The sequence below is a fragment of the Rousettus aegyptiacus genome, unplaced genomic scaffold, assembly GCF_014176215.1.
Source record: "Rousettus aegyptiacus isolate mRouAeg1 unplaced genomic scaffold, mRouAeg1.p scaffold_m13_p_5, whole genome shotgun sequence".
Taxonomy (NCBI): domain Eukaryota; kingdom Metazoa; phylum Chordata; class Mammalia; order Chiroptera; family Pteropodidae; genus Rousettus; species Rousettus aegyptiacus.
In genome coordinates, this window is record NW_023416308.1 from 35,642,448 (window position 1) to 35,703,395 (window position 60,948).

General features: G+C 39.5%; 1 long non-coding RNA gene across 1 annotated transcript; it reads left to right on the top strand.

Moving 5' to 3' along the window:
- Positions 1-25,327: 25,327 nt before the first annotated feature.
- Positions 25,328-38,941, top strand: LOC107506194. The gene is made up of 3 exons (XR_001595840.2): positions 25,328-25,746; positions 38,213-38,290; positions 38,498-38,941. It is a non-coding gene; the product is annotated as an uncharacterized LOC107506194 (long non-coding RNA).
- The last annotated feature ends 22,007 nt before the right edge of the window (positions 38,942-60,948 follow it).

Here is a 60,948-nt window from a genome sequence, read left to right on the forward strand (position 1 = left end):
GCTCTGTGCCTCATTTTTAGTGGCAAGAGGTATGTGATGCAACAATTTGTCCTTTACCTTACAGGAGATGTCCTGGAATACTCCAGGCCATTGGACACTTAAAACATCATTAATGTGGCGGAGTTCAAGATTTTTGTGTGGTTATCTCCCATTTATTGTTCACAAGTGTCTTACTAGAGCATGCAGGATTTTCCATGTGCTCAGCAGGTACGATCTGCATGAAATCATCAATACAGTGAACCAGTGTGATGTTCTGCAGAATTCAAGATGATTGGGGTCCCTTTGGACTACACTGTAACAGAGAACAGGAGAATTAGCATAGCTCTGGGGAAAGAAAACGAATGTGTCCCCATCACATGAAAATGAACTGCTTTAGATCATCCTTGTGGAAGGGGAAGAAAAGGAATTTGTTTGATTAATAGTTTTGTGTGAATGCCAGGGGCTATTTGACCTGTTCTAGTAAAATTACCACATCTGGCATGGAAGCTGCAATAAAGATTGCCACCTGGTTAAGTTTATACTTATCCACTTCCCCATGATGAATTTGGTTTGGCAGGACCAGAATAGTGCTTGAATGGTGATATGATGGGGAACACCAAACCAACATCTTATAAGTTTTTAATGGTGGTACTAATCTCTGCAATTTCTCCAAGAATGAGGCAATAATTCTTCTGATTTACTATCTTGGCTGGAACTGAGCTGGAGGGTAGTTTTAAGGCCTCCCACTCGGCTCATCATTTACACTTGTGGAACCAAATGTGAGGCTTCTTCCAGCAACTTCATATATCTATTCCAATTATACACTCAGGGACTGGGGAAATTACCATGGAGTTGGTCCATGGATTCATTGTAAGACAGATTGGACCAAATTCCCTTTGCCACCTATGCTTCAGAGCCCTGTACTAACTGAAAGCCCATGGTTTCAGGCTAGGTTCCTTTTTGTTAGTGTAGGTCAGATCTTGTATCCAATGGTCCTTAAAGATGTGAGTATTGCCCTTCCTTCCATGCACAGTTACTCTAGAAAATGGCTAGAGGGCCATTGGGAAAGGATTGGTGGAATAGTAAATATTAATATAAACTTGTGGTGGCCTTCCATGATCCTTCCTTGAGAGGACCCTCTTCCCTTCTATCAATGGATGCTAGCTTTGTGAACTGACTTATCAGAAAACCAAGTGAGGGTCTGATATCCTTCTGCTCATCATTTCTTGATATTAAAAAAAAATTATACAAGTTAAGTAACACTCATGCTGGCTATCCTGCTTTCTCACACCATGGTTGATTAGCTATTGCCAATTACCCCTGAGGTGAATGCACCCTAATTGTTGAGTCAAAAATTGCTTCCCATTTTGCATCTGATGTTAAAGTGCATCTGCCCTTCCAGAATCTTTTGTGCCTATTTGGAACAGGGAGCCAAGTTCCACCACCAGCCCCAACTTGCTGAGGGTGTCCACAATGGAATTTCTCAATGTACTGTGCCCTGTAACCCTGCTCAACTAGGGCATCCTTTACTGCCTTGGTGATAGGGAGTTCCTCTGGGCACTTTTGGAGAAAATAGATGTATTAGTTTCCTAGGTCTTCCATAAAGTACCACAACTGGGTGGCTTGAAACAAGACTAATGCATTTTCTCACAGCTCTGGAGGCTCGAAGTCTGAAATCAGGTGTTGATATGGCCATGCTCCCTTTGAAGGCCCTAGGAGAGGATCTTTCCTTGCCTCTTCTGATTCTGGTAGCCTCATACATTGCTCAGCTGGTGGCCACTTAACTCCAGTCTCTGCCCCCATTTCTCTCTGTGTTCTATGCTCTTCATATACAAACACCAGTAATATTAGGGCTCACCCTAATAACCTCATTTTAACTTGATTGCATCTCCAAAGACCCTAATCCCACACAAGGTAACATTTGCAGGTACTGGGAGATAGAACTTCAACATATCTATCTGGAGGACATAAGTCAACTTATAACAATAGTCAACTGGTAAGTTCCTAGATCCTACATATAAAATTCATTCTATAATTCTCAGCTCCTACTTTTTGGTCAGGATGGCAGAGTAGGTAAATGCTGTTCTTGCCACCTCTAATGACCACATCAAAATTACAATTAAATTATAGAACAACCATCACTGAGAACCACTAAAGACTAGCTGAACAGAAATCCTATAACTAAGGATATAAAGAAGAAGTCACCCTAAAACTGGTAGGAGAGGAAGAGATGTGAAATGGCCAGGTTTCACACCACTATGTGGAGATTAAGAATGCAGAGGGATATCTCAGATACAGAGGTCCCTCCTGAAGAGTGAGGGGTCCCAGCGCTACTTAGGCTCCCTAGTCCAGGCCTCCAGTGCCAGGAAGAGGAGTTCCTATAACATCTGGCTGTGAAAAACAGTGGAGATTGTCTGAGTGGGATGGAGGGCTGCTGGAGATTGAGGCATTCACTTGAAAGGCTCACACATGAACTCACTTCTTCACAAAATTACTTTCTCTGGGCTCCAGCAATGGGCAATAGCTCAAAAAATATAAGGGAGACATAGGAAGAACTAAATTGACTAGCTTCAGAGCAATGACTGAAGTGGGGTCAAGGGGTGGGATAGTTCTCTCTGGGGATACAAGTGCTGGCAGGCACCATTGTTCTTTTGTTGAGTCCGCCCCATACCCAGCTGGCCTAGCAAGGTGGGCATCAAATACGAACCTTCCATTAACATGGCTAACACCTTTGCCCTGCCCTGGTGATTTGCTGAGACCCCATACCACCCAAATCAAGACTGAGCTGAACCTCTTCCAGTAGCTCCTCCACACAAGTATCTTCCTTAAGCTAATGCTGTAGAATTTACTAAAATCTCTCAAAGGTTCACAAATCCCAAACAAGCAGTAGCTGGCCTTGGTGGGTCCTGTACCTTTTGCTAAGCTATTTCAAGCCTGGCACAGAGGGTGACTGGTCTGAACTTGGATTGTAACTCCCACCAGGTGACCCTAAGCCTGGAATAGGAGCAGTCAGTCTTGGTTTGGAACATAACCTCAACTAAGCAGCCACAAACTTGACAAAGGTGGCATCTGGCCTGAGCACACATTGTGGTGTCTACCAAAGAGTCCCAAGTTTGACACTAGTGGCAGCCAGCCTGAGTTCACAAAATAGCTTACCCCAAGAGCCTCTAAGCCAAGTACAAGTGGAAACCAACCACAGATCACTTTATAGCTCCTACCAGACAGTGCTAAGTTGGGCACAAGTAGTGGCTGACCTTGACCTGCATCAGACACCTCCCAAGAGCCTCCAACACACCTGGCAGCTGGCTTCAGACCACACCAGAGCATAAATGGGTCCAAAACTGACACACCTGAAAGGTAGACTTGACTGGCACTAAAATGACTCTCGCTCCACAGAGTCAACTCACATACAAAAGCTTGTCCACTATACTCACAGCTAGCCATCAGAGCCAGTCAGCCTGAAGATCAGTCCCTCTCACTGATGTGCCAACAGCAATCAAGGCTCAACTACAACAAGAGAGCACACACAACTCACACAAGGGACACCTCTGGAGAATCCAGCTCAGGTGACCAAAGAGACTGCACAAATGGGCCCCAAGGACACCTATTATATAAGGCCACCCTGCCAAGACTGAGAGACATAGCACAACTACCTGTTACATAAAAACAAAAACAGGGAGGTTGCAAAATGAGGAAACAAAGAAACATGACCCAAATAAAGAAATGGACAAACACCTGAAAAAGAACTAAATGAAATGATGATAAGTAATATACCAGATATAGAGTTCAAAACACTGGTTATAAGACTGCTCAATAAACTTAAGGAAAGGATAGATGAATTCAGTGAGAACCTCAAAAACGAGAGCGAACATAAAAATGGAGATAGAAAACATAAAGGACCAGTGAGAATTGAAGACTACAATAAATGAGATGAAGAATCCATTGAGAGAATCAACAGAAGATTAGATAAAGCAGAGGATGAAATCAGTAGCCTGGAAGACAAGGTAGTAGAAAACACCCAATTGGAACACCAAGAATAAAAAAAGAATAAAAATAATAAGTGTAGATTAAGAGACCTCTGGGATAACCACTGGGATAATAGCAAAGGTAGCAACATTTGCATCATAGGAATACCAGAAGTAGAAGAGAGGGTGAGCAAGGGATTGAAAACATATTTGAAGAAATAATGACCCAAACGTCCCTAGCCTGGTGAGGAAAATAGACATACAAGACCAGGAAGTAGAGAGAGTCCCAAACAAGATGAATTCAAAGGGACCCACACCAAGACACGTCATAGTTATGTACAAGGAAGCCCCCATAAGACTGTCTCTTGATTTCTCAATAGAAACCTTGTAGGACAGAAGGAAATAGCACGAAATATTCCAAGTGATGAATACTTACAACCAAAATTTCTCTACTCAGCAAGACTATCTTTTAAAATTGAATGAGAGATAAAGAATTTCTCAGACAAGATAAAGCTAAAGGAGTTCATCACCACTAAACCAGTATTACAAGAAACATTAAAAGAACATCTTTAAGTAGAAAATGAAAGATCAAAAGTATGAATAAAAATATAGGAAATCAAAAATTATTATTGACAAAAATAAACACTTGGTAAAAGCAGTGGATCAGCCAACTATAAAGTGACCACATAGGTTAAAAGACAAAAGTAAGAAGATCATGTTTAATTACAACAATAAATTAAGAGATACACACAAATACACACAGAGAAACAAAGTAAGAAATAATGACAAGAGCATAAACATGAAGGGGGAGAGGAAAATTTGTAGTAATATAAAAATATGTTCAAACTTAAGCAAACATCAACTTAAAATATACAAAGATTTGTATATATGAAGGACATGGTAACCACAAACCTAAAATCTATAAGAAATATAAAAGAAATAAAGAGAAAGGAACACAAACATAATACTATAGAAAGTATCAATGCACAAGAGAAGAGTAAGAAAATGAGAAAGGAATAGAGAACTAATACAAAAACAGAAAAGAATTAATAAAATGGCAATAATTACAACCTCTTTATAATTACTCTAAATGTAAAAGAACTAAATGTGTCAATCAAAAGACATAGAATGGTTGAATGAATAAGAAAGCAAGACCTGTACAAGTGCTTCTTACAACAGACCCACTTTGTATCTAAAGACACACACAGACTGAAAGTAAAGTGATAAAAAAGATATTGCATGTGAAGAGAAATAAACAAACAAAAGCTGTGATAACAATAATTATATCTGATAAAAAAGACTTTATAACAAAGGCTGTAACAAGAGACAAAAAAGGACACTTCATAATGATAAAGGGATCGATCCAGCAGAGGATACAACCATTGCAAACATTTACATATCCAACTTAGGAGCACTTAATCATATAAAGCAAATATTGGCGAATATGAAGGGAGAGATTGACAGCAATACAGAAATAACAGGAGTCTTTAACACCCTATTGACATCTATGGATTGCTCATCCAGACAGATAATCAACAGGAAAATAGCAGCCTTAAATGACATATTAGACCAGATGAATTTAATTGATGTTTTTAGAACATTCTCTCCAAAGCAGCAGAGTATACATTCATTTCAAGCACACATGGAACATTTTCAGGATAGACCACATATTAGGCCACAAAACAAGTCTCAGTATATTTAATAAAATTGAAATCATATCAGGCATTTTCTTCAATCACAATGGTATGAAACTAGAAATCAATTATAAGAAGTAAATTGAAAAACACACAAACACGTGGAGGATAAGTAACATGCTACTAAACAAAGAAAGAAATCAAAAGTTACCTTTAGACAAATAATTATGAAAACACAATGACCCAAAATCTATGGTACATAGCCAAGCAGTTCTAAGAGAGAGATTCATAGCAATACAAGCCTACCTTAAGAAACAAGAAAAATCTTAAATAAACAATCTAATCTTAAACCTAAAAGAACTAGAAAAAGAACAAACAAAGCACAAAGTGAGTAGAAGGAAGGAAATAATAAAAATCAGATAAAAAATAAATGAAATAGAGTCTAAAAAAATTCAGAAGATCAATGAAACTAAGAGCTGGTTCTTTGAAAAGATAAACAAAATTGATAAAATTTTAACCAGACACATCAAGATAAAAATAGAGAGGACCCAAATAAATAAAACCAGAAGTGAAAGAGGAGAAGTGACAACCAATGCAACAGAAATATAAAAGATTAAAAGAAAATACTACAAATAATTAAATGCCAACAAATTGGACAATCTGGAAGAATGGATAAATTCCTAGAAATATACAATATTCCAAGATTGAAACAAGAAGGAACAGAAAACCTGAACAGACTGATAACTGCGAACAAAATTGAAACAGTAAACAAAAAGCTCCACAGTCCTGAACCAGATGGCTTCACAGGTGAATTTTACCAAATATTCAAAGAATTAACACTTATCCTTCTCAAACTATTTCAAAAATTCAAAAGGAGTGACTCCAAGCTCTTTTTACGAGGCCAGCATTATCTTGATTCTCAAAACAAAGACATTATGAAAAGAGAAAATTATAGGCTAATATCACTGATGAGCATAGATGCAAAAATCCTTAACAAACTATCAGCAAACTAAACTCAGCAATACAATACCCAGATCATACACAATGACCATTGAGATTTATTCCTGGGATTCAAGGTTGGGTTAATATTTGCAAATCCATTAACATGATATGCCACCTACACAAACAAAAAGGGGTAAAAATCAAATGAAAATATCAATAAATGCAGAAAAATTATTTGGAAAAATCCAACATCCATTCATGATAAAAACTCTCACCAAAGTGGGAATAGAAATAATATACCTAATGTAATAAAGTCCATATATAACAAACCCACAGCCAATATCATACTCAATGGTGAAAAGCTGAAAGCTTTTTCTTTAAGATCAAGAACAGGGGATTGTTATTCGACATAGAATTGGAAGTCCTAACCACAGTGATTAGACAAGAAAAAGAAATTACATAATAATACACAGAGAGAACCAAAACATTTCACCAAAAAGCTATTAGAACTAATAAATAGATTTAGCAAAGTAAATAATAAAAAATTAATATTCAGAAATCATTTGCATTTTGTACACTAAAAATGAATTATTAAAAAGAGGAATTAAGAAAACAATACCATTTGCAATTGCATCAAAAACAAACAAACAAACAAACAAACAAAACCCTAGGAATAAATTTAACCTAGGAAGTAAAAGATCTGTACTCAGAAAATCATAAGATTTTGAAGAAAGAAATTGAAGATACAAATGAATGGAAGCACATACTCTGCCCATGGATAGAAAAAATTAACATTGTTAAAGTGTTCATACTACCCAAAGCAATCTATAGATTCAATGCAATCCCTATCAAAATACCAATAGCATTTTTTTTCACAGAACTAGAACAAATAATTCTAAAATTTATATGGAACCACGGAAAAACCCAAATAGCCAAAGCAATTCTGAGAAAAAAGAACAAAGCTGGAAGTATCATGCTATCTAATATCAAACATACTACAAGGCTATGGTAATCAAAACACCATGGTATTGGCATGAAAACAGACACATAGGTGAATGGAACAGAATAGAGGGCCCAGAAATAAACTCATTCCTATATGGTCAATTAGTCTATGATAAATGAGGCAAGAATATACAATGGGGTAAAGACATTCTCTTCAATAAGTGGTATTGAGAAAACTAGACAGATATACGCAAAAAAAAAAAAAATGAAACTGGACTACTTTCTTTCACCATGTACAAGAATAAACTCAGAAAGAATTAAAGACTTAAATGTAAGACCTGAAACCATATAACTCCGGGAAGAAAACATAGGCAGTAAAGTTTGTGGCATTATTCTTTGCAATATTTCTTTTGGATGTGTTTCCCTGGACAAGTGAAACAAACAAACAAAAAAGTAAGCAAATAAGACTGTATCAAACTAAAAAGTTTCTACACAGTAAAGGAAACCATTCACAAAAGGAAAAGACAACCTACTGAATGGGAGAAGGACCCACCAATGATACAACTGATAAGGGTTAATAAGTAAAATATATAAGGTGTTTAAACAAATTAACATCAAATAAACTCTCCAATAATCCTACTAAAAAATAGGTAGTGGGGCATCATGGGGGATCAGCGGAAACATGGCGGAGTGAGGGGATCCTCACATCTCTCCCCTTGAAACAACAGTGAGCTGAATATCTAAAACTCAACAACAACAAAAAAAACACCCAAATTGCACACCAGCACATCTGAGCATGGGATACCACAGGTCGGAGTCCCAGGTGGACTGGGAGAAATAAAGCTGCCTCTCAAGCCACAGGAGCTCCCTGCAGGAGGATGGGGAGGTGAGAAGGTGTGGCAACTTCCCTGAACAACTCTGCTTGGAAGAGCTGTGAGTTCCATGGAGCAGTTGGCAGGGCCCAGCCATCAGGGCAGAAAGCAGAGAAGGGAGACTAGGCGGTAGAGAAACAACAGCTGATTTTTACTGGCCACAGTTGCAAAGCCGAGGCTGAGCGACAGCCCCCAACTACCAACCCAGAGGGCCCCTCGCCCTGTACCCTCTAACATCATTCACTGGGAAGCCCCAGGGGAATCTGAGCAAATGCTGCCAAAACTGAACCTGCTTCTTGCAGTATCTGGAGTTCCCTGCAGGAGGAAGGGGAGAGGTGAGGGTTCTGTGATTTCCTTGAACAGCCCTGCCTGGGAGAGTTGTGAGTTCCTTGCATCCTGCCACAGGGCCTAGTCACCAGAGAAGAAAGCAGAGAGGCAGAGCAGGGCCGCAGAAGAAAGGTAAATTTTAGAAGTCATTGCTGCAAGCTGAGGCTGAGGTGCAACCCCAACTCCCAACTCAGGGTTCTCCTTTCACAATAACCTCCGAAGCCATTCTCGTGGAGGCCCAGGGGAATCTGAGTAAATGCTACTGAAACTGCTGCTGACACGGATAGAAATTAAAACTGAGGATAGCAAGCATGATTAAATATCTACAAGAAAAAAAATGATTTATTAAGGCATCTTTTAAAGCAGAAATCAAGAGGGTTAGATAACACCTACTAGAGAAGATCAGTGCTATGAGCCACATTTCAACGGAAAACATGGCTGAGTGAGGGACAACTCAGATCTCTCCTTTTGAAACAACAATAAGCTGAACATCTAAAACTCAACAAAAACACCAAACTGCACACCAGCATGTCTGAGAGTGCGATCTGCACTTAAGAGCTACCACAGGTACTTTAAGGCATTATATAAAGCAGGGATCCTAGAGGCATAGACGCCACCTACTGGAAACCAACAGAAAAGCGCCTTCTTTGCAACAGGCTAAAGAGAGACCTTTATATAATAAACCTTTCTGGGAAAACAACAGAATACACTTCCATTAATGCCCAGGCAGAGAAATAGTCCATTAAACACCATAAATAAGCAAGGTGACAAGGCATCTCAGAAAGAAAGAGGAAAGTCTCCAGAAAATAAGCTTACGGACGTAGAAATATGCAACTTAAATGACAGAGAATTCAGGATGGTACTTCTGAAAAAACTCACTGAGTTCCGAAACAAATCACATCAACAATTTCAGAAATTAAAAAAAAAACAAATAGTTGAGCAGAGAAAAGAGATTGAAACCCTCAAAAAGAACAGAATAGATCTTCTGGAGATGAAGAACACACTGCAAGAGTTGAAAAATAAAATAGCAAGCTTGGGAAATAGAGTCGACCAAATGGAGGAAAGGATCAGTGATATCGAAGACAGAAATCTAGAAATAAATCTGAATAAAGAAGAGAGAACCGAAAGAATGAAAAATAATGAAAGAGAAATACAAGAACTAGCTGATACCATCATGAGAAGAAACATAAGAATAATGGATATTATTGAAGACGAGAAAAAGGAGCAGGGAGTAGAAAGCATGTTCAGACAAACGGTTGATGAGAATTTCCCAAATCTAAGGAATGAGCTGTAGCTTGGAATTCAAAAGTCAACACCCAATTATCTTAACCCAAAAAGACCTTCACCAAGACACAATGTATTAAAGTTATCAAAAATCTATGACAAAGATAGAAGTCTCAGGGCAGCCAGGAAAAGAAAAGGATAACATATAAAGGTAAACCCATTAGATTATCATCGAACTTCTCAGCACAAACTTTATAAGCTAGAAAGGAATGGAATCAAATATTTAAACTAGTACGTGTAAGGAACTATCAGCCTAGAATACTGTATCCAGCTAAGCTCTCCTTTAGATATAAAGGAGAAATTAAGACCTTTCCAGGCAAACAAAAATTGAGGGAATTCTCCACTATGAGGCCTGCACTAAAGGAAATACTGAAAAGGCTCAGCTCACCTAAAGCAAAATGACAAAAGAAAAAAACATAATTAGGAGTCAAGTGATGATCAGGCGAATAGAAGCAGAGGAGTGCAACCCTTACTAAGGGTATTATAGCTTAAATAATAAGAAATGAATTGCTATAGCAAGATAATAATGAACGTTCAGCATACATAGGGACAAATTGAGATAACAATGACTGAAAAGGGGAGGATTCAAAGATCCACATTTGCAAAGGGGATTGGAGATAAGGCACATGCAAAATAAAATGGACAACTGCAGATATATAACTGTCCTTTACATATTCGTAATGGTAACCACACGCCAAAGATTCAGAACTGAAGTATATAACATAAAACAAGAAGAAGCAGAGGCAAAACCCATAAAAGCCAACCAAAATAAAGAAAACAGAGACACAAGGACAAGGAAGCAATGGAAACATCGAGCTGCCAGAAAGCAAACGATAAAATGGCTATAAGAAGACCTCATATTTCAATAATCACCCTAAATGTAAATGGAATGAACTCACCAGTAAAAAGGCACAGAGTTGCAGATTGGATCTAAAAACAAAACTCAACTATGTGCTGCCTCCAGGAGACACATCTCAGATCCAAAGTCAAATATGACCTCAAAGTGCAAAGGTGGAAAATGATATTTTGAGCAAATGGCATTCAGAGAAAAGCAGAAGTAGCGGATGAACTAGACTTCAAAATAAAACCGTAAAGAAAGATAGCGAGGGACACTTCATAATGACAAAGGAAATCATGCACCAAGAAGATGTAACAATTATTAATATCTATGCTCCCAATCAGGGAGCCCCTAAATATGTAAAGCAATTACTAACAGAACTAAAGAGAGAAACAGACCAAAACACTATCATAGTAGGGGACCCAAGACCCCACTGTCCGATATGGAGAGATCACCCAAACAGAAAATCAATAAGGAAATAACATTAGACCAACTGAACATAATTGACATTTGCATAGCCTTCCATCCCAAAACAGCTGCTTATACATTCTTCTCTAGTGCACATGAATCGACCACATACTGGGACACAGAGATAGCCTCAACAAATATAAGACGGTTGAAATCTTACCAACCATATTCTCTGATCATAATGCGTTGAAACTAGAGATCAACTGCATAAAGAAAGCGGGAAGTACTACAAATACATGGAGATTAAACGACATGCTACTGAAGAATAACTGGGTCAAGGAAGAAATAAAAAGAGAGCTCAAGAGATATATAGAAATGAGTGATAACGATAGTACAACATATCAAAATTTGGGGGACACAGCAAAAGCGATCATAAGAGGAAAGTTCATATAATTACAGGCCTACCTCAAAAAACAAAACAAGCCCAAATAAACAATCTAACACTTCATCTTCAAAAACTAGAAGAGGAAGAACAAAGGAAGCCTAAAGTCAGCAGAAGGAGAGACATAATCAAAATTAGAGCATAAATAAATAAAATTGAAAACAAAAAACAATGGAAAAACTAAATGCAACAGAGAGCTGGTTCTTTGAGAAGTTTAATAAAATTGACAAACTCTTGGCTAGACTCACTAGAGAAAAAAGAGAAAGGACAGAAATAACCAAAATCAGGGACGAAAGAGGAGAAATTACAACTGATATTGCAGAAATACAAAGGATCATGCAAGAATACTATGAAAAAATATATAATACCAAATATAATAACCTAGAAGAAATGGACCTGTACTTGGACTGAATCAAGAAGAACTGAGAAATCTAAATAGACCAATCAGCAGTATGGAATTTGAAACGATCATCAAAAACCTACCAAAAAGTAAAAGTCCAGGACCAGATGGCTTCACCAGTGAATTCTACCAAACATTCAAAGAAGATTTAATAGCTATTCTCCTCAAACTCTTCCAAAAAATCAAAGAAGAGGCGACACGTCCCAACTCATATTATGAGGACAATATTACCCTGATACCGAAACCTGGAAAAGATAACACAAAAAAAGAAAACTACAGACCAATATCTCTCATGAACACAGATGCAAAAATCCTAAATAAGATACTAGCAGACCAAATACAGCAACATATTAAAAAGATTATACACCACAATCGAGTGGGCTTCAACCCAGGGGCACAGGGATGGTTCGACATACACAAATCGATTAATGTGATATATCACATAAACGAATTAAAAAATAAGAATCATATGATCATATCGATAGATGCAGAAAAAGCTTTCGACAAAATACAGCATTCATTTATGATCAAAACACTTCACAAAATCAGTATAGAAGGAAAACACCTTAGCATAATAAAGGCCATATAAGACAAACCCTCAGCCAACATGATACTTAATGGTGAAAAACTAAAAACCTTCCCTCTAAGATCAGGAACAAGGTAAAGGCTGTCCGCTATCACCACTGTTATTCAATATAATGTTGGAGGTCCTAGCGACTGCAATCAGACAAGAGAAAGATATAAAAGGCATCCGAATAGGAAACGAAGAAGTCAACCTGTCACTATTGGCAGATGACATGATTCTCTATATAGAAAACCCTAACGTCTCCACAAGAACACTACTAGAAACAATAAGCAAATACAGTAAAGTTTCTGGTTACAAAAATCAACATTTTAAAATCCATAGCGTTCCTATACTCTAACAACAAAGTGTCAGAAAAAGAAGCAGGAAAAATAATTCCTTTTGCAATTGCAACAAAAAGAATAAAATACCTAGGAATAAAGTTAACAAAACATGTGAAGGACCTATATAATGAAAACTATAAGACTCTATTAAAAGACATCGAAGCAGAGGCAAAGAAACGGAAAGATATTCCGTGTTCTTGGATTGGAAGAATCATCATAGTTAAAATGACCATATTACCTAAAGCATTATACAAATTTAATGCAATCCCCATCAAAATTCCATTGGGAGCTTTTAAATAAATAGAAACAAAAAAAATCATCAGATTCCTATGGAAGCACAAAAGACCCTGAATTGCCAAAACTATTCTGAGAAAAAAGAATGAGGCTGGAGGCATCACTCTGCCTGACTTCAAATTATATTACAAAGTGACAGTAATCAAAACGGCATGGTACTGGCAGCGAAACAGACACACACACACCAGTGGAACAGACTCGAGAGTCCAGAAGTAAACACGTATTTATATGGGCAAAGAATTTTCGGCAAAAATGCAAAAACCATACCGTGGAGAACGGAAAGTCTCTTCAATAAATGGTGCTGGGAAATCTGAAGGCCACCTGCAAAAAAATGAAATTAGACTGCTGTTATGTTGAATATAAGACCTGAAACAATAAAATGCATAGAAGAAAACATAGGAATGAAACTCAAGGACCTTGAACTTAATGATGATTTTTATGAATTTGACCTCAAAAGCAAGGGAAGTAAAAGCAAAAATAAATGCATGGGACTACATCGAACTAAAAAGCTTCTGCTCAGCAAAAGAAACCTTCAACAAGGGAAAGAGACAGCCATCAGAATGGGAAAATATATTTGCAAGCAACGCCTCTGATAAGGGCCTAATACCCAATATATACAAAGAACTCATATGACTCAATAACAATAAAAAAAATGATCTAATTAAAAAATGACCAGAGGACCTGAACAGACACTTCTCCCTAGAGGACATACAAATGGCCAAAAACTATATGAAAAGATGCTCAACATCACTAGCTATTACGGAAATGCAAATCAAAACCACAGTGAGACGCCTGTTAGAATGGCTATAATCTCACACCTGTTAGAATGGCTATAATCAACAGGACAAGTAACATCAAATGCTGGAGAGAATGCGGAGAAAAAGGAAGCCTCATACACTGCTGGTGGGACTGCAAATTGGAACAGCCACTATGGAAAACAGTGTGGAGGTTCCTCATTTGTTCATTCCACAAGGGCTCTTTTGTGGCATTCTGTACTCATCACTGGGGAAGGAGCAGTGAACAGGATGCAGTCTTTCATCTAATGAACATGTAGTCTCGGGGGGGAAATAAATGTTAAGCAGATTGTTTTAGGTGCACTGACTAAAGGGAAGGTCAAGGTGCTATGGGAGAACATGGCATGTCTAATCTAGTCTGGAGCAGTAAGAAATTCTTCCTGTGGGTCCTGACACTTAAACCAAGACCTGAAGATAAATAGAAGTTATCTAAATGAGAGGGTAGGGGTGGGAATTTGGTGGGGAGACCATTATTAGTTTCAGGCAGAGAAACTAATAAGTGCAAAGGTCCTGGGGTTAGGAGAAGCAGAAGGCTCCTAGAAGCCGAAAGAAGATCTGTGTGGCCTGAGTGAGGAAAAAGGGGTACAGGATAAGGGTCAAGAATAGGCAGAGGCCAGGGCACACTCCAGGCCAGGTTTAGTCTTTGAGCTTGCTCATGAAGACAATGGGAAGCCATTCAAAGATTTTAATCAAGGGAATGGCATGACCAGATTTATGACTTCAAGATGTCCCCATAGATGCTGGAGAATGGGTGGGGGTAAGGGAGAGCTATAAAAATTGTGTTTTTGAATGGCCTATATGATGCTGCTGAGTTCACCATAAGATAAGGTACTCTGGATATGAGTAATGAGGAAAGAACTTGGATCTTAGGAATGAGGTCCAGAGAAAAATCTCTTCTTTCTGGTTCCCTGGTCGCAGCATTAAAAGAGTTAGCCACAGTCTCTAACTGGATACAAACTAAGCTGAAATCTACTGCCTTTTTTCTTTGCTTCTGCTCAGAGTGGGAGGAGTTAGAAACTTCTCTGCCTGTCTGGCCCCCTGCCCTGGTTCCTGCCAATTTTTTCCACATAGGGCATCTTTGGAATTGCATCTCTGATGTAATTCCAAGTACCCATGCCAGTGTCACACATAACCCCCACCCAGAAGGGCCCTGGGGGAGCAAGACCAGCACAGATTGACCTCCATTTGCTATTCTCCTTGTTTTGTGATTCAGATGTTCGTCCTTCCCAGAGTCAGCCCTGCTATTCCAGGTACTTTATCATGCTCCTACTGACAGAGACTGTAAAGGGACAAGATTGGCTTTTTATGAAGTGGTCTATGGCCAGTAATATCTTATTCTGTACTTATAGACAACAGAAGCAGGGGTGTATATGGTCCATAAAAAAGTGGCAACATGTGATATTTAATTCAAGATGAAAAGAAATCGTTAATTGGAGCTGACTGTGCTCATACAGATGTCACCAGAAACAGCTGTATGCTATCTGCCAGAGTACATGCCACCAGCTGGAACAGCTTTCCTTAAGACTCTGGCTTTGCTTTTCTCCACAGCAGGAAGGCAAACTGAGGCTGGAGGCCAACCCATGTGACAGGGAAATGACGGAGGCAAAAGTGGCAGCAGATGAGAAGATGAGCAAGCAGCATCTCTTCACTCCTCCCTAATTTTCAGGTTTTATTTATGCTAACAAAGGCAAGTAATGAATTACTGATAAGTGGCCTCTTTTAAAGGGAAATTATTCATAAGAGCAGGTGAGATTCTGCAGACATTTATCTTCCCAGCTCAATTAAGCTGGCTGGGAGATGAGGACAGGTAAGGATGATGATTCATGACCAGTGTCCTTCATCTGTCATTCAGGGCATCCTCAGTAATAGGGAAGCAGGACTGATGGGTTCCCCAACTCAGGTTAGCAGTGTGGTGGGAATCCACTGGCTCCATCTCATTAGCCAGACCAACAAGGCTGAGAGTCACTGGGACCTTAGTACTAGCACTAAATTGAGGCTAAGAGGCAGTCACTGCGATGGACAGGGCAGGGTAAATTCACTTTGCCAGAAAATGCTCTTACCCTTAGATGCTGGAGAGGAAGAAGGCCTGCCTCAGGGCATATTAGGACTCCTTCTGGAGACTAGAAGCCATGAGTGCTAAGCCAGCACCTTCCAAAAGTAAAGAAAACTGATCTGAGAGTCAGGAGATGCAGTACTAGCCTAGCTCTACCCCTTTCTGCTCCGGGCCCGTTTCAAAAGATGAATATATCAGAAATTGTACACAGGTGGGACCCATGAGCAATATTCAGACATGTTTTCTTGGACTTGCATGATATTGGCCCACATCGTGTTTTAAATTGGAATTCATTGTCAATTTTGAAAGAATTGCAGATAACCTCTCAGATTGCTTCTTTAAAAAATTCCAAAGATCTAGCAATTAACTGGGGCTGAGTACAACTGTTCCCCTTATGAAGCAGATACTCTCTCTTTTGCCATTGACTCCTTTATTCCCTAATCTCTATCAGTCCTGATTTTGCACCACCTTAGATCCTCTCAGCCTGATCTCTCTCCAGTTTCAAAGGCCTTTGCTGCTTCCAGAACTGGATGGGTTCTGTCTTGAGGAACCTCCACACTGTTTTCCATAGTGGCTGTTCCAATTTGCAGTCCCACCAGCAGTGTATGAGGCTTCCTTTTTCTCCGCATTCTCTCCAGCATTTGATGTTACTTGTCCTGTTGATTATAGCCATTCTAACAGGTGTGAGATTATAGCCATTCTAACAGGCGTCTCACTGTGGTTTTGATTTGCATTTCCGTAATAGCTAGTGATGTTGAGCATCTTTTCATATAGTTTTTGGCCATTTGTATGTCCTCTAGGGAGAAGTGTCTGTTCAGGTCCTCTGGTCATTTTTTAATTAGATCATTTTTTTTATTGTTATTGAGTCGTATGAGTTCTTTGTATATATTGGGTATTAGGCCCTTATCAGAGGCGTTGCTTGCAAATATATTTTCCCATTCTGATGGCTGTCTCTTTCCCTTGTTGAAGGTTTCTTTTGCTGAGCAGAAGCTTTTTAGTTCGATGTAGTCCCATGCATTTATTTTTGCTTTTACTTCCCTTGCTTTTGAGGTCAAATTCATAAAAATCATCATTAAGTTCAAGGTCCTTGAGTTTCATTCCTATGTTTTCTTCTATGCATTTTATTGTTTCAGGTCTTATATTCAACATAACAGCAGTCTAATTTCATTTTTTTGCAGGTGGCCTTCAGATTTCCCAGCACCATTTATTGAAGAGACTTTCCGTTCTCCACGGTATGGTTTTTGCATTTTTGCCGAAAATTCTTTGCCCATATAAATACGTGTTTACTTCTGGACTCTCGAGTCTGTTCCACTGGTGTGTGTGTGTCTGTTTCGCTGCCAGTACCATGCCGTTTTGATTACTGTCACTTTGTAATATAATTTGAAGTCAGGCAGAGTGATGCCTCCAGCCTCATTCTTTTTTCTCAGAATAGTTTTGGCAATTCAGGGTCTTTTGTGCTTCCATAGGAATCTGATGATTTTTTTTGTTTCTATTTATTTAAAAGCTCCCAATGGAATTTTGATGGGGATTGCATTAAATTTGTATAATGCTTTAGGTAATATGGTCATTTTAACTATGATGATTCTTCCAATCCAAGAACACGGAATATCTTTCCGTTTCTTTGCCTCTGCTTCGATGTCTTTTAATAGAGTCTTATAGTTTTCATTATATAGGTCCTTCACATGTTTTGTTAACTTTATTCCTAGGTATTTTATTCTTTTTGTTGCAATTGCAAAAGGAATTATTTTTCCTGCTTCTTTTTCTGACACTTTGTTGTTAGAGTATAGGAACGCTATGGATTTTAAAATGTTGATTTTTGTAACCAGAAACTTTACTGTATTTGCTTATTGTTTCTAGTAGTGTTCTTGTGGAGACGTTAGGGTTTTCTATATAGAGAATCATGTCATCTGCCAATAGTGACAGGTTGACTTCTTCGTTTCCTATTCGGATGCCTTTTATATCTTTCTCTTGTCTGATTGCAGTCGCTAGGACCTCCAACATTATATTGAATAACAGTGGTGATAGCGGACAGCCTTTACCTTGTTCCTGATCTTAGAGGGAAGGTTTTTAGTTTTTCACCATTAAGTATCATGTTGGCTGAGGGTTTGTCTTATATGGCCTTTATTATGCTAAGGTGTTTTCCTTCTATAGTGATTTTGTTATGTGTTTTGATGAGAAATGGATGTTGTATCTTGTTGAACGCTTTTTCTGCATCTATTGATATGATCATATGATTTGTATTTTTTAATTCGTTTATGTGAAATATCACATTAATTGATTTGTGTATGTCGAACCATCCCTGTGCCCCTGGGATGAAGCCCACTTGATTGTGGTGTATAATCTTTTTAATATGTTGCTGTATTTGGTCTGCTAGTATCTTATTTAGGATTTTTGCATCTGTGTTCATGAGAGATATTGGTCTGTAGTTTTCTTTTTTTGTGTTATCTTTTCCAGGTTTCGGTATCAGGGTAATATTGTCCTCATAATATGAGTTGGGACGTGTCGCCTCTTCTTTGATTTTTTGGAAGAGTTTGAGGAGAATAGCTATTAAATCTTCTTTGAATGTTTGGTAGAATTCACTGGTGAAGCCATCTGGTCCTGGACTTTTACTTTTTGGTAGGTTTTTGATGATCGTTTCAAATTCCATACTGCTGATTGGTCTATTTAGATTTCTCAGTTCTTCTTGATTCAGTCCAAGTACAGGTCCATTTCTTCTAGGTTATTATATTTGGTATTATATATTTTTTCATAGTATTCTTGCATGATCCTTTGTATTTCTGCAATATCAGTTGTAATTTCTCCTCTTTCGTCCCTGATTTTGGTTATTTCTGTCCTTTCTCTTTTTTCTCTAGTGAGTCTAGCCAAGAGTTTGTCAATTTTATTAAACTTCTCAAAGAACCAGCTCTCTGTTGCATTTAGTTTTTCCATTGTTTTTTGTTTTCAATTTTATTTATTTATGCTCTAATTTTGATTATGTCTCTCCTTCTGCTGACTTTAGGCTTCCTTTGTTCTTCCTCTTCTAGTTTTTGAAGATGAAGTGTTAGATTGTTTATTTGGGCTTGTTTTGTTTTTTGAGGTAGGCCTGTAATTATATGAACTTTCCTCTTATGATCGCTTTTGCTGTGTCCCCCAAATTTTGATATGTTGTACTATCGTTATCACTCATTTCTATATATCTCTTGAGCTCTCTTTTTATTTCTTCCTTGACCCAGTTATTCTTCAGTAGCATGTCGTTTAATCTCCATGTATTTGTAGTACTTCCCGCTTTCTTTATGCAGTTGATCTCTAGTTTCAACGCATTATGATCAGAGAATATGGTTGGTAAGATTTCAACCGTCTTATATTTGTTGAGGCTATCTCTGTGTCCCAGTATGTGGTCGATTCATGTGCACTAGAGAAGAATGTATAAGCAGCTGTTTTGGGATGGAAGGCTATGCAAATGTCAATTATGTTCAGTTGGTCTAATGTTATTTCCTTATTGATTTTCTGTTTGGGTGATCTCTCCATATCGGACAGTGGGGTCTTGGGTCCCCTACTATGATAGTGTTTTGGTCTGTTTCTCTCTTTAGTTCTGTTAGTAATTGCTTTACATATTTAGGGGCTCCCTGATTGGGAGCATAGATATTAATAATTGTTACATCTTCTTGGTGCATGATTTCCTTTGTCATTATGAAGTGTCCCTCGCTATCTTTCTTTACGGTTTTATTTTGAAGTCTAGTTCATCCGCTACTTCTGCTTTTCTCTGAATGCCATTTGCTCAAAATATCATTTTCCACCTTTGCACTTTGAGGTCATATTTGACTTTGGATCTGAGATGTGTCTCCTGGAGGCAGCACATAGTTGAGTTTTGTTTTTAGATCCAATCTGCAACTCTGTGCCTTTTTACTGGTGAGTTCATTCCATTTACATTTAGGGTGATTATTGAAATATGAGGTCTTCTTATAGCCATTTTATCGTTTGCTTTCTGGCAGCTCGATGTTTCCATTGCTTCCTTGTCCTTGTGTCTCTGTTTTCTTTATTTTGGTTGGCTTTTATGGGTTTTGCCTCTGCTTCTTCTTGTTTTATGTTATATACTTCAGTTCTGAATCTTTGGCGTGTGGTTACCATTACGAATATGTAAAGGACAGTTATATATCTGCAGTTGTCCATTTTATTTTGCATGTGCCTTATCTCCAATCCCCTTTGCAAATGTGGATCTTTGAATCCTCCCCTTTTCAGTCATTGTTATCTCAATTTGTCCCTATGTATGCTGAACGTTCATTATTATCTTGCTATAGCAATTCATTTCTTATTATTTAAGCTATAATACCCTTAGTAAGGGTTGCACTCCTCTGCTTCTATTCGCCTGATCATCACTTGACTCCTAATTATGTTTTTTTCTTTTGTCATTTTGCTTTAGGTGAGCTGAGCCTTTTCAGTATTTCCTTTAGTGCAGGCCTCATAGTGGAGAATTCCCTCAATTTTTGTTTGCCTGGAAAGGTCTTAATTTCTCCTTTATATCTAAAGGAGAGCTTAGCTGGATACAGTATTCTAGGCTGATAGTTCCTTACACGTACTAGTTTAAATATTTGATTCCATTCCTTTCTAGCTTATAAAGTTTGTGCTGAGAAGTTCGATGATAATCTAATGGGTTTACCTTTATATGTTATCCTTTTCTTTTCCTGGCTGCCCTGAGACTTCTATCTTTGTCATAGATTTTTGATAACTTTAATACATTGTGTCTTGGTGAAGGTCTTTTTGGGTTAAGATAATTGGGTGTTGACTTTTGAATTCCAAGCTACAGCTCATTCCTTAGATTTGGGAAATTCTCATCAACCGTTTGTCTGAACATGCTTTCTACTCCCTGCTCCTTTTTCTCGTCTTCAATAATATCCATTATTCTTATGTTTCTTCTCATGATGGTATCAGCTAGTTCTTGTATTTCTCTTTCATTATTTTTCATTCTTTCGGTTCTCTCTTCTTTATTCAGATTTATTTCTAGATTTCTGTCTTCGATATCACTGATCCTTTCCTCCATTTGGTCGACTCTATTTCCCAAGCTTGCTATTTCATTTTTCAACTCTTGCAGTGTGTTCTTCATCTCCAGAAGATCTATTCTGTTCTTTTTGAGGGTTTCAATCTCTTTTCTCTGCTCAACTATTTGTTTTTTTTTTTAATTTCTGAAATTGTTGATGTGATTTGTTTCGGAACTCAGTGAGTTTTTTCAGAAGTACCATCCTGAATTCTCTGTCATTTAAGTTGCATATTTCTACGTCCGTAAGCTTATTTTCTGGAGACTTTCCTCTTTCTTTCTGAGATGCCTTGTCACCTTGCTTATTTATGGTGTTTAATGGACTATTTCTCTGCCTGGGCATTAATGGAAGTGTATTCTGTTGTTTTCCCAGAAAGGTTTATTATATAAAGGTCTCTCTTTAGCCTGTTGCAAAGAAGGCGCTTTTCTGTTGGTTTCCAGTAGGTGGCGTCTATGCCTCTAGGATCCCTGCTTTATATAATGCCTTAAAGTACCTGTGGTAGCTCTTAAGTGCAGATCGCACTCTCAGACATGCTGGTGTGCAGTTTGGTGTTTTTGTTGAGTTTTAGATGTTCAGCTTATTGTTGTTTCAAAAGGAGAGATCTGAGTTGTCCCTCACTCCGCCATGTTTTCCGTTGGAATGTGGCTCATAGCACTCATTGCCTTCTAGGAATTGAAATTAGCTTACCAGCCTGGCTGCTTTTGCTGCGATGGAAAGGCCACTCACAATGATGGCCGCGCAGCTGTGAACACTTGGTTCTGAATCACTCAGAGCTGAGCTTGACGGCAAGGTAATAACAGTACCTTGGGCTGTCTGCAGTTTGGTTTGGGCGGGGTCTCAGAGAGACAGTGGCAGTCAAATCAATACAGCCTCAGTCTTGCTGCTAATTTGGTAACTGTTTTAAAGTTCCTGCAGATGACCCAGATCAAGCAAGACCAACTACTGCCTGGGACTGGCCTACAAGTCACTGATATCTGTCCCAGTTTGTGTTGGCAGCAGCAATCTGCCTGACCTTATCTCTGAATTGGGGCTTACAGTGCTGGCCACTGTAGCTGGGATTAGAAAAGCTGCTCACAACAATGGCCACCCGGCTGGGAATACTTTATTCTGAATCACTCAGCTCAGGGCTTGGCAGCCAGCCATAAACAACTGCCCCTGGCAGTCTCTAGGTAGGTGGGGGAGGGGGCTAATCCCCTCAGACCAGAGTCTCCTATGGCTCTGTGGGAGGGGTCTGCACAATCAAGTTGGTGTGGTCTGTAGGGGGGCCAGACTACGGCACGATGGTAGCTGCTTTTCCAGCCCTCTTTCTGACTCCAGGTAATGGAGACTTTTCAGAATGAAAGCTGCGTGAGGCTCAGACCTACCACCGATGCCCTGGGTGCGTGTCTATAGGTCAGAAAACCTTTGCGTGTGTCCTTCAAAGGGACATCTAGGGGCTCAGTCACCTTCCATCTCACCCAGATGACTGAAATCACCTCTAGTTTCTACAGTCAGAGTTATTGGAATCTCTTCTCCCTGGGCTGGGACGCTGACCTGGGGAGCCACCAGATGTGACCAGGACACCCCTCTCTTTCAGAAGAGCCTCTGCAGCCTCGCTCTCCCTCTCGGTGATCCTCCACCACCCGTAGGTGCATGTCTAGTCCAATTCGGGACTTTGTCCCTCCTACTGGCTTTGATGTGTCTTCTTTATATTATCAGATGTAGATGTTATGATCAGCTGGACTTCAGGTGATTCTCCACATTGATTATTTTATAATTTGGTTGTAATTTCAATGTGGTCTTGGGAGGAGATAAACCTTGCTTTTACCTAGTCCACCATATTACCCCCTGAGAGCATTTCTGTGACATCATTTGCATGTATTTGCATTTCCTATGCTGTCATCTATCCCAGGGTCTGCAATCTCTGGCCAGCAGGCTGGTTTTCTTTGGCAAGCAACCTGGCAGTACTCACACCCCCAGTCATCCTTGCCATAGACTCTGCTGCTACATCCTCCAATCCTCACAGACCCCTCAGACTGGTGTTTCCTGCTCATCGATAGTCATCTAGGCAATGGCAGCTCAATTGCTAGTCATATTTCTCTGTACTCAGGGCAGAGAGTGCAGTGGATCCTGCTCCCCACTCATCTCATATCCACCCCCGCTGTCCCCATCCCACCCCAAGTGGAAAGATCTTGTTAATTTGGCATTTGTTTGTTCATTCATTCAATTCACTTACTGAGCATTTATTAAATTCCAGGTGCTGTGCTAGGTATTGAGAATGTACAAAAGTAAAGGGGCTATCCTGAGATGCTTCCTCACTCATCATGCCTAGGGATCCAACAACCTGGAGCTGAGTTATTTCCACTGTCCTCATTCTGCCATTCCTCACTCTGGACCTGAAGTTTCAATGGCTCCACCTTCAGCACCACACCCAAACTCGACTACTAGGTGTTCCCAGTCCACCCATTGGAAGTGGTACCCAAACCTCTTCCAGCAGCATGAGAGCCCTTCCTCTTTGGCAGACAATGTGGGTGGAGCTGTGAGCCACACTCAAATAGGACGATTGGGCCTAGCCTCTGTACTTCCTTGGGGCTGAAAGGGGCTTCTCACTCCTGTGGACTGGTTAGGGTCTCAACGATGGTTTTCCTTTATTGATTTTTGTCTAAAAATGTGGAAGACAGACAGGGCAGCTAGGAACAAAAATGACAGCTGAGTTAGTGGCAGAAAGTTCAAGTTCCAGACAAGAGTCTAAAGGCCCTATCCTGGGGACTCCTAGGGGACTGTGGTCATGGCTCAACCTCTCTGAGCAGGGCTGTGTTTTGACCAATTCTCAAGAGTCCAAGACTCCAGACAAAAGTCCAAAGACTTGGTCAGGCAAGGGCAGCTTCCCCTTCCAGTTCTGCAAAGACAAAGACTCCATTAACATCTTTCATCCCAGTGGTCTCTCTTTCTTGGTTTCCTATTTCTGTCAGAGGCCTCTGAGCCCTCCCATTCCTCCAGGCTATGTAAGTCTCACTCTTCTAGGACACCACACTTCCCTTTATTCCAGCACAAATCCAGTAAGTCACCACGCCTCCTGTCCTGCTCCCTATGCTACCATACTAGTTGAGGCTGAAATAACCTCTTGCTGGCACCGTTACTGCATCCTCTTAGCCAGTCTCCCTATCCTTTGATCTAACTTAGTCTACAGTTAGATTAAATTTCTTAAAACAACATTTCAGCACCTTTTCATTCAAAAACTTTCAGTTCCTTCTTAAAGCCCATAGAATAAAGTCACTTTCATTCCTGTGCCATAGTTTTTTGTTTGTTTCTGATTTTTGTTTTTGTATCACCTAGTGCAATTCCTACTACAAAAAAAATAATGATGGCTAACATTTTGATGTAATTACCATGTGCCAAATACTGTTTTAAGTATTTTATATGTATTATCTCATTTAACATATTCATCAACCATGGGAGGTAACTGTTATTATTACATTTTACAAATGAATAAACTAAGGCACAAAATAATTAAGTAACTTGCCCAAATCCCACAGCTAGTAAGTGGTGGAGCTGGGATTTGAATTCTGTGGTTTGACCCCAGAGCTCACACTTTCAGTCACCATGCAGAATATTCTCCTAGATGGATAGGGAAAGAAGGAGAGAATCAATACATGCATTCACAAATAAGTAAATAAAAAGGAGTGAGTGAATGAATTAATAAAGGTACTCCACACATAGGTCACCAGATAAATGTACTGAAGTATTTTAAAATAGTTTTATTCTACCTTCTTCTGAGTAGAGATGGTATAACATAGTGGTTAAGGACATGGACTATGGAGTCAGATGGACCTTCGTTTGAATCCTGACACCACCATTTATTGGCCATATAGGTTTGGGCAAATTATTTAAGCTCTCCAAGCCTCTATTTCACAACTGAAAATGGGAATTATACTAGTACTATTATGGATAAAATCAAATTATGTGTATCCAGCACATCACAGAGTAGGACATCAATAATTAACTGTCATCATTACCATGGGGGCTGATCCCTTGATCTCACTGCTCCTGAGGACAGTCTGAACAGAAAGGTTGAACTGTAAAAAGTGATTTGTTCTCTGTTAGTCGGAGACAGCAGGTATGATGGGTGATAAGGATTGATGAGGAAGAAACCTGCAAGCCCCTGTGCAGAGAGAGGCTGAAGGAAGAGGGTGGGCCAGGACAGGGCTCTGGTTTGGAAAGGGGTGCTCGATAAACAATGGTGAGATAGCACCACTATCTAGTACACTCCTCATATAAAGAGGGTTCTGCAAAGACGGCTTCACTTTTCCTCCCCTGTTTAATATTAAACATGGTGAGAATTGGTGGAGTCATTTTTAAATCATAAAGTACTGCTAACACATTTGTAATATGTCTCTTCTTTGCCATGGGTAGGGTTTTGGTTTTTTATGTTATTTTATTTTTTTTCAAATTCTCTGTTGTTTAATGAACTCAGACTATCTTCCAAAGCATGTAATTTTGTGGATAGATAGATTCAAATGTTATGCTCTGGGTATATCTATAATGGCTATTTTTCTTTATTGATAATTTCCTGTTTCAGTGTGTCACAACCAAGAAAATTCAATTGGAGGCCAGAATCATCTCTAAACCAAGTCAAAGACAAGCATTCCTGCTCAAATCCACTCCCTTCCAGGTGGTAAGAACAAGAGTGGGGTCTTCATCTTTTATATTGAGGGCCAAACAGAGTGACTGGCACAATTTGGATACCCAATGATAACACCAGGGATTCTGGTTCTGTAGATCTACCACTTACTGTGTGAATTTGGAGAAGTTATTTCATGCCTTTGTGGCTAGATTTTTAATTTGTAAAATAGGAATAATCTTAGTAATCCATTTTATAGGGTTATTGTATTGATTCCTCCTTTCCTCCCTCCTTCCCTTCTTCCTTCTCTTCCTCTTTCCCCCATCCATCAGAATGGGCCCAAACAGTAATGTTAGTTGTCAAAATCTCACATGTTTATATAACACTCTGAAATTCACAAGGTCTTTTCAAATATATTATCTCATTTTTTTCTGAAATAAGGAAAAATTAACATCTTCATCTTTCAGATGAGGAAATTAAACTCAAAGATTTGGCCAGGATAATAAAGCTGGTAGTTAGCAGAGCTGGGACTCAAATCAGGGTTTTGGACACCAAGTCTAGATTCCTTTGGGTTAAAAGAAACCAGATAGTAGTTCCAAAGTAAATGGCACTTACTCAAACTGGTTCTAACACAGTTCTCAGTCTTTTTCTTCAGATGGGGAGAAGTCAGTCAAACCAGGTGTTTGACATCAAAGGAAGCAAACACCCAGTTCAGAGGCTGAATTTTCCTTTTGTTCCTCAGGCTTGTGGCAAGGATGGGGGGCAGCCTGTGGAGGCAGCTGTTAAAAAGTCTGATGTTAACATTAGGAAAGAGCTGTGCATGTTTCTGTGAGTGATCTCTGTGGGTCTACTGCCTCCAGGTGCTGGGTCCCCTGAGATGAACCAATGAAGGAAGGAAACACTCACTGAAGGGTTGCTCTGTGCCAAGAGCATACTCATGTGAGAACCTCTCATCATCTCAACCACTTTCTAAGGAGATAAGATGGTCTCTGTTATTATTTTTCGCATTTTTAAGGTAGATAAACTGAGGCTTGGATTGTCCAGGGTCACACAGCTAGCAAGTAATGGCACTGAGAGTCAGAGGCACAGCTGTATCATTTCAAAGTCCATTTTTTTCTACTAAGCCAAATGAAGTGGCACAGGGAACAGAAGAAAGAGATAGGCGGCTTGGGAAGGGAAGTTAAGAGTAGAAGGAGCGAAGCCCTGGTCAAAATAACAATTTAGAGAGCCACATTATATAGAAAATTATTTACATGGTGCGACAAAAGCCCACTCTTCTCTATTTATTCTAGCCTGTATATTTCATATTGCACTAGTCAATTAGTGATAACTGTCAGCATTTATGCCCTTGTGTGGCCCCTTTTTATGCTTTTGACCAATGAATTGTGGTGAGGCTGATGCTGTATGACTTCTGAAGATGAGTCATAAATAGTCTTGCAGACTTCTGGTCCTCTTTGAGTGCTGACTCTGGGGGAAGCCACCATCATATAAGTAGTGTGACTACCCTAAGACCACAATGATGTGAGGAAGCCCAAGCTAGCTGTGTGGAGAAGTTGTATGGAATAAGGGAGAATCCCAGCTGGCCCCAAGATGTTCCAGCTATCTTGACTGAAGCACCAGACATGCAAGTGAAGAAACCATATTAGATGGCAGACCACATCTAGCCTTAAGATGACTCTGGCCTCAGACTCCATCGGACTGTAACTATGAGAGAGTCTAATAAAAATCATCCAGCTGAGCCTAGTCAGTACACAGAAATAGTAAAGATAATTAGTAAATTGTTGTTTGAAGCCACTCAGCTGTGTTTTGGGGGAGGTATGGTGAACATTTGCCATAAATCTTCATGAATCTGGAAATCTCTCTTGACCTGGGGAAGCTCAAGGAAATTTGGGGCCTGATGTGTCCATATGACTGCTCTATACTACTTAGCTTAAAATGACCCACAGTGCCATGAGAACTGGTCTTTAGCAAAAGGCCCTGAGTTTGTTTTCTGGTTCTTCCATGCTAGCTGTATGACTTTAGATAAGTCAATGCTCTTTCAAAGCCTTAATTCCTCTATCTATAAGTTATCCAGTCATTGAGCATTAAGGACTCTTCTACTTCCCTGATTCTGAGCCTCCTTGACGGTCAAGGAGGGAGCTCAAGACAAAGATAGTCCTAGAATCCTAGCTCTGCCTGACTAGGAGAAGTTCCTACCTGTCGAGGAAGAGCAGGGCTCCTCAGAGGAGCAGACTTCAGGGGTGGCTTTGAAATATCTGGTGACAATATTTGTGTCTAAAAATACAGTAGCTGAGAATCATCTAATTGCAGCCTCTTGAGTCATTCATAACTTGACATTTCTCATCATACCTACTCTCTCTCAGTATTCCTCATCTGTAGCCATGATAGATGGTGGGAACCCAGTTAGGAAGGCCCAGTCCATCCATTGGCCTGTCTCAGGAGCCCAGCTCGGTACCTGATACAAAGCTGGTACCTGTGAATAAAGTACAAGAGAGCAAGAATATCTCAAATCAGCTGAATACCTCTACACATGTACACACAGATGCCCTTGGCCACTTTCCCATCAGGAATTCATTCAGATGTGCTGTGACTTTCCAAATGTCAATGCAGGTATAACCTTAAGAATGATATTTATTCAGGAGAGAGGCTCAGGGCTCAGGCATTCTGGTGCCACGAGGGCCTCTCTTCTAGGCCTGCGTTAGTGTGCTAAGGCTCTGGCCTGGACCTCTGCTGGACTGGGATATGGGCTAAACAGGCATCGGAACCCCACATCCCCTTGCTCTAGACCCCTCTCTTTTCCAGTGACTCTCAGATGATTTAAGTGTCTTTTACCAGAAAGAAGGCTATGACTCAAGGTTGCAGGGAGGACCAAATGAACTGAGCACCGCAGCTCTCCCCGCAAGGCACAGTCCCTACTGCCACCCTATTCCCATCTGAACCCTCCTCGCAAGAGACAAGGGTCAGAGCAAAAGTAGGAAAGGAGTCCCAAATGGGAGAATGTCCTCATACCATTCCAGAAGAAAGGATATTTTTAAGTCAGGGAGATATTTTTGAAAGTGCAAGTCCTAACTAATATTTGAATAGTATATTTCACTTGGTAAAGTGTTGCCATTTACATAGCACTTTGTGGTTCCCAGATGAAGTAGTGATTATTATTATGTCCACTTTATAGATAATTCAACCAAAATTTAGAGATTCTGAGTTACTTTCCTACAATTACCCAAATAATGACTAGCCTTAAGCTCAAGGCTTACCCTCAACTCCGGGAATCTTCCTGCTGAGTCTGCAAGTCCAGTCACTACAGCCATACTCACCTTTAAAGCTTAGATTGTAGAAACTATCGTATTTGCTACTCCTTCTACATAATACTAAATTCTACCTAAATCTAACCCCACTTCACCCTATCTGGCTTCTGAAATACATTTTAATCTTACTCTGAATCTGGTTCTATTAACCTTTGCCCTACAAGAAATAAGTCAGAGTTTTCAAGGGTGAGGACGTCTGCTTGTTGATCAGTGCCTCCTATGCACCTGAGCCAGATCAAGAGGTCAAGAGAGCACAGGGCCTTGGACAAGACCTGACTACACACATTCATCTTCAGCCCTGCACTTAGGAGAGCAATGACTCAGAAACAGGCCATTCACATCTTTCTGCTAATCACTGCCGGGTGTGATTAAACACCTTGACATTCTTTAGCGAAAGTTTAGCTCAGCCACAACTCAGGGCGATACATGAGGAATGAGGTTTACCTGGAAGCTCAGAATCACAGAAATTAGAGATGAAAAAAGGATGCTGAAGCCAGAGGCAGCCTGTCTCCAGGGGCTGCACACAGGTTCTTCTTGGTAATAGACTTTCCCCCTTATTCCTCCAGTCCAGGCTGCTGCCTCCCTAAAGACCACTCTCTGCTGTTTCTCAGAAAAGATATATTTATAGAAATGAGAAGTCTCTGTCTATCCCTCGATGATTTGCTTTGAAATTTTTGAATCATTCAGAAGCTGATAAAGAGAGGAGAACCAAGAATGTAAAGTCACCTGATAGCCATAGTGCTTGAGCAGGAACAGGAAGGATAGCTGGAACACTCTAAAGCTGGAGATTTGGGGCAGTGTGGCACAGTGCATTCTAACTACTTACTTGCTGTGTAACCTTTGGCAAAATTTAAACCTCTCTGAGCCTCAGTTTTCAAATCTGTAAAATAGGAGCTAATGATGCCTATGCATAAGGGGAGTTAATGTAGGAGCATCTCATGTTGTGACTAGCTCATGCGAATCACTCTACAGTATATTATTATCCCTATTATTTTTTCTCGACATCCATCTCCCTAAAATAGGGCTAAGCAGGTTCTTTGGGCACTGGGTATCACTCCACCAACATCTGCAGAGCTACTACTACGTGTCACACTCACAAGGTAGATGATCAAGACAGACAGTTTATCTGACTTTACCAAGATTACTGTCTTTATGAGTTTCCTGGAAGGAGGCTAAGATAATAATAAGGATGCTTGTCATCTTATCTGATAGTTGTCTTGCACAGGTTGTAACCCTGTGACTCACTGGGGACAGTAGAGAGGTCACAAAAACATGACGACATTCCAAAGACAATATGGGAATATAAAGGTGTAGTTCCTCCAACTCCAACGGCATGACTCCAGGGCCATCTTATCCCACCTGGCTCCCACAGGCCCATGATCCTACACACAAACACACACACACACACACACACACACACACACACACACACTCACACCATCCAATAGCATCTAAAATCAGTCACTCTTAACCTTGCTGGTACCTTAGTGATTCTCACCCATGGCCGATACTCAGGCCACTCTCAAATCAACTAAGTTAGAATGTCTGGGGGCGGGACCCAGGCATCAGGATTCTGACCATCACCCCAAGTTGAGACCCAGAGTTCTAAGCAGACTTAACTATGAAGAGAAAATGGCACTAGACCTCTGCTCTTCACTACTTATTTGATTTCACTGATCCCCTTCTTGACAAGAAGGATATGAATGTCTCCCTCACCAACAGCTGCAGCCAAGGTGAAATAGAACTTTGAGAGAATGCTTTGGGAAGGCCTACCCAGATGAGTGATCTGGTCCTGTGACTTGCTGAGGAGCAGGCAGTAGTGTGAATATTTCCTTGAAGACCAAGCGCTGAGTGCATCCAGTGGTTGCTCAGCCTGAGAAGGCACCAGGTGGATCACCTCAGTCATGTCTCATACAAAGTTCCCTTTTGTCTCACCCCACAGTCATCCTAAATTTAAACTGTCAGCCTTGGAGCTTCCCCTCCCCCACCTCCACCTTGTCTGTCCTCTCCCCTCCATTCAGACCTAAGTCCTGCTATCTTTAGGTGCTGCATTTCCAATACCTTGTGCCCAATAAACAAGTATCAGGGTTTGAAAGGAGCCTGTATTAACCACAGTGAGATATGCACCTGTCAAGAGTCCAGCTAAGGTCCTTCAAAGATCCCTGGAGGAGAGCTGGGAGGTTGGGCTGATCCTAGGGCCAGTGGGTGTGCTGAGAAATTAGTAGGGGCCTGAGCCCACCAGAGAAGCACATGGAGCCCTATCTGTGGACTCAGGCCTGTACTGGGGGGCCTCAAGGGGCCATGGAGACTAAATAAAAGTCTCTGACTTCACCTCGTTTATAACCTATATTAGGAGTGTCACACATCAGGCTTTAAAATGCTTATAAAGCAACATACGGACAAGGTGCAAAGTACTGAATCAGGGTTGAGGAAGTATCAGGGTTGAAGAAGTGATGAGGAGAAAAAAATATCAGGTGAGAAGTAGACCTGGGGGATAGGAGGGAGTAGGAAGAGACCTAGAGATTGAGTAGAAGAGGAGATTATGCCTTATTAGTGGGAAGAGAATAGACAGAAAGGAGAAAGGAGGGGAGTAGAAAGGAAGGAGAGACTTTGTATGCAGTAAGAAAAATATCGTTTTATGAAACTTTTGTTTCAGTTTTGTGGGGTGTGTGTGTGTGTGTGTGTGTGTGTGTGTGTGTGTGTGTGTGTGTTTGTGTGTGTGTATGTGTGTTTACTAGACCTTGATATAAAATTTATTTCCTACTGTGAATCATGGTCTAAAAAGTGTATGCTTCGTGGGAGCCAAAGCTCTAGGTTTGAGATCAGTTCAAACCTATGTTACTTGGGCAAAGGCCTTTTACCTTCTAAAAATCTGAATAACACTTTACCTTCCTGAATTTACTGTGAGGCTGAAATAAGATAATACATGTGAAAGTGCTTTGTATACTGAAAAGTTTAAATAAGAATAATCCATCATCATTAAGTGAAGTCAATCAGAAACCTGTTCAGAAGAGGTGAATTTAGATCTGGAGTTTGAAGAAGATGATGATAATTATTATCATGACAACTCACATTTAGATGGTACCAGCTATGTGCCTGCACTGTTCTATGAAGTGAAATATAGACTGTGGGCATGGAGGGGGCCGCCTTCCATGGCCAGGGTATTGGGACTAGGTACCAAGAAAGCCTGGGCCAGCATCATATGGTGAGTCACCCCAAACAGAAATGGTAAAGTTGAGTGCAGGGGCAGTAATCTGAGTATGAACTGGCTACATTTGGGTGTCTCCAAAGTCCCCAGCAGAGGTGTACTGATATGTGTCTGTCAGTTCCCTTTCCGTAGGAAAGAGAATTGCAACAGTCTTGTTCTGAAGCATGGTGTTGTCTTTCAACAAGTGGAGAAGGAACTGTTAGACGTGACTTACATCTATCCGCCCAGGGTCTGTATGAAGATGTGCCCACCTCTCCTGTCCTCAGAAAAACCGGAAGTATTGCTCCAGACACGTAGACCTACCTGGGTCCCAGGAGGTACTCTTCTTAGACATGGACAGAAGTCTACTTCTGCTTCTACCTGGGCCTGTGAATCCCAGACCCTAGTTGGAAGGTGGTGATCAGGGTGCAATTGAAGACTTACTGCAGGAAATTAGAGCTGCCAAGCTCCTAACAATTGAGATATTTTTATACTCTGCATTTCACAAATGTATGATAATTGCTTGGGAATCACAAAGGTCCTGTAGGTGCTCCATATTACAAGTCAAATCCCATTACTGCAAGTACCATTGCAGTGAAACTTCCTGTACGACAAACGCAATCTCCATGTCTTAGCCAATGGCTCACTTATTTCAAACAATATTCAGTATGCTGACAGTGATGGCTACCTCTCTGAGCACTTGGTTCACTGTTCATCCTGCTCACTCCACAGCACACCCATGCACCATTTTGTAACATTCATCATTATTTGATGCTTATCATTCTTGCCTTCCCATCTAGATAAAGATATCCTTAAAGACAGAGCTGCTCCTGCTCTGGGGACCAGCATGCATGCATATGAAGCCTGTTAGGCCTTTATTGGTTCCTGTACCAAGTGTTTCCTGCTCACCTACTACAGGTGTTATACCAGGTATGAGATGACCATGCCAAGAAGATACAGGTCTTGCTCTCGAGGGGCTCAGTAGATTAGTATAAGAGGTCCATCCTATAACAGGCTCAGAACAGGGATCCATGGAAGTGGTACCAAACACAGACTCAAGGGGTTCAGGAAGACTTCCTGGAAAAAGTGACATCAAAAATAAGAGGTGAAGAACTGAGAGTCCAGAAGTAAACCCATATTTATATGGGCAAAGAATGTTTGACAGAAAAGCAAAAAACATACAGTGGAGAAAGAAAAGTCTCTTCAATAAATGGTGCTGGGAAAACTGAAAAGCCACTTGCAAAAGAATGTAACTAGACTGTTGTCTATTACCACTCCAAAATTAACTCAAAATGGATTAACGACCTGAATATAAGACCTGAAACAGTAAAGTACATAGAAGAAAACTTAGGAATGAAACTCAAGGACCTTGGACTTAAAGAGGATTTTACGAATATCACCTCAAAGGCAAGAGAAGTAAAAGCAAAAATAAATGAATGAGACTACATCAAACTAAAAAGCTGCTCAGCAAAAGAAACTGTCAGCAAAGGAAAGAGACAACCATCAGAATGGGAAAATATATTTGCAAGCAATACCTCTGATAAGGGCCTAATATCCAAAATATACTAAGAACTCATACAACTCAATAACAATAAAAAACCAAATGATCCAATCAAAAAATGGGCAAAGGACCTGAACAGACACTTCTCCCTATAGGATATACAAATGGCCTACAAACATATGAAAAAATACTCAACATCACTAGCTATTAGGGAAATGCACATCAAAACCACAATGAGATATCATCTCACACCTGTTAGAATGGCTATAATAACATGACAAGCGATAACAAATGTTGGAGAGGATGTGGAGAAATAGGAACCCTCATACAGTGCTGGTGGGACTGCAAATTGGTACAGCCACTTTGAAAAATAGTATGGAGGTTCCTCAAAAAATTTAGACTTGATCGACCATATAATACAGCAATCCCACGACTGGGTATTTACTCAAAGACCTGAAAACTCATATCTATAAAGATATTTGCACACCATTATTCACAGTGGCCAGGACATAGAAGCAACTGAAGTGCCTTATGATAGATGATTGGCTAAAGAAGCTGTGGTACACATATACAATGAAATATTACACAGCCATAAGAAGAGATGAAATACTACCATTTGCAACAACATTGATGGAACTTGAGATAATAATGCTAAGTGAAATAAGCCAGACAGAAAAAGTTGAAAATTACATGATATCACTTATATATGGGATATGAACCTAAAATCAACAAATGAACAGGACAAACAGAGGCTCATGGACATGGACTATAGACTAGTGGTTACCAGAGGACTATAGAGTAGTGGTTACTAGTAGGGTGGGGAGGAGAGAGGAGGTAGATGGGGTAAAGGGGGTCAAATATAGGGGTTAGGGGGTGGGTGAAGTGGGCAAAGGGAATCAAGCATATGGTAGCTGAAGGAAACTGGACTTTGGGTGGTGAACACACAATAGAATACACAGATGTCAAATGATAATGTACACCTGAAAATTATATAATTGTATTAACCAATGTTACCCCAATAAACTTAATTAAATAAATAAATAAAAATAAGAGGTGAAAGCTAAGCAGGGTTTATTCAGATAGGTGTGGGAGGGGAAGGGTCAAGGCAGCGGTGGAAGCTGGACTTGAATTCTAGATGGATTAACACAATAATTATAGTTCACTTTTATTGAATACTTATAATTTCCAGCTACAAAATAGATACTCTGCAGACATTATTTCATTTAAACCTCACATCAACCCTACTATCCCTATTCTATAGATGAGGTAACTGAGGCTTTAAGAGGTTAAATATTTTGCTTAATTAATTTGCACAATCTAAGTATTAGCTATCATTATTATTACCATAATCATTAATATTATTATTGTCTTCAAACTCCAAATGTAAATTCACCTCTTCTGGTAAATTAGTTTTCTGATTAACCCCCATCTAACGATAATGTTGCACTGCTAGTAACAGGCCGTGTCAAGATTCGAATCCATTGCTTAACACTCCAGAAGTGAGAGAAAGCACCAAGTCAGGGGTAGGGGGAAGGGCTCAGTATGGCCTACCATGGTGCAAGAAGGAGTGAGAGAACAGGGAGGTGAGCAGGGCTGGTCATGAAGGTTATGAAACCATGGAAAGATTGTCCTCTAAGTGGTCCAGTGGGGGAGGACATGCCAGCCTGTGGTTTTAGAAAGGTTCCTCCAGCTCTATTATAATGAATGATATCTAGGGCATAGCTGAAAACAGAAGGACATGTTAGGGGCTATTTTCTTATCTAAACAAGAGATGTGGGCAGCCTGAATTCAGGCTTCATGGGCCAAGAAGTGAAAGATAAGAGAGCATTTTAAGAGGTAGACGGAATGGGAAGAGACCTAGTTATAGAAGCTGGCTCTAAGATTGGGGAAGACAATGGGAGGTCCCACCACTGTCCATGCCCAAGAGGGCCTGAGAGACAGGAGGAAATCTGTATGTGGCCAGGCTGGTGGTGGGGTGGATGTTTGGAAGGCAGGTGATGCTGGTAGTCAAGCAGCAACAGTCCAGTGGTTCTGCAGGTAAAGTACCCAGTCCCCTGGGGCAGGGTAAGTGTGAACATCAGGTACAGCCACATCAGCTGGTTTCCAAATAGGATGGAATCAGAGAATTAGGACCAGAAAACAAAGACTAACTGGATCACCATGGGCGGGATGGGGTAGAAAGTGTTAGGGTTGCAATGCTGAGGTTTCAGAGGTACCTGGCAGGCTTCATGAGTAAAGGCAGAACTGGCCTCATGGTGTACCTGAGCCAGCTGATATCCTTTCTGAGGACCAGGATATCAGTGATTCCATCTGGGTGAGCTGATAGGGGCAATGCCCTTGTCCTGTTTTTTCGTTTTCTTCCCCAATCCTCACTTCAGCCCAGGGGTGAGAATATGGTGGGCACTTGGCAAACACTAGTTAAAATTGAAGTCTGACATCATGTTCTAATTTATATCCCCACCTCCAACTTTTGAAGTCTGTTTTATTGACAGTGTGTAGAGTTTGGAAATCTTAGAATGAGACAAAGTGCTCAAGGGAATGTTTCCAAAATAGGTGGTGATGCTCCCCAGCCAATATTTGGTGTGTTGTGGGAAGAGAAATATTTCCAGAGTTAATGACTCAGAATGCTGCAGGAAAGCTCTAGAGAATTTAGGGCCTCTATGTCTCTTCTCCCTCTCATTAGGAGTGAGTAGTGGTGTTTTAAATTCTTTAAAGTGGCTCTTCAGTCAAGAAAGAGTTTATAAAAATAATGTCTGCATTAGAGTAAAAGGAAGATGACAGACAGTAGCTGTGTGTAGGGGTTGAGAGAGCAGGGAAGGGAAACCAAGAGGGCTAGAGGCAGGAGCTGGTGGATAAACAGGGAAGAGTTCTTAAGCCCAGAGTCAAGCAGAGGAGGCTCCACCATGCTCAGTAGCAGGCAGTTAGGAAGCCTGGAGCAGGGAGGGGCTCAGCAGGCTGATGGCTAGGCTGATGGCTGGGCTGATGGCTTGTAGCCCCTCCCCCCCCCCACTCCTGGCCTCTCAGTCCTTGAGGGCCAGCACCAGAGATGGTCACTCAGTTCATACAGAGCCTCTATAAGCATTAGGACAATATGCTGATCTGCTAGAATTCATGGCTCAGCTGGCAGAACACATCCAAATATTAGCCCCCCAGTGCCTCTTGGACAGCTGCCTTGGTATAGATAAAATATGCACAACTGTTTGTGGGAGTCCGGGAGAGAGATGGGGTTGTGTCTTGGTGAAGCATTGGAAAGTAGAACCAAAAGCAAAACTGGAAATCATGGCAACACAAGAGGAATGAAGGCATTTTAGAATAATAAAAAAAAAAAATCTATTTTAAGATCCAGAAACAGTGGAGGCTTCTGATTAGACAAGGCAACAATGGGACCTAGGGGTATCTAGAACGATACCTTCCCCTCAAGAACAGGCTGTCATTAGCCAAGTGTTTGCCATGCATGGTCTCATTACATTGGCACTCATGAAACCTGGTATAGAGAGGGAGGTACAACTTAAAGGTCTCATGAATTGCCCAAGGTCTCTCAACAAGGAAGAGAGTAAATGGGACTGATATTCAGGTTATCAGACTTCAATCCCAACATTTTTCTTAGGCAGTATGGTAAATTGTCTGCTCTTTCCAAAGATGGCCACCAAAATGTCTTCCATCCCTGTACAAATCTGCCCCTTCTCCATTAAGATGTGAAATTTTATTTTCCCACTCCTAGACCTAGGCTGCCCCTGTTACTTGATTTGACCAATGGGATATAGCAGAAGTGACACCACACCACGTCCAGGCCTAGGATCCTGCGGCCATGCAGAGACACACCGGCTGGACTGTAGGCTGCCTATAGATCATGTGGCTCAGTGGGACACATGTGAAGGGAGAGGCTGGGTGGCCCTCCAGTCAACCAAGGTGCCAGACATGGCAGTGAAGCCATTTTGGATGTTCTAGACCCAGCTAAATGCAGCCTCATGAATGAGCCAACCTGATACCCTGTGGAATTTATAGCTGCCTAGCAGAGCCAAGCTATCCCACAGAATCAAAGAAAATATTAACTCACTATTGTTTTTTTATATTGAGCTGTATAACTGACACACCCAGTTAGAACCAGACTCTCCCTCTGAGGTCCTGATAGTGGAAGGACTTGTGCTGGCAATCTTCTTGGCTCTAATAACTGAACGACACTAATGAGGATTGATCTATAGCTACTTGGCTGCCACTCATTATGTCTATGTGTGTAAAGAAACACTCTGCTCTATATCTAGGACCATGCCTACCATGCCCCTTCTTCATCTATGTCCTATCCCCTACCTTCAACTGGGAATGCCATGAGGACAGGAGAGTGCTTGGTCTTTGCTTTTTCTCCAGACTAAGGAATAATCTATGTGGGTCTGCTCATCTAACTAACTGACTATTAGGTTAAATGCCCAAATCAGACTTCACTGACAAACTACTGGTGGGAGATTTCTAATGGGAGACTTCTTTCAGTGGGATAATTCAATTTCATTTTCATATTTTGTTACCAACCAGGAGAACTTGGTCCAGCTGAGGAGAGCAGGCTTTCTGCCTTCTGATGTATTGTTGTTTGCTCTGTGGGGTCCATTGTAGGTAAGTCAGATGTTTCAGAATACCCCCATCTCCACCTCATTGTCTCCTAACTGGCTGTACCTTGTCATGCATGCTGTGCTCTGGTTGATAACATGTTGTCATCAACATGTTATCCACTTCATGATCCACTTCATAAAATCCACTTCATATATTGCGAATCCACTTAATATATTGCAAAATGACCAATGTCAATTTCCTTTTCATCAGGGAAGACAGAAAGACCAGGGACCTGGAGAGGAGAGAGGAGGACTGTAAATGGAGCTACATCTTTTCCATGGAGAGAAAATGCCACAGGATCTGGGCACTCCTTGCATTTATTTCTCCACCCCCAGCTGCCTTCATGAGCCTCTGCAGAGAGATTTTTCTGAATAATGGAACATTTTCTTGTTTTAATCAGATGCAATTTTGCAAGCAGTTTTTATGATTTAGCAAGTCCATTAAAACTGGCATTTGTTTTGCTCTGACACTCAAAAGGGGCTCCACAGAGCATAAACATTGGAAATTACTTGTAGAGAAAAACAATATTAAAATTCCCAGCCTAGGCCTGTTGTCTGAGAAATTCTGTTATCAAGTACCATGCCAACTACCATAACAGGTGCTTGAGATATATGCTGCTTCCTCTTTATGCATGAGCTGGGGGCACTGGAACTCGGGCCACAATAAAGACTGGATGTTGTAATATTTCAGCACTTTTGGCATCAGCAGCCAAGTGGGTCTTACAGGGAACTTGCTGGAAGGGGGTAAGTCACAAAGTGCAAAACCTTGAAAAAGGGGGTGAGTGAACACATGTGAAGGGCAAGCCTGGAAATTGCTTTCCTGCCCACGTGAATGATAGGGCATATTGGCAGATAATTAAGAAGGTCAGTTTATCAATTTCACTCTTAGTCAGTTCTTAATTATCTATGTATTGACTGGGGTCAAATGAAAACTCTAATGGAACTCTCCTATTGTTCTCTCTCTGCTTCCTGTTAGGTCTTTCTCTCCTTATGGAACCAAATAATAGTAATAGCAGCAAGTCTTTGGGAGCATTTTCACTCTCTCAATGAATTCAGAAGAAATAGAAGAAATCACGAAAGATAAAACCTGGCAGATCCACTTCATAAAATCAAGAATTTATGTGACTAACACTGATAAAATACTTTCATAAAAAACAAAGCCTGAAGAAAAACATTTGTTTCTCACCAGTTAGGCCAAGTGTTAATATTCTAATATAAATAATTGATATATAAATTGAAAGGAACATTCTAAGAGTCAAGATGGGGTGGGGTAGAGTGAGGAGAACAAACATAAACAGGTAATGGATATGAACGGTAATTCATGCAACAAAAAGATCTTTTTAAATGAACATATGGTAGAAAGTGCAGCTTCACTTATAATTAAAGAGACATGAAGATAAGATACTATTTGGACTTCCAGCTAAACATGGAAGACTGAACATGTGTTTATTTCCTCCCCCTTCTAATCTCTACTAAAATGAAATTAAAGAATAAAAGTAAAATAAGCTTACAAGAACCCCATAGAACAGGAGAGGTGACAGCTGCACATAAAAGATGCTAACCAATAGCCATCAGATGGAAGCAGATGGAGGAGTGGTGACTGGTGGAGGGAGCCAAACATGAAGGGTCTGCAGGAGGTTGGATGGGAAGCCTGAGTTTCAACACAGAATCCAAAGGCATTGGAACTAGAGGGCACTCTGGCTCAGGAATGGGCCAAGAAAGATTCAGGGACAGGTCAGAGGCTTCATATGCTAGAGAGAAGGATGTAGGAGAATGTGGGCCATGGTGGAATCAAGGCTGAAAAAGAATTGGCAGAACTTTCAGTGAGCAGAGTGGTGGCCTAGCTAACCAGAATGTATGCCCAAGACAAATACCTAGAAAGGCAAGAATCCTTTAGATGCCTAACCTTTAAGAAAGTAATAAAATGCACCAGGAGCCAGACACAAGGAATCTGGAGCAGGAAGTGCTTAAATTGACACTACAGCAGTTGCATGATTTTGCCAGCTTTGATAACCCAAGCATATGGGATTAGTGCTCATGCGGGGCGCAAGGACTAGGCTTTGGGCCTTTAGAAGAAGAGTGTTAGGACTGAGATCTTTGCACAGAGGCTTGACCTACAAATGGTTATACTCCCACCAAAGAATGGGACAGGAAAATTCCACTGTTAGTTCAGGAAACTGACAAGGAAGTTTGTCTCAGCAGGAGTGGGTTAAAGGTCCCACCTGATAATTTATAACTGCACCAACTCCTTATGCAGAATTGGTCTTTGATTTCACATGATATAGAAAAAAAGAAGTTGACAATTTTATATTAGAAAGTGATCCCAGGTTGGTGGATGCATGGGGACCCCCAAACATAAGCAAATACAACACGTCCTTAAAACATCATATTCTCAACTATGTTTACCCATAATTCTAGAGATAAAATCCTGTTGAAGTTGAGTTTATAACCCAATTTAAAAACACATGAAGAACTCATGTGGTAAAAGAAGGAAGACAAGGAAAGAATTACCACAAAAATCAGGACAATAATTTTCTTTGGAAGGGGAGTAGTTGTGACTGGGAAGGGCATATAAAGGACTTCTGGGTACTGGAAATACTATATTTCTTGAAATAATGAAGACATAAAAGAAAGAATTTAAAACATAAAAAGTCACTAAGAAAGCATGAGGTAAATTTGACCCTCCAAAAATTTTATAATTGAAATATTTAGATATTGAAGTTAAAAATTCAATGGCAAGCTTAAACAACACAATATATATAACTGAAGAATTAGTGAATAAAAAGTAAATCTTAAGAAAGTGTCTATAATGTAGCACAGAATATAAAAATATGGAAAATATTAGTGATTAAGAGATATGGAGACTAGAATGAGAATGTCCAACGTATGTTTAATAGTAGTTAAAGGAAGACAGAATAAGGAGACTAGGGAAAAACAATATTCCAAGAGACAGTTGAGAACTTGCCATAATTGGAAATCCTCATATTTATAAGAATTCCAGGTAGGGTAGATAAAACTACTCACCAAGAAACAGCTGTGAAATTTCAGAGCACCAAAAGCAAAGAAGATCTTTGAAATGAGTAGAAATAAAAGACACGGATTACCTAAAAGAACATGTGTACTGATTCCAGAAAATAGTGGAAGAATGTATCTAAAGTTCAGAGAGAAAATAACTGTCAACCTTGTATTATACACATAGCTAAATCATTTTGGGGGGAGCAAAAGTAAAATAAAGACATTTTCAGACATAAAATTATTGAAAGTTTTTAACTACAGAGCTATGTCGAAAGTACTATTATGAGATAAATGCAAGAAAGCATAGCAAAAACATAAGAAAACATGATGCATGTCAGTAAATTGAAACAAGCCTAGGCTGCTATCAAAATTTAAAAAAACACATAATAATAATGACAAATTGGAGTATAAATCAAAGTAGAATTAAATAAGAACAACAAAATATATAAGTGAGAAAGGGGTGTTAGGAGTTGAGGAGTTTTGAGAGCCTTGTTTTGTTTAAAAGGAACTAGAAACACTGATTTACTTTGAATTTTATGTTGCATATAGATACAAAAAATTTAAGGACACGTACTTTAAAAAGTCAAACTAGAATGTATACCTTCCAAAATTGTAGGCAGAATAAAAGAATAATTTTTTACAAGCCTCAATCATTCCAGTAGAAGGCAAGGAAGAAGAAAAATGAAGCAAATAGAAATCAGGGTGTAGTAGATTATATTTTCTTAAAATGTCCACACCAATATTTCTAATTTCACATGCTCTTCCAGAACCTTTCCACTCCTTACCAAAAGGTAAAGTTAACCATTCCTTCCCTTGAACCTGGGCAGGACCTTATTATTACCTTGACAAAAAGCATGTGGTAGAATTAATGTGTGATTTCTGAGGCTTGATCATGAAAGGCAATATGGTTTTCACCTGATGCTCTCTTTCAAGATTCTCCCCCTTGGAAGCTGGCTGCCATATTTTGAGAACCCCCTGGCTATATGGAGAGGCTTCATATAGGTTGTTTGGACCAATAATCCAGCGAAGGTCGCAGCAGACAGCCAGCATCAACCCCCAGATATGTGAAGGGATGAGTACTGAGATTAGTCCACCTTCAAATTTTCTAGTTGAGCCCCCAGATGTGGTGAAGCTGTGGCTGGTCTAGTTCCTGACCCACAGAATCAATGAACATATTAAATGTCTATTTTGTACCACTACCTTTTGGAAAAATTTGTTATATAGTCATAGTAACTTGAATACAGTATAAGTTAAAAACCACAAAAAACAAAATGGTAGCATTAAATCCAATATGTAAGTAATCACAAAACTGTAAACTAAAGAGACTCACTTGTTATGAACAAAGATTGTCAGACTGGGTTTTTAAAAAGCTTTATGTTGCTTATAAGAAATATATCTTGAAAGAAAACAGAAAAGTTGAAAATAAAAAATGAGAAAAAAGATACATCGGTCATATACCAACCCAAAGGACGTCAGTATAGAAGTATTTTGTTGTATATCAATATCGGTTTTGTTATTAAGAATACAGATGGACACTAAATTATATTAAAAGAAACCATTTGTTGTGAACATATAGAAATTCTAAATTTGCATGAAGCTAATAATATAGACTTAAAGTACAGAAAGTCACAATGGACGCAATTGTAAGGAGAAATGTGCATATCTAAAATCATAATGACAATTGTAACATAGTTCTCAGCAACTGATAAATTAAGCAGATAAAAATGAATAAGGGCAATAAATCTGAAAAATATAACCAACAAGATTGAGCTTCATTCAAAAAATGAACATTCTTTTCAAGTGCACATGGGCTACAAAAATAGCCCATGTGGGGTTCTAAAACAAGTCCCAATGAACACTAAGGAACTAATATTAAAGAGACTATGTACCTAATCCACACTACAGTTAAGTTAAAAATACATTTTCTAAATCTTTAAAAAATATTCCATCCAGTCATAAATTGTAAAATACACTTTTAAATAACCCATGGATTAATGAAGAAATAAAAATGGAACCTAGAAAAATTTAAACTTAAAAAATAATAAAAATATGACATATCAAAAGTTGCAGCTGCAGTGGTAATTAATGAGAACTATATAGCTCCAAATGTTTAAGTGATATAGAAGTAAAAAAAAAAAAGTAAAAAGTAAATGAGCTCAGAGTTCAACTCCAAACATTGAAAAAGGGAGATAAGGTAAATCCTAAAAGGTAGAAAGAAGAAGATAATAAATATAAAGGCAGAAAATAATAAAATAGAAAATGTTAAAGAGAAGAGTTTAGTAAAACCAGAACCTGGTGCTTTGAAAAGACTAATAGAACAGACACATTTCTGGCACACAAATTGATGGGACAGGGCACACAAACCAATAGTATTAAGATGGAAAAGTGATATAACTCCAGATACAGCAGATAAATTAAAAAGCATAAAATTAATAAGAATATCTTTTTATAAACACACTAAGAAGAATAAATAAGATTAATGGTTTTCTGGAAAAAAATTACTAAAACTTATTCTGAAGAAAATTAAACTCAGCCTATAATTATTAAAGAAACTGAATAAGTAAAACTTTATCTATATTAACAACAATAGTTGTGACTAACAAAACATCATTTTCAGGTGGTTTTATAGGAAAGTTCTACCAAATATTCAAGAAGCCATGAATACTATCTTATACAAAATGTTCTAAACCAATGTTTCTTAAGCTTAAATGTGCAAGCAAATCACCTGAAGATTCTGATCCAGTGGGTCCAGGATGGGGCTGGAGATTCCATATTTCTAACAAGGTCCCATGTTATATCAGTTTTAAAGACTTCTATAAATCATTATGATAAAGATAATCCAGTAGAAAATTGAGTTCATAAAAGAGGAAGCTTGAATGCCAACAAAAGGTGCCCAATCTGATTGTTATAAACAAATGCGAACTGAAAGTAGGATATTGTTTCGCACTAACCAGATTAGTAAATCTGGTTTGCTGACAGTATGGACTATTGGCAAATAACATGGAACAAGAAAACCTTCTAATGCTGCTGATGGGTGGGAGAATAAATTGATATAACTACTTTGGAGAGCAGTTTGCCAACATGTACTAAAGTTGAATAAACATACACGCTACAACATAGCATATATGTGTACAGAAATTTTTGCATATATGCTCAGAGAGAAAAGTACAAGAATGTTCAGACCACCACTGTACATAACAGTGAGAAATTGGAAGTGATCTAAATTTCCATCAACAGGAAAAGATCGAATAATTAAACACTACAACAGTAAAGCTACATGCACAATATTAACAGACCTAAAAAAAAATTGAAAGAAGTAATTTGAAGATTAATAGGTATACATTGATTCCTTTAGACAAAAATACAAAATTTCAATTGTATATCACACATATGTACAAAAGTTTAAAAACGTGCATGGGAATGAAAAATAACAAGGTCACAACAGTGGTTATAACTGGGGAGGTAGAAATATACGATGGGGTAGGGGTACATATTATTGAATTTATTGCATTTTATTTCTTAGCTTTTTTCATGTTAGGAAACAAATATAGCAAAATGTTATTAATAAATAATTTAACAGAACTGAAAGGATAAGTATATGAATATTTTTATATTATACCCTGTAATTTCCTACATGTTTATACTAATTTATAATAATAATAGTAATAATAAATAACAGAATGAAATAACAAATGAGAGAGATCTTTAAATGTCTTGAAGACAGTAGATGGTGAAATAGTAACTGATGAAACTAGAAGAGAGCTGCTATAGGAAATTCAGTCAAACTTCCCAGGAAACAGGTTTTAGTTTCAGATATAAGGGACATTGGAGAGTGGGACTGATATTTGGCCCTAAATCATAGAGGCTAATCAAAAATCTATGAACAAAAGAGTAGTTCATACTCAGACTGCAGTGGGGCTTCTATCCAGGAGACATGGAGGACTGCTGTAGACCCAGGCATCCTCTGAAAGTGCCCAAGCACAGATTCACTCACTCACAAACACTCACCCTAATCTCCAGCAAATTGACAGCAGTACAAAATGCACCAAGAACCAAGGACATATAGGGAGAATCTGGATTATCTGGCTTCAGGGAGAGGGCTGGAGAGGCAGCTCTCTCCCAAACAGAAGTGCTGGCAAGTGCCATTGTTCCTTTGTTGAGGCCCCATTAATTTTCACAGCCAGATGTTGTGGGGACTCCTATTTTTGGCTCTGGTGCTCCTGGCTTGGGAACCCAATGTGGGGTTTCGATCCCTCATTCCTCAGAAGGGACCTTTAAAGCCAAGACATCCCTTCTGATTTTTAACTCTGCACAGCTGGCAGGCACAGGCATGTGCCACATCTGAGTGTCCATCAAACTGTTTAACACCACTCACACCACCCTAGTAATTCTCTGAGACCACAACCCACCCAATTTGTACAATGGCTCAAACATATTCAGCAGCTGTTCCTCACAAGTAGCCAGCCTCGTCCTGTGCTGGAGACTTCCTTAAAACTTCTCAAAGGTTCACAAACCAATAACAAGCAGCAGCTGGCTTCAGTGTGCCCAGTACCTCTTCCTAAGTGACCCCAAGACCAACAATAGTGTCACCTGCACTGGATTACAGCATAACCACTTCCAAGCACCTCTAAGCCCAGCAGAGAAAGCTACAAACTGCAGATAACTTTGTATCAACCTAAAGGTAGCCCCCTGGACAAACACAGGCAACAGCTAACCATGGCCTGTACCAGAGCCCCTCCAAAGAGGCCCCAGAACCAAACACCTGGTACCACTTTTAGATCACACCAGAGCACCACATGGACACCTCCACAAAAGACAATCCAAAGAGTGGACTACCTAAAATAAATCCTTCTCCTTGAAGCCAGTCCCGACACAATAGCTCCTCAGCTGTATTCATGGCCAGTCAGTTTAATAGTCAATCCCACCCAAGGACTTGTTAACAGCAACCAAGGTTCAATTATAACAGGAGAACATACAAGAACACACATAAGAGTCACCCCTGGAGCACCTGGTTCATGTAATTATGGAGAGTGTACCACTAGGCCCCGAAGGACACCTGTTACAAAAGACCTGGGAGACATAGCAAATCTACCTAATACACACACACACACACACACACACACACACACACACACACACACACGGAGGCAACCAAAATGAGAAAACAAACAAACATGTTCCAAATGCAAGAACAGACAAAAAGAACTAAATAAAATGCAAGCAAGCTATCTACCAGATACAGAGTTATAAACACTGCTTATAAGGATGCTCACTAACTTAAGGGAGAGAATAAATTAACTCAGTGAGAACTTACACAAAGAGATAGAAATCTGTAATAAAAAAGAATGTGTTGGAAATAAAGAATATAATAACTAAAATGAAGAATATATTAGAGGGAATTAAAAGCAGAGTAGATGAAGCAGAGGATAAAATTAGTGATTTGCAAGACAAAGTAGTGGAAAACGCTAAATAAAAACAGCAAAAAGAAAGAAAGAATTCAAACAAATGAGGGTAGCTTAGGATAGCATCTAGGACAACATCAAGTGTAACAACACTTGCATCATAATACCAAAAAAAAAAAAAAGAGAGAGAGGTCAAAAACATATTTGAAGAAATAATGAATGAAAACTTCCTTAACAAGAAAGAGGAAGTACATATACAAGGAAGTACAGAGAGTCCCAAACAAGAGGAACCCAAACAGACCCACACCAAGACACATCATAATTAAAATACCAGAGTTTAAACACAAAGAGAAAATCTTAAAAGTTGAAAAAGAAGAGCAGCTAGTTACCTACAAGGGAGCTTTGGTAAGACTGTCAACTGAATTCTCAATGAAATCTTTGCAGTCCAGAAAATATAGGTACAAAATATCCAAACTGATGAAAAGCAAGGACCTACAACCAAGATTACTTTACACATCAAGGCTATCATTCAAAATTGAAAGACAGGTAAAGAGCTTCCACAAAAAAAATGTGAGGAGTTCATCACCACCAAACCAGCATTATAAGAAATGTTAAAAAGACTTCTTTAAGAAGAAGAAAAAAAAAGATAAAAAATAAAAATAATAAAATGGCAATAACTACATATCTATCAGTAATTACTTTAAATGTAAATGGAATGAATGAGCTAATCAAAAGACACAGGATGGTTGAATGAATAAGAAAACAGGACCCAAACATATGCTGCTTACAGAAGACCCACTTCACTTTAAAAGAAACACATTGGCTGAAAGTAAAGGGATGGAAAAAGACATTTCATGAAAATGAAACAAATAAACAAACAAAGATGGGATAGCAATACTTCTATCAGACGTAATAGACTTTAAAACAAAGCCTACAATAAGAGACAAAGACGAATATTTCACAATGATGAAGAAATCAATCGAACAATAGGATATAACTTTTATAAACATTTATGCACCCAACTTACACACCCAATTTGGAGTACCTAATTATATAAAGCAAATATTGACAGACATAATGGGAAAGATTGACAGTAATACAGAAATAGCAGTGAATTTTAATACTCCATTGACATTTATGGATAGATCATCTAGACAGAAAATCTTGAAATGACATATTAGATCAGATAGACTTAATCGATATACATGTAGAACATTTCACCCTAAATCAGCAGATTATACACTTTTCAAGTGCACATGAAACATTTCCCTGAATAGACCGCATCTTGGCCATGAAGCAAGTCTTGATAAATTTATGAAAATTTAAATAATATCAAACATCTCCAATACAATGGTATGAAACTAGAAATCAATGACAAAAAGTAAACTGAACAATACACAAACACACAGAGGCTAAATAACATACTACTGAACAATGAATAGGTTAACAATGAGATCAAGAAAGAAAATCAAAAGATATCTTGAGACAAATAATGATGAAAACACAATGACCCAAAATCTATGGGACACGGCCAAAGCAGTTTTGAGAGAGAAATTCATAGCAAGACTGGCCTATCTTAAGAGACTAGAAAAATCTCAGGTAAACAATCTAACCTTACACCTAAAGAAACTAGAAAAAGAAGAAAAAAACAAAGCTCAAAGTGAGTAAAAGGAAGGAAATAATAAAAAATCGAAACAGAAATAAATAAAATAGAATTTTAAAAAGTCAATACAAAAATATGATGAAACCAAGAGCTGGTTCTTTGAAAAAATAAACAAAATTGATAAACCTTTAAGTAGACTCATATATATAGATATAGATATAGATATATGTATATATGTATATACATACATATCTATCTATCTATATATATGTGTGTGTGTATATATATATATATATATATATATATATAGAGAGAGAGAGAGAGAGAGAGAGAGACTCAAATAAATAAAATCAGAAATAAGAGAGGGAAAGTGACAACTAACACCACAGAAATACAAAGGATCATAAGAAAATAATAAAAATAATTATATGCCAACAAATTGGACAACCTGGAAGAAATAAATAAATTTCTAGAACATATAATCTTCAAAGACTAAATAAAGAAACAATAGACAATCTGAACAGACTGATAACTAGCAAAGAAATTGAAGCAGTAATAAAAAAACTTCCAACAAACAAGTCCTAGAGAAAATGGCTTCACAGATGAATTTTATCAAACATTCAAAGAATTAACATCCATCCTTCTCAAACTATTCTAGAAAATTGAAAAAGAGGGAAGGCTCCCAAGCTTATATTATGAGGACAACATTACCCCGATTCCCAAAACAAAGATATTAAAAAGAAAGAAAATTATAGGCTAATATTCCCGATGAACATAGATGCAAAAATTCTTAACAAAATATTAGCAAACCAAATTTGGCAATATATCATAATTGGGAGGAATTTATTCCTGGGATGCAAGTTTGCTTCAATATCTGTGAATCAGTTAATGTGATACATCACATAAACAATATTAAAGATAAAAATCATCTGATTATAATGATGATGTCAGTAGATGCAGAAAAAGAATTTGATAAAATCTAGCATCGATTTATGATAAAACCTCTTAACAGAGTGGAAATAGAGGGAATATATGTCAACATGATAAAGGCCATATATGACAAACCCACAAACATCATACACAATGATGAAAAGGTAAAAGTGCTTTTCTTAAGATCAGGAAAAGGACAAGGATGTCCACTTTCATTACCTTTATTTAACACAGTATTGAAAGTCTTAGCCATAGCAATCAAAAAAGAAAAAGAAGTAAAAGATATCAAAATTAGAAAGGAAGAAAGAAAATTGTCATTATCTGCTGATTATATGATACTCTATAAAGAGAATCCTACTATCAGAATTGATAAATAAATTCTGTAAGGTAGCAGAATATAAAATTAATATTCAGAACTCAGTTGCATTTTTATACACCAAAAACAAACTATCAGAAAGTAATTAAGAAAACAATGCCATTTACGATTGCATTTAAAAAACCACCTAAGAATAAATTTAACCAAGGAGGTAAAAGACCTGTACTCAGAAAACTATGAGACATTGAAGAAAGAAATAGAAGATATGAAAATGAAAGCATATACCATGTTCTTGGATAGGAAGCACCAAGATTGTTAAAATGTTCATACTATGGAAAGTAATTAAGAGATTCAATGTAATCCCTATCAGAATTCTTCAGTCAAGATGATGGAATAGGTAAACACTGTGCTAGTCTCTCACAACCATATCAAAATTACGGCTAAACTACAGAACAAACATTATTGGGAGTCACCTGACCTTTAGCTGAAAAGTTTTATGACTAGGGACATACAAAGAAGCCACCTCAAGACTGGTAGCAAAAGGGCTGGTCTACACCTACATGTGGTGGTTGAGAATCAGGAGGGATATCTCAGGTGCAGAGATCCCCCTAGAACAGCATGGAATCCTGGCCCCACACGATGCTACCCAGCCCAAGATTCCAGTGCTGGAAACAGAAGTTCTCACAACTTTTGCTGTGAAAACCAGCGGAGATTATGGCTGAGTGAGATGGAGAGTAGCTGGAGTCACAGATATTCCTCTCTCAAGGCACCCATGTGTGGACTTTCTCACTAACAGACTCACTTGCTTTGAGTATTAGAGCTGAGGCAGCTGCTTGAAAGGGACCAGAAACATACGGAGAGGAACTGAATTGTCTGGTGTCAGGGCAAAGGATGGAGGGTTAGCTTTCTCTCAGACAGAAGTGCTGGCAGAATCCATTCTTTCTTTGCTGAGTCCTCCCCTTTTCTGACATGCAGACACAGGTGGCAGTCATATCTGAGTCTCCGTAAACCTGGCTAACACAGGTGGCTCCACTCTGAAACCCCTCCCCACCCAATTGTGGGCCCACTCAAGCTTCTTCCAATGGCTTTTCCATGTGGGTGGCCTGTCTTAGCTCATGCTGCAGACTTTCCTAAAACCTCTCAAAGGTTCACAAACCCCAAACAAGTAGCATCTGGCCTCATCATGCCCTATACCTCTTGCTGAGCAGCCCCAATGCTGGCACTAGTGTCAGCCAGCCTCAGTCTGTGGCTTAGTCTCCCAAGGCACCACCAAACCTAGCACAGATGGTGGCCATCTGCAGATTTCTTGGTGACTCTTGCCAGGTGGTACTGAACAGGGCACAGGCTGTGGTCTGTGGTGGGGCCCATCCTGGGAGGTGTTGGGGCTAGCACCTGGTTGACTGAAAACTTCCCTAGTCTGGTGAAGAAAATACACATATGAGCCCGGTCCCAAGCTGCTGAGTGAGATGGAGGCTACAGCAGTGGCAGAAGCCTCTAAAATGGGACGTGTCCATGAGTGGATTTTTGGGTGACAGACCTGCTCACTCTGAGCACCAGTGCTCATTTGGCTGCACACAGGGGCACCAGGAACTTACAGGGAGACAGTCAGAGTGAGGGCCAAGGAGAGACTTACTCTGTACAGAAGTGCCAGCAGTATCCATTGTTCCTTGTTGAGTCCTCCCACCTACCAGTGCACCAGACACAGCACCCCATAGCCATGAGGTCATCAAACTGGATAACAAAGGTCACTTCGCCCAGAGGATTTCCTGAAACCCTGCCTCGCCCAACTCATGACCGCACCCAAGCCACGTTCAGGTATATCCTCAGCGAGTCAGGTGCTCCTTGCTGAGACTCACACTGGAGGTGGCCTTGGTTTCTGGTGTGGCCTTTTGAGGTTACTATAAGCACAGCATCTGTGGATTGCTTGCTGAATCTAAACAGGTGGCCTCTGAGGGGTAGAGGCTTGGGCTAAGTTTGGCCTGCAGCTGAACCCCTCTCAGGACTGTGCCACTAAACACCTACTACACAAAGCCATACTAAAGGACCAGACGACTTAGGAGCTTTGCTTAGTACATAGAAACAGACACGGAAAGGCAGCCAAAATGGGAAGACAAAGAAGCAGAAACCATATGACAGAACAGAACAGAGATCCAGAAATAATGGAGTCAAATAATCTAACAGATGTGGAAATCAAAACACTGGTTATAAAGATACTCAACGAACTTTTGGGGTATGTAGATAAATTCAGTGAAAACTTCTGCAAAGAGATAAAAAACAAAAAAACAAAAATGGAAATTATAAAAGGAAACCAGTCTAGAATTAAGAACACATTATCTGAGATGAGAAGTATATTGAATGGAATTAACAAAGGAATAAACAAAGTGTATAAAGAAGAGGATCAAATGATCTATCTAAAACACAGGAAAGCCAATCAGGACACTCAATCAGAATGACAAGAAAAATGATGCCAAGACTATAAAAGTAATTTAAGGAAGATATGGTACACTCCAAATAAGGCTCCAAATATTTGTCTGATCGGCATAACTGAAGAAAATCAAGATGTTGAACAACCGTTTGAAGAAATAATGATGGAAAACTTCCCTAACCTGGTGAAGGAAATGGACATGCAACCCAAAGAAGCTCAGGAAATTCCAAAAATCAGGGATCCAAAGAGGTTCACACCAAGACAAATCATAATTAAAATGCCAAATGTTAAATACACAGAAAGAATATTAAAAGCAGCAAGGGAAAAACAGATAGTTCCTTATAAGGGAACCCCATACGACTGGCAGCTGATTTCTCAAAAGAAACTATGCAGGACAGAAGGGTTTGGAAAAAAATATTCGACAGGATGAAGACCCAAGATCTACAACCAAGAATACTTCATCCAGCAAAGCTATCATTTAGAGATGAAGGACAGATAAAGAGCTTCCCAGACAAAAATAAACCTAAGGAATTTATCACCGCCAAGCCAGTATTATGGGAATGGATGAATGGATAAGAAAAAAAGACCCCTACATGCTGCCTACAAGAGACTCACTTCAGACACACACAAACTGAAAGGAAGGGGATGGAAAAAGATATTCCTTTGATGGACTTAGAAGGTATTTAAGTCAGACAGAGAAAAATGGAACACTATATGATTTCACGTATATGCAGAATCTAAGGAATAAAAAGAACAAACTAATCAAAAACAGACTCACAAATATAGTGGACAATTTTGTGATAGATACCGGGGAGGGGGTTTAGGGGTGGGGAGAATGGAGTGAAGGGTTAAAGAAGTACAAATTAGTAGCTGATGGATTCACGGGGATGGAGAGCATGTCAAAGGGAATGCAGTTAACATTAATATGTTGGCTAGGTGATAGGTCAGGGGAGGGAGGGAGCAATTGTGGGGATCATTTTATGAACTATATAGATGTCTAACCAATGTAATGTATACTTGAAACTAATTTAAATAAATTAAAATCCATGTAAAAGTAATAATAATACATGTCTATTATAGAAAACCTGGAGACTATGAAAAAATGGAAAGAAGAAAAATTACCCTTTGTCGTAATGTATTTAACCTTGCATGATTTTTGAGAGTTTTCTTTCCTGTCAGTTTATATAGCTATGGCAATAATGTATGTGCAATTTTGGATTTTGGGTTTTCACATAACTTTATCTTAAGAATTTTCAAGTCAATATCAATTTTTTTAGCAGCGAAATATTCAGCTGCATAATATTCCATCTAGAGGTATATCATGGTTTAGTTTACTATTCCACTACTACTGTGGGCCACTTAAATTGTTTCCATCATTTCCCTACTTAAAATATCCATTCTTTTATGTATTCATTATTTAATAAATGTAGACTGTGTGCCAAGCTCTATGCTGGATGCTGGAGATGCAAAGATGAGCAGAGCCCTCAGGAAGTAAACAAATAAGGACAATTAAAGCAGAGCATGGAAAGAGGACAGGGGCAGTGGGCATAACATCCTTCCTATGGCCAAGTTAAGGAGTCTTTGCAATAAAGGGAGGTGAAGTGCAGATCATTGTTAGCTTCATATGCTCTGGTAAGGAGGTGGAATTCAAACCTGAGGGAGCTACTGAAGGATTGCAATATATGTGTTCCAAGTCCTATTCATGCGTTCTAGCTCTACCTTGACAAGCTGAGTGCCCTTAGGCAAATCACTTAACTCCTGTCTTGTTTTTTTTTTTTCTGGGAAATTAAGAATATTAATTTATCTGCTGCCTGTCTTTCAATATTATAGTGAGAATCAAAGAAATGTAATCTATCTGAAAGAGTTTTGCCAAATAGAGAGCACTGTAAAAACTGTGAAGCATTTTAGTAGAGGTTGGATAAATCCTTGTGGAATTGAATTCAATTCTCTTTCTCATAAACCTAGCTGACAATGTGATTGGAGAAGGGGAGAGAGGGGTCAGAGCACAGGTGGGCAGTACCTGCTCCTCTGGTCACCTTTGGAACACCAATGAAAAGTTAGAGGAAGATTGGTCAAAGCAAGTTGAGTGGAAGGAGCTCTTTTCCAGGTGCACTTTCTAGCACAGGTCCTGCCTGCAACTTTTCTCTCCCAGGTGTCAGAGCCCAGCTACACTGCTGGTCTCCTGCTTTCTTTTCTGATATAGGGTATACAAAGAGCATAGTTACTTCAAAGGCTGGCCTTCCTCCTAATCCCCTTCCATCTAGTAGGTATTTGAGTTCTGATCATCTCCAGTCCTCAGGTGTAGCAATTTACACGGCAAACTTGAATGACACCTGGTAGGAGGCAGCTCTTTCTCTGCCCAATGGATCATATACAATAAATACACGTGTGTGTGTGTGTGTGTGTGTGTGTGTGTGTGTGTGTGTGTGTACGCGCACGCATACACACCTTAGAAACTTTTTGGAAAGCATTTATCATTTCATAGGGATTTTTATAGGCATTATCTCATTTGACCCTCACCATCACCATGAGAATAGAGTAAATGGGATAGTAATACCCCATTTCACACAGGAGGAAACAGAGGCTCAGAGGATTGAAATATCATGCCCAAGAGCAGACAGTTAACAAGCAGAAGTCAGTCTTCTGACAGGATGCAATGGGTTTTCTTTGCACCCCTCCAGGCCTTATCTAAGCAGGCAAGATTTAAAGCAGGAAGCCTCAAGGTGGGATAAAAGGATGATGGGAGATGAACCCCAGTCTGAGATCAGCAACCTCCTTCCAGCACCCATTTTCTCCTGTTTCCTGGCCACTTTCTCTTGGGATGAGGATTCGGGATGATTTTCTAAGGATGAAAATCTGCCTGTGGAAACCTGAGAAGACTTGCAGTGACCCCAGAAACCCTTTTTGGCCAAGTCCCCCTTTCTCCTGAATTGGACTTTGTACTGCCCTGGAAGCTAGTAGATGAAAGGAAAGTCTTAGGATATTTGATGTGTTGCAACAGTATAACAGACTCCAAATTGTCTTGGCAAAATCAACCCCCAAGGCTGCTTAGGTAATTCCATCCTGAGGAATGTCTCTTGTTTCTTTGTTCTGGTTTTCACTTCTAATTTGAAGCAACAGGATAAACAAGCAAACAAAAGTGTTCATGCAAATCTCAGAGTCTTAGGAAAGGAGAAGCTTTGGGCTCTGGTGTTTTCTGCATTTTTGTCCCTAAGCTTTTAGAAGCTACAATTGACCTTTGAGGGAATTTGAGCTTCAGGTGTCAGAGGGTCAGATTGCCTTTGTGCAGAACAAAGCCGCCCCCATAGGGGCTGAATTCTTAACAGAAGTATTGGAGGTATTGGTGGAGTGCTCAACCCTACCTGAACTCCCTTCTCTGATCCTCAGATAAGAGCACTGGGGCAACAAGTTCTCTCTTCCCTCCCCACAGGTACCTTGGGAAGTACACCTGAATAGACCCAAAATCCTGTTGTCCTGTCCAGTACCCTACATTCAAATCCGATCTTTGCTCCCCATCATGAATCCATCTTTTGTTGGAACTATTTGTGCTGTTGTCATAGAGTTAAGCTGTGAGGGACACTTGTAAGAATGTGGAATCTGACCAGATGAAGGTGGGTAGTACTGCTATCAAACAAAAATAAGTTCTTACCACAAGATACCTGCAGTTGTAAGGGAGACTTAGGTGCATGAGATAGGCCTAGATATTGAGGACGATAAATATTTTATCTGGGCTGTGCTAGAGCATGGTCATTAAAATGATATCCGCCCCATGGAGGAAAATTCAGACATATAGAACTCTTGGGACCAATTAGGATGGATAGAATCTTCAAGCTCTGACAGGCCAGTTACAGTTGGTAAACCAGGTGGCCCAACTGCATTACATTTTTTTGCTTTCTCCTTTGTTATTCCCTAACTTTCTATAAAATATTATTTGAACCAAGTTCCAAACTTTGTCTTCCCTATGTCATGGGGAAGAAAGGGAAGAATTTCTTTCCTACCTTGCTGAGTGTTAAGAGAAAGCAGGTTAGTATTAGCAGCAGTCATGTAGGAAGATCCCAAAGGGAAGATGACTCTCAGGCACAGAGACAAGACACATGGGATACCCACCCACTGTATCAAGAAAATCCCTTCCCACAGCCACTTTGGAGGTTCTTGGTCTTATTCTTATTTTTTAAAATATGGCATTTATTTATTGTAATAAATTGTATAAAAAGTCTGTTCAGAATGATTTTCTTTGTCAACAAAAGGCCAATGGGAGGGCCTGGGGTGAGGGCTTTACCCTGGTAGATGCATTGGTTTTCAAACTTTTATACTAGCAACAGATATCTTTCTCTCTCTCTCTCTCTTTTTTTTTTTTTTTTTTTTTTTTTGCCAAAATCTTCTATGGCCTATCAATACTTAAAACTGACAAAAGTAGAGGTGTTCCATTTGAAGAGGGAAATGAAAAAAGGTCTTTCTCATTCAGACCCTTTCTATTTCTACTCCATCTCAAATTATTCCCCAAAGCACTTCCCTGGAATCCTAGGGATTCTTGACAAGCATTAATTTTATTCACACATCCACCACATTTATAGATGATGAAACCACATTTCAGAAAAGTGAGATGACCCACCCAAACACACAGCTGGTTTGCATATAAGTGAGTCTCTGGGCCAAATGTTCCCAAGCAGAGCTTCCTATATGGTGGGCCATGGTACACTGCTATGCTGCTACTGTGTCTCAAAGCTCTGCAGGTGAAGACAGGAGCTGAAGGAGTGTTGTTGCTGAGGGTCCTTAGAAAACAGCAGGGGTGGAGCAGGGTATAATGGTGTGTCCTGTGGGCAAGCTTGGCAGTGACCCTGAGCATCTCTATCACATTCTGCTGCACTGTGATGTGCTTAAAAATGGTGCAGGACATGCTTTTGCACTGGGATGTCTACTCAAAACCAGACACTGCCTTTTAGTTGCTGGAAGACTTTTTTTTTTTTTTTTTTTTTAGCTCTGAGTACCTAAGCATGGCACAGACCCCGAGGTGTTGCTAGGCAGGAGTGGGGGCAGGGAGGCTGGGCAGGATTACTGGTAGATTCAGCTCCAGGCAGTAGCCCAACTATCTATCTTCACAAATATCAAATGCTTCTAAACATTTACAGTTCCCGTGCCCTTTTAGTGATATCTAAGCTAGCTGCAGGGTAATTGCTCTAACAAGGCATACAGTTACTACAGATTAGAACCTCAGCATTATTTTAAAATACTTGACATGAAAAAGTTTGATAGCATTCAAATCCATTCGCATTATCACAATATATTTTAACATTACATTTATCAATGAAAGAGAAAAAAGAGCTCTGAGAGTCTTTAAATATAATTTTAACTGCTGTAAAATTCTGAATGTGCTGCCGACTTTTACACATAAAGTTTCTTGTCAATGAAGATTAGTCAGAATTTGAGGAGATCAGTAATAAAAGCCTGGAACAATAATTACAAGGAGCCATATCAAGCATAAAACTAGATACAAGAAATCATATTTATAGGAACAATATTGTTGTCATTCAAGAAATAGAAATGATTTCAAATTTCCAAAATCTAAGCTGTATGCAAAATTAAAATTTTAATGTCATCCCTAATACTTTGTATTTTTATTTTATTCTTCAACAAATATGATTCGAGAGTCAGGCAATATTCTAGCTCTGGGAATATATCCCTGAATAAACAGATGAAGACCTCTGTACTTGTGGAGTTGACATTCTAGTGAAGAGAGACCAAAGAATAAATAATACTATAGCATGTGAGGTGATGAGTATTATGGGAAAAAAATGAGCAGAGTTAAATAGATTGAGAAAATAAGATGGTCATGGTAGGCCTTATAGAGAAGGACATTTAAGCAAAGATTTGGAGGAGGCAAGAAATTAAGCCACATAGACATACGGCGAAGAATTTTCAGGCAGAGGAAAAACCAGGGACAAAGGCCCAGAGGCAGAGCAAGCTTAGCATGTTCAAAGAGCAGCAAGGAGGACTTTGTGACCAAAGAGGAGTGAGCATAGGAGAGAGTAGCTGAAGATGAGGTCAGGGGGGTGATGCAGATCAGATTGCGAGGAAACTTGTAGGACATTTCAAGAAAGTTACTCTTGACTTTGAGTGAGTTGGAAAGCCATAAAGTGTTTGTAGCAGAAGAGTGACATTATCTGACAGGCATTTACAGGGACATTCCGGCCACTGTATTGAGAAAAGCCTGAAGGGGTGGAGGTCAGAACAGAGGGGCTTGTTAGGAGGCTATTGTAATAATCCAAGAGAAAGGTGATAATTTGTTTGGAACAAAATGATAGTAGTCAGGGTGGTCAGGTTACGAATGTATTCTAAAGTTAGAATATGTATATACATATTACACAACACATACATAGACTATGAAGAGGATATAGAATATGAAAGAAAGAGTAAAATATAACTCCAAAAATTTTGACCTGAGCAACTAGAATAAGAACACATTACCTGTGTTGGGAGAGACTTCAGGAAGAGCAAGCTAGTGGTGACTACAGAGAACAAGTGTTCAGATATTGACATGCTATTTTCGAGCTATTATACATCAAGGTGGAGATGTCAAGTAGACAGTTGGATCAAAAGCCTGGAATTCAGGGAGATTTTATTTTCTTTTAATCATAATGATATAATATAAAGAAAATACAATGGGCTTTCCCTCTGTAACAATATGCCTTTGTCTCTTTCTCTCCTTCTTTCTCTTTCTCTTCTTTCTCTAAAATTTACTCTCGTGTGCCATCAAATATTATTTTTTTTTTTATGGAAAAGTTTTAGAAGGTTGGTCTTCATAGCAAGGGCATCTGACCTGGGCAGCCAGGAGCCCTGAGTTCTAATTTTATTTTATATGTGTGTAGAACTGATATTCAGCTGATGGACATTGCCAAGCCAAACTCTCTATTTCTGGTGGCATCTATTCTGATTGGCCAGAGTCACTGCCCTATCAGTTAAATATTTTGAACTTCAGCCCTGTTTATGCAGAAAGAGCACAAAATTTGGAGCAGGAAGACCTGGCTTTGTACTTGCTTGGGCTCTCACCAGTTGTGTGATGACTGGGAACATTTTTCTGGTTTGCTTGTTCACAGAGTAATGGCCACTTAGTTGTGGAACCCCCTTTCTGTATTTGGGAACCCATCAAGTGATTCTTGGTAGGAATCAGGATCCATTAGAGGTGCCCTGTCTCCTGGCAGCAAGGTTATAAGCACATGGCCTATGAACCCTCAGATAATATCACTTAGGAATTTAGATTTTAAGATAAGGACAAAAAGGCAAAGGGAGAGTTTAAAATGCATTTTGGCAGTGGCCAAACTGAGATTCAGTGTCTAGTGTGGTCTCAGCAGACTCTTCCTGGTGTAGTTTTGCCCTCATTCTGCCATCTTGGTCTATTCACGTATTCTAAACTTCCCATATATCATGTGTGTTCTCAATATCTTTCCTAAAATTTATTTTCCTGTTGAAGTTAGCTGGAGTCAGTTTTTGTTGTGGGAAGTTATGAACTTTAACTGAGAAAATGATTGATGATGGGCTGCTTGGCTCCTCTGAGTCTCAGTTTTCTCTTGTTCTCAGTTATCTCTAAATAGAAAAAAATATCTATTGCACGGAATTAAATAAGACAATGAAGTTTCAAGCACCTAGCCTTGCACTTGGCCAAAAGAAGATACTTAAATGTTATATATAACTTTCTTTCCAATGGCTGGCCTGGATTGTTTCACTTTGGAAGATGACAGAGAATGCTAATTTATCTCATTTTCTTTAAACCCCTTGAGAGGGCAGAAGACCAGTGCACAGGGTCATAAGACATGGCCAGTTTAAGTCTAGAGAATTGGGAATAGGGCAAAATTAGGGCAGTTGAGGGCTTGCTGGCAGGAGGAGTCTCACTAGCTAGTCCATAACTCAGTAGATCATAATGTATGTATCCCTGCTTCCTGAGCATTCTGCTGTGTGGGGGATACAGCCTCACTCATCAGTCTGCTGCATTACCACGCAGACAGAAGCAACCGCAGTGACACCCAAGTCAGCTGCAAAGCAGTTAGTTCTGGGATAGAGGCTGAGGCAGTGTGGTGTCAGTTTCACTAGCACCTGATGTCTCTGAGGCTGTATTAGCAGGGGGCTGTCAATCTTCAGGCAGAAAAACAAGAAACAGAAAGAAGAGGAACAAATCGAGAATCAGAGAGTAACAAAGGAGGGAGCAAGAGGCTGGAGAACTATTTTAAGTAATGTTTGATAAATTACCTGCCTGTCCTGGCCTCCCCATAGAGGAGATGCTGTGGAGTTGATGTTTGCATTTGTCAACTCTCCAAAATAGCAGGCTACAGAGATAAGACAGACCAAGGATGAAGGAGACAGTTGTATGTTCTTTGAGCATGGGCCTGGGTGGGGAATGACTTCCAATGGTCACAGGTTCACATGTGATGCAGTCTACATACACACACGCATAAATATCTATACACACAGGGAACATATTAGCCATGCTTATTCTTATACACAGGCATACATAAAACATACAGGCATGCCCTGCCCTTCCAGGTCAAGGACAGTTGCAAAGGGTAGTCATTGGCTATGGTGTTCTTTCCAGGAAGGCAAACAAAGATGTTTAAGCAGTGAGTAGGCATTTTAATTGTTAGAGAGAGCATAGTGGGGCATTGCAATTTCCTGGAAGTTAGCTGCTCCCTCGTGCATCTTGTCTAGATCTTTGTATTGCCTTAGAGTACCCCCCAAATCCCATTTAACAAGGTTAGTCGACTTAATTAAAGCCTTCTGTGAAAGTGATAAAATCATTATATCAAGGATATTTTGAATAATCCACTAGAAGTCCTTAAATAGAGTCCCTAGGTCTGGCTGGACACATGGCTTCTGCATTTCCTGACATCTAACCCACCCTCCCTACTTCCCCCAACAGAACCACCTGGGTGCAAGTTGAGCATATCCAATTCTTCATCTGTAAAATGGGGAGATTATTACT